General features: G+C 31.0%; 5 protein-coding genes and 1 pseudogene across 5 annotated transcripts; 1 reads left to right on the top strand and 5 right to left on the bottom strand.

Annotated features, from left to right (window-relative positions):
* Positions 1–5,643: 5,643 nt before the first annotated feature.
* Positions 5,644–8,168, bottom strand: LOC114419510 (NAC transcription factor 25-like). Its single transcript, XM_028385193.1, has 3 exons — positions 7,464–8,168; positions 6,559–6,872; positions 5,644–6,462 (listed from the first exon to the last, which is right to left on the bottom strand). The coding sequence occupies exons 1-3, from the start codon at positions 7,645–7,647 to the stop codon at positions 5,872–5,874; spliced, it is 1,089 nt and encodes a 362-aa protein (XP_028240994.1). The 5' UTR covers positions 7,648–8,168; the 3' UTR covers positions 5,644–5,871.
* A 3,477-nt stretch (positions 8,169–11,645) lies between these two features.
* LOC114420655 (protein scarlet-like) lies at positions 11,646–13,058 on the bottom strand. The gene is made up of 3 exons (XM_028386497.1): positions 12,878–13,058; positions 12,115–12,158; positions 11,646–11,867 (listed from the first exon to the last, which is right to left on the bottom strand). The coding sequence occupies exons 1-3, from the start codon at positions 13,056–13,058 to the stop codon at positions 11,646–11,648; spliced, it is 447 nt and encodes a 148-aa protein (XP_028242298.1).
* Positions 13,059–25,568: 12,510 nt separating this feature from the next.
* On the bottom strand, positions 25,569–26,681 carry LOC114420656 (TMV resistance protein N-like). Its single transcript, XM_028386498.1, has 2 exons — positions 25,984–26,681; positions 25,569–25,677 (listed from the first exon to the last, which is right to left on the bottom strand). The coding sequence occupies exons 1-2, from the start codon at positions 26,430–26,432 to the stop codon at positions 25,569–25,571; spliced, it is 558 nt and encodes a 185-aa protein (XP_028242299.1). The 5' UTR covers positions 26,433–26,681.
* A 9,803-nt stretch (positions 26,682–36,484) lies between these two features.
* LOC114420657 (uncharacterized protein At4g04980-like) lies at positions 36,485–40,767 on the top strand. Its single transcript, XM_028386499.1, has 8 exons — positions 36,485–36,673; positions 36,781–36,876; positions 37,201–37,327; positions 37,670–38,969; positions 39,793–39,958; positions 40,066–40,230; positions 40,325–40,477; positions 40,576–40,767. The coding sequence occupies exons 1-8, from the start codon at positions 36,485–36,487 to the stop codon at positions 40,765–40,767; spliced, it is 2,388 nt and encodes a 795-aa protein (XP_028242300.1).
* A 1,443-nt stretch (positions 40,768–42,210) lies between these two features.
* On the bottom strand, positions 42,211–45,548 carry LOC114420658 (annotated as a pseudogene).
* Positions 45,549–58,682: 13,134 nt separating this feature from the next.
* LOC114419512 (polyphenol oxidase I, chloroplastic-like) lies at positions 58,683–60,707 on the bottom strand. Its single transcript, XM_028385195.1, has one exon. The coding sequence runs from the start codon at positions 60,676–60,678 to the stop codon at positions 58,861–58,863; it is 1,818 nt and encodes a 605-aa protein (XP_028240996.1). The 5' UTR covers positions 60,679–60,707; the 3' UTR covers positions 58,683–58,860.
* Positions 60,708–60,948: the final 241 nt, after the last annotated feature.

The raw sequence follows: 60,948 nt of genomic DNA on the forward strand, positions 1-60,948 counted from the left end.
AACAATTTGTTTGGGGTAATGTATAAATATTAATTATTAATTTAACGCCAAAATGGATAAATTTAGTGTTATCATATATTGTGAGGAATAAAACTTAGTTTCACAATTTCATATTTACTATAAAAAAAAAAAGCTTAGTTTCATATGATTTTAAACTTCTATTGCGATTTTTCTTCGTGATACAAAAAAGTCCAGTCCACACAACCTGCATCTGTTGTACATGTACAAAAAAACAAATTATACCTAATTCTATATTAGAAAGCTGAATTCCATAAACAAAATGTACCTAAACATGCATCTGTAGTAATGGTGTACATTACATGACAGACACATTAGAGAAACAAGTAAATGAGCAATAAAAAACTAGAAGCATATGTGAGACTTGCTTCCAATCAGACCTGCATCATTTTTTATTAGAAATATAGTTAATTAGTTGGAGCCTATATAATTAAAGGCTAGAGTAGTGACTTTGTACACAACCCTTCTCATATCAATAAAATCCATTTTGAGTTCATCACACTTTTTCCTAATTCTTTCTTCTATCTTGGTCTGAATTAATCATGAATTCTAACAATTATAACAAGTAGATGACCAGCATAAAATCATCACTTCTGCATGAAAGCAACAGGCAAAACAATACTTGCATCATGAAAAATTAAGGTTTCTTCTCCTGAATAAAGTATTATCATACTTACTGATAATTGAGGCGCCTTTAAAAAAAAAAAAAACCCACTGATAATTGAGGCAATTGAGGCAGAGTTGTCTTCACATCAAGAAAAATTAAGGTTTCAGTAACCGAAGGTTGTAACATCTCATCATTTTTCGTAAAATAAATTAAAAATGATTTTATTTAAAAATAAATAAAATTTTAAGAAAATAACAAGATTTTTGTAATTAAATAAATAAGAAGAAATAGTTTTACTAATTAAAATAATTATTTTAAGGAAAATAAAATAAATGTATATTCTTAGAAAATAAAAATGATATTTTATCTATTCATTTGATAGGGAGTAAAATAGAGTTTCTTTTTATAAAATAATAAAATAAAGAAAAATAGAATAAATAATAGAATGAGAGTACCCTAATTATAAATAAAGACATATTATGTCAATTTTTATATTTATCATACGTCTTTATGTTCTCTCTTCTATCAAATTCATTCTCCCTTCCCCCTCTTCCAAAATTCTCTCTTTTTTCTATATAAACTCAAACCTATCTCAGTAAAATTACAATCTCAGACTTATTAACTGTTGGATCATTATGAAATTTGAACACTAGGTTTGGAACTCATACTTTCACATTATCACTGTTGGGATTTGTGAAATAATGTCTGTAGTGAGAAAAATGTCCCTTGCACGTAGCTCTTTTTTTTCCGCATACACCCAAAATCATCTCAGTAAAACTATGATCCCGGACTTGTTAATCGTTGAATCATCGTGAAATTTGAACAACAAGTTTGGAACTCATTTTCTCACAACCTCACATTTGAGATTTGTGAAATAATGTGTGTGGTGAGAGAAATATGCTTCGCACGGAGACAATAAAATGGAGACTTCAATCCTTTATTCTTTTCTCTAAAGCTTGGAAACCCTAGTAGAACAACCAGAGGAAAAGCTTGAGCAATCTTAGGGAACTTTTAGAGACACTGCTATCATTGTCGGACTACACACATGAGCCCGCTTAGGGGTAAGGGATGAGTTTATCGCAATTGGAGTTAGAATGAACATGTGTAGGGATCCTTAGAGAATCAAATTGAGATTTGTTTTGGGATGTTTACTATATTGTAATTCTGCCTTTATGACTATAATTATGAGATTATTATGTTTAATGGGCCAATTGATGTCTTGATGCGAATTGGTTGATAAAATTGAGTGCTCTTAGTGTTTTGTATTTTTAACATATGATTTTGATATGATTATGTGAAATTGTTTGAGGGGTTTAAATCATATGAGCATAACATGTTAATATTATTACTGTGTGACATATATATGATGTATGAGGCATGATAATGTGTTGTCTTGGGATCATGGGAGTATGATTAATTATGTGTAAGTGACAAGTTGAGTATGTGTTAAATTGTGAGATCGCACATGTATTGAGATGCTGTGTGCATTGAGTTGAAACATATGAACCGTACAATCACACGACTATAAGACCCTTCAAAGACGACGAATATTGTGATGGGATCCACTATGGGAACCCAATGAGTTTAGTTACTTTGAGGCACGACGAGTTCAAATTATTTTGAGAACAATTAAGGAGTCGTGTGTTTTGTACAGTTCATAGATATAGCCAGTGTGCTAAAATATTTTTTGGGTTGGACCTGAATCAGGAGAGAGAGGTCCCGACGGACTCTTTGGAGTCTAGGCCTTGGAGGTAAATACACTCGGTTTGAGCGTTTCTTTAAGTTTGTGCCGATTTCACATGGTTGGAACATTGTCGCGAAACAGCATAACCCTGACTAGTCTCCCTATGATTTTACCTAATGAGAGTAACCTGACTTACCAGCGTGTGATTTGTCTTGTAATGTACTCTTAGGCGCCAGACGAGGTTTTTCACTGACAAGGTACTACATTGCATATGAGATTGAGTCTTAGTATATTTGTTGCATAACGCTTGTGTATTGATCGATATTGATTGGTTGAGCGATATTGTGTTTTGATCCTTGAGTATGTGGATGATGTGAAAATGTGTGAAACATGTAGTGTTGAGATATGATGTCATGTGATAAGTGGTGGAATGACGTGAGTTGTGTTTAAATAAGTTGTATTTTATTTATATGATATGCATATCTATGTTGTTCTATTTCTCTCTAGTAGTTAGGAGCGTGATAATTTACTCCCTGTGTGTTGTTTGTTTGTGTTCCGATCTTGTGATGATCTCGAACTTTGTGTTTGTGGGAGCAGATGGTTTGATGGATGGCTATGGAGAACCTCGTGCTAGAGGACGTTGAAACACAATGCTCGGATAAGATGTGACATTGAGACTTGGATTTCTGTATTATTTGCATAATATTTTGAATATGTTACTTTATGTTATTCGACTGCTTAACTTGTTTTCTTTTGTAAAAAAAAATAAAATTAGATGATCTTGTTTTGGGTCAGAAATATTTTCGTATCCTTATTTGATAAGTTTTTAATTTTGTGATTAATATAAATGTGAATATTTTACCCACGTGAACTTCTTTATATTTATTGAATATATTCATTTTAATTAATTTTGCATTTTTATATATGATATTATATAAATATACATAGGAGATGGTCTCACAAAGGTTCACTTTTGCATGTCTCTTTTTGCTATATTATTATTTTGATTCATGAATTTTTTAATTAATTACTATTAGATGGAAATATTATATTGGTGATGGAGCATTAATGATGGGATTTTAAACTTTTTAACATATCACTTCTTTCTTGTGTGCATTGCTCACCACACTTTGAATTCTCACTCCAGAACTTAGTTATCTAATTTCTTGGATATAATATTTCATTTTGTTTCATGTATGAAAGATTATTGATATATTCATGAATGTTTTTAATAAATTACTCTTAGACAGCAGCGGAGCTAGAGTATTTTTTGAGAGGGCCAAATATAAAATTAATTAAAATTGATCTTTAATTTTAAAATTATTATATTAAATTTAACTAACGATGAAAAGAATTATAATAATTGACAATATATCATAAAAATATTAATTATATAAATTAAACAAAAGACACAAGATTATTAGAATGTTTTGGTAGTAGAAAAGAGACTTAATTTTTAGAATTCAATTAAACTTAAACAGGTACTTAAGTTTAATTATAATTAAATTTTTAATCATATAAAATTTGATATACAATATTATATTGTTAATACATTATAGACTTAAATTTTAAGATTATATATAATGTATAATTTTTTTTTTCATTTAAAGTAACATTATATATTAATGTCTGTGTAGAATTTTTGGTGTGCATGACGCTCCGCCCCTGTTCTTAGATGGAAATAAAGGACTTGCCCCACATCTTTATCCTTTAGCCCCTTGTGCTCTGGGCCATTTTTATTGTGATCTCACATCACAAGGCTAAGGTGAAAAGTTGTGCATGTCCTTTTTTTTTGTTTGTTTATTAATAATTATGCATGTCTCTCTCCATTAAAAAAAAGGGGAAAGATTAGCTTCATCAAGAGCACAAGAAATTGCATATATAAATTTGGGCTTCCTTGACCAAGTAACATCTACAAGTTTGGGCTTCCTATCCATTATAAAATGGTTCAAAAGAAGGATTTGGAGGAAAAAAAAAGAAAAAAGAAAATATGAAAAAAAAAACAAAGGTTGTAGGAAAAAAAGAGGGTTAACAAATGTTACAAACATAATTTATGTACATGGCTCAAGGTTATTAGGTTTAAATTGGGGATTACACCTCAACATTTTGTAAGTATAATTAATGATTAATCTTTGGTGAAAAATTAATTTTATTAGTCACCTTTAATAAGATTTATTTTACTAATTATTTTTCTTTATAAAACTCGAATCTAATACTTACTTAAAGAGATTAATTTCACTCTCAATCAACCCAATAACTTGTTCATGCTCATAACTCTAACACATTCTCTAAATTCCTCTCATTTCTAATGTTTTAATCTCTTTTCTCTTGAAAAATCAGTTCTTAACCTTGTCCAAGCTACTACTAGATTATCTTATGTATTAGTTACTTAAATACTTTTTTATTTTTAGCATAATACTTTTCAAAATATACTATATTTAAATTATTTTTTCTTAACTAGATTTAAGTATCTGGCGTTTAGAATTAAAGTTATTAAATAGCATTAGTCATTTTTTTTCTTCATCGGCAATAATTTGCCTAACCTTCTCGAGGCGTGTTTCATCCTCTTAAATAAACGCCGAAAAACATTACTAAGGAAGGTAGTTACAACCTTACCAGATTTTTTTATATTTAAAACAAAGAAGAGTGGTGAGACTCACTAATATTGTCACCATAGTGTGTATATGTCCTGTCCAAGCAATAATTGTACGTGACAAACTACTTTCCGTTGAATAAAAATCAGAAATTATTCTACAAGAAGATATACAGTGTAATATTATTTTTCTCCAAAAATTTAGATTAGAAAATGACACGTTATTACAAGGTTAAGAAAGACTACTAATTTTAGAAAAAAAATATAATTATAATAGAATTTATATATCACCAATAATCCAACCTAAATCATAACTAATATGATCAGAAGACTCGATTAATAAATCTATCGAATTAATAACCTGTGTTGGCCAGTGTAATAAAAATATATACGCATAATTAATTTTCTATTGCAAAAATGCATTTGCTATGATTAATCATTGGTTATTAAAAACAAAAGAATAAATTCTAGATGCATCATGGTCCATGGTCACCCATTTTTTAATTACAATTTTGATCCTTTTATTTTGTTTAATATGCAATTTTATTATCTTCAATTTAAAAAAGATATTTCATCTCTATATTTTAGAAATAAAAAGATTAAAATTATCTTTATTTTATTTTAAAGTAGAGAGATAAAAATTAGGGATCGAATAAAATTGTATTTAAGTCAATTATTATTTGTTGCTGCACCAGTCCTTCCTTATAAATTTTCTTTCCATATAAGATTTTAATTTCGCGGTTGTATCCAATTTAATCTAGTATAATTAATGTTGTAAGCTTCAAGTTCAACATATATATAGTACTCCATGCCTATAGTCTCGATCTCTTCCTATTTTGTGTTATGAATACAGTAGAAGGAAAGTGAAAAATACTAAGACCTGCATGAAGAAGTCTATAATTAATGGTAGTTACATTTAATTTTCATGTGTGTGTAAAGTAAACTAAGCTAAAGCACACTATTGATTAATCAGTTCCAATTTATGCCATGAAGATGAAATTGTTGCCTCGGCGCACCATCATCCTCAACGGACCCATGAATCGCGTTTGGCTGAAAAGTTGCGTTCTGAGGAAACTGGCTTAGCAGGGAAATAAAGGAATCATTATTGTCCTCAGCATTGCTGCATCCACAATTAAGATCACCATGAAATCGCTTGCACGAAGAAGAAGACCCCGGAGACCCTGTCTCGTTCCAAAGTTGTGATGTGATCAGTGCACGTTTGATAGGAAAGTTGCTAGCATTATTGTTGTTGTTATTATTATTATCACCCTTTGAGTTTGGAGAGAAAATGTGAGAATCAGAACCATTTTGCATGCTTTGATCCACGGCCAAGACTCCCTCGAAGAAGTTGTCATCATTTTCAAGTCCTAGTGGACCATAACTCGTGCTCCTCGAGGGAGGTTTAGGGTTTTGCATTTTGTTGTTAGCCATTGACAACGTTGACATCGTTGGTAGCATGTTGTCCATTGAAAGCTCCTCTTCATGCTCCATCATGGGTGGCCTTGGTAGGGTGGTGTTGTTGCTTTTCTTGTATATTCGGCACAAAACCCAATCGTCCAGCTACAAAACCATAAAAAAATAAACTCATTTTAAAAAAATGAAACATTATTATTATATATATACATGGCATTAGGAAAAAAAAATTATGTAATGTACCCTCAGGGAATTTTTCTTGTTATGAGGAACCAGAGGAGGCGGTTTTGAGCTTGAATTAAAGGAATCATCAACAAGCCTATACTCATGCATGATCCAATTGGTTTTAACCCCTTTTGGAGGCTTTCCACCATAAAAAACAAGTGCTTTCTTAACTCCAACTTTGTGGTGCCCATATGTTGTTAATATAGGCTTGTCAGTTCCAGTGGCCTTCCAATACCCAGAAGTAGCAGCTCTATTGGGCCTAGCCCCATTTGGGTATTTTCTATCCCTTGGGCTGAAAAAGTACCACTCTTGCTCACCAAAAGTTGCTTTACCTACGAAACCCAAAAAAAGAAAATGGGAAAAAACATTACAATCAAAACAAATTCACAAATGTGTATTTGGTTTCACCGTGAATTTTCTAGTATCACGTTGAAACAGTAGTTAACATGATTTTAAAAAAATCACATGTTTAATTTCAAGTTAGAAATTTATTATGGGGTCCATAATTATTTGAGTTAAAATAAAATAACTTTAGATAATTTTTATACTAGATAAAAAATTTTAACTAAATTTTACTACTAATAAATTTTTATAATAAAAAATTCTTAACATTACAACACTTTAAAATTAATTTTAATCAAATCAATTCTGTGATCACCGGTAAAAAAAAACATCCTAAGCAACCTAAACAACAGTGAATTTGAAAAAAGGTTTAAAAAAAGAAAAATCCGTGATAATGATTTCAGTGACATCAAGGATTTTAGAATGATCACAACTTAATAAACTCCATCATTAATTTACATTTGTTTGTAATTTTTCACGGTATCAAAAGAACATAATTGTGATAGCTACCACAATTTAAAACCTTGATATTTGAAAAATGGATGGAAAGATAAAATGGGGTGTGATAAAGTAGAGCATACTTGGGAGCTCCCAAGGGTCGAACTTGTAGAGATCAACATCGGCGATGATGGCGACGGGAAGGGGTGCAGAAGCAGCTTTTCTCTTGAGGTAGTGAACCACGAGCTCTTCATCGGTGGGGTGGAACCGAAACCCTGGAGGAAGGTGTGGGTGCTGAGACCCCGATGATGAATCTCTGCTATCCATGAACAACACCACTTTGTGCTCAATTTTCTATGTACGTCTCGTGCATCATTTTAGTACAAACTATTTTTCATTTGAGCCTTTTCTTACTTTATCTTCTGCTTTTTGCTTTCCTTTGCTCTTCTTTCGCACGTTTTCGTGATATTTGGAAAAAAAGTAGCGGTCAGATAATATGGGACTTTGGATTTCTGGGATCAATGTATGTGTACCTATGTGTATGCAACTATGTAATATGCATGATGATTTAAGAGAAAGGTACCTAATGGATGAGGATGGTTTTTGCGACACATGGGGTGGGGACCACACAACGATATTGAGGATGATGAGGCTGGTTTTGTGGGAATGAATAAAGGTTGGGGAGTTTAGAAATGAAACGCTTTTGATGTCATGCTTTTCTTATGCAAATAAGCAACCCTCTCACACAAGCCCCACATTCAGTTCAGTTTCACAGGTTGGAAGATAGAGATAGATAGAGAGGGTTGATGGGCACGTGAACATGTGCTCTCCCTCTTTTATGATCGCATATTGTTGTATTTGCTTATTATTTGTCATTGTCTTCTTTATAATTTCTTCTTGTGATCTTGGTTGTCATGGGTTTTAATGTGTACGGATGGTAGATGGTGTAGGTTTGTTAAATTTTGACAAAGTTTTGTTGTTCTATAATGATTTTATTCAATTTGAGAAAATTCTCTCAAATTGAATTTTATTTTTTGTTGTCATCTGAAATCATTATGTGTTCATAATTCTTATGAATATTTATATAATACATGTTTATGTTTTTTATTTATAGGAAAGAGTTTATAACGTTTAATTATATGCTATATGTGAATTAATGGGAACAATCTTAAATTACTTAATAATTTTTTTAATGATAAATATATATGATTTATAAAAAAATTAAAAAAACATGAATCAACCTAGTTTTAGCCTCTCTTTTTTTTAAATGCCTTTTCTTGGACGTTAAGGTAAATTTGCTGCTTGAGAATAAAAGAGATATTGATGCATGTACATGAGCTAAAATCCAGAGAAACTTGATACATCAATAATGTCTTCTACATTATTTCTGAGTATATGTAATAAATGGCAAATCATTTTGGAGAACACTTAAGGAGAATAGTTCTAATAAAGGCTGGTAACTATCTTAATTATTTGATACAAGTCACATAAGAGTAATCCATCTTTTAGGATATGGCAGTGACGACATAGAACCAATTACCCTTTTTTGTGATTAGAATTCTTTTTAGAATAAAGTGCAAATGACTTAACCAAAATATGGAAATAAAATGATGAGGATTTATAATTATACCATCCTCCCGCGTTGATAAAACGTAACAACTATCAAAGCATCTTTATTTCTGGCAACCATGGCATTCAAAACTCTCTAAGAGGCCGGAGATGATGCTATTGGAACCTGATCCAGTTGTTATGATTGTGAAAGCTTGACTTAACGCACGAATCCATGTGCCTTAGATGAAAATAAGACACATAAAACTCAAAGTTTGTTATTGTTATATTTAGCACTGATCTCATAATACGTTTCAGCAGACCTAACTAGCCACAAACAATTTTGCTAAGAAAGGGAAGGAATAAATAAAATAAAAAAGCTTTTTTGGCACATAAAAAAATTGTATAACTAGTTTGTGTTCTTTGAGAAAAAGAAATTATAAAACAGACAATGTAAATCTCTATATGTTCGAACCACCAAACACGTTCAACTTGTGTAAAATTATTCTAATTTAATAATAAATCTCTTAGGAAGGAAAGGAATAAATAAAAAAGAAGCTTTTTTGGTACATAAAGAAATTGTATATAACTAGTTTGTGTTCCGTGGGCAAAAAGAAATTATAAAACAGACAATGTAAATCTATATGTTCAACATCAAACCCATTCAATTTGTATAAGATTGTTTTAATGAGAAATCTTGAGTATAAATTCTAGATATGTAACTATTAATAAGACATTTTGATGCCAATAATTAAAAAATTCAAACAGTACAACTTCTAGGTTATTTATACAAATGATACAACTTAGATCATGGTAAGAAATTGACCTCAACCTTAATTTCTCACATCAACTCAAATTTTAAAACCAAACATTTATCTTCTCACAATATTATGCTAATTAATAATCGATTATCATAAAGGTAATTTATGTAATATGAAACTCAAAAATGTGTCACTACATAAACTAGCATATTGAAGAGACTAAATTGAAGATAAAATGCCACTAAAAAGATATTTCTTTTCATTAATGCCTTTACACATCAAAAACCTTACATTAAACAATTATTCCAATGAATAACAACATACAACTATACAAGTGTTATCATTTGAATTAATAGGACCAAGGCCAAGACTTTGGCATTCTAAACACTTGTACACCTTTCTCTAACAATGGAATGTCTATAAGCCAATTTCTTCCTCGGTAATTTCTTAAAATTCGTAGACAAAAAAGATTATTTGCATGTGACAGATAAATACACGAGGGTGTTCATGGCTTATTGGAGAGATGGGATGAGGAGGGGAGGCTCGAGATGCCCGGTGGGGAGAATCAAACTGGAATGGAAGGGATGATCAGAATCTATCAGAGGCGACGGAGACCTTTCTGGGATGAAAATGGGAACCTGACCTCCTACTTTACCAATTTTTCAGAGGAGTTTGGAAAATCTTCATCAGGTGGGGGAGAGTATGGGAGATTTTCATTGCCCCAAGAAGGAATAAGGGGGGACAAAAATATGGGTTTGTGAGATTCCTTGACATTAAGGAACCAAAATAACTGGAACGGAATTTAGATCAACTACACATGGGAGGCATAAAACTTCATGTCAACCTACCTAAGTTAAAAAAAAATATGCAACAAAGGGTGTAGGAGAGACGAGTAGGAAACAAGATAATGTAGATGGAAGTATCCAACTCCATTTGCAAATGGAAATTACTTTCTGAGTCCTTGAGCTAGTTCTGATTCCAAACAATAAAGATCATTGAAAATAAGCTTCTAAAAATCTAGATGAGGAGCTTTCTAATTAAGCAAAGAAGCAACAGTTGTGTTGTACGTACTGATTCACAATGATAATTAAATCATCTAAGACAGAACCTTTGTAGTTTGTTCTTTGTACTGTTCTGTTACATACAGATAATACAATAAAGGAAAAATACTTTTATGATTAACAACAGAATAATCCTTACTGACCAATATTCCCCTTTTAAACGAAAATTTTGACATCTACAGTAGAAGGGCTCTACTTAAATTTAGTGCCAATCATAAGGGCAAAATAGGCAATAAGTCCGTAGCCTACAAGCATTGCCACCAAAACTGCAACAGAGAAACCTTGCTTTTCAATGCCTACGTGCTTAATTGTAGGATAGTTCAAAACTAAGGAAGTGACATTTGGACCACAATGGTAACTGTCATAATCGTTAAACTGTGATCCTAGCAAGAGCTTATAGGAATAATAGCCATGAGATAGGTACTTTATTCAGGACACAAATGCTGGTGTATTTCGAACAAAGTAGCCATTAACTAGAAGAAATAATGTCATGACCACAGTTCCAACTGTAACAGCTGTTGGACAATGGAAAACAGAAGCATATGTTGTTGCTGCCTTTTGTCGTCCCAAATCAGAGGTTTTAAAACATATTTTCTTTAAATGCTCTTTATTAGTTATCAAATCATATTTTTGTAACATCCACTATAATAACATTTTTTGAACGGGTCAATTAGTGGTGAGGCTAATATTGAGAAAGTGACGGAGCTGTTATAGAAAAATAAGGGGAACCGTTTTTACAACACTGATATTCTATTTAAAAAGGCTTCATAGAAAACCTTTCTCTTTTTTTATGTTTTTCTATTTATTTTTTCTGTTTTTCACAACTCATTAATCCGGGTAATTGTTCTGTGGTTTCCATAGCATTAACCTTAGGGAGCAGTTGGCAATTTGAATTACACAGAGGTCTAGCCGGATTTTGCTTTCAGGACAATGGTTTCCACTGTACGACAAATTTTCAATTAGTTCTCTTCTCTTCTGTACTGTGTTTTTCTCTATTTTTTCTTACAACAGCCACTTTTTGATTATTTATCAGCAATGCTCCAATAGCAAGGCCAAAGCCTTGTGATACCAAAGCATAGAGAAGAGCAACAGCTAGAGTTTGAAAGAAAATTGAAGCATTCACTTTTAGCCCTCCCATCCAACAAGTAATGGTGACAAAAAGGGTTGGCAAGACTAGCTGCAATGGAAGATCATCAATATTACTTGCTATGAAGTAACACGAGAGTCTATACATGTAGAAGGACCTTTCCTTTATTATCATTTGGCGATCACGAGGAAAGGTAAAGATAGACTGGACCATAGGGAAGAATCCACAAAATTGTGTCTAGTAGAAAAGTAGTGCTACCTACGCAGCAGAAGAAACAATAATCAGAAAATGTATTGGGTTTTATTATGACAAAGTACTAACTATATCATATAAATACCCGGTCATGCATTTGATCAGCTCCAGACTGCCACCAGGGAAAGCCTGCAAAGAATGATAAGACCAAAACATGACAGATTTTGTGGGGTGAAAATTGCTCATACTTTCTTTCCTTGAAACCCCTTCTTAGTAATATAGTAAACTGCTGCCTCCAAGTTGTGCAACGTTGACCAAATATCTCATCTTCTGAATTGTGATGGAATGAATCCCTGGAAATTTGAAGTTCCATCTTCACTTGGCATGCAAGGTTACTCTCAAAAGCAGATAATAACACCTGTTTTGTAGCATTTGTATCCTCTTCCAAATTTTCAGAATAAATACCTAAAAATGTTGTAATGTGATTTCTAAATTAATGAATAGACTAATGATAGTGGAAATCTAAAAGAGAAGCAAGGAACAAATCTTCTAACTGGTGCATTAGCTTAGAACGATGCAAAAACTATTTCAACAAAAGTAAAAACATGTCATTTTAACTTTGCTTTAACTCTTTTTCTCTCTCAAAGATAACAACTATATGCAGAAGTCTTGAACCAGCATGACTTGAAAGGCTTCAGTTCTAAAAAATAGATCATACTTACTTTCATATTATTTTATTCCAAAATTGGTTCTTAAATGCTCTCATTGATATGGATATACATGATTATGATGTTGCAGTGGCATGAAATATTTGAATGTAAAGAGTGAGTCGCCCTAGTCTTAATGTAACCAAGCAGGATGCTATTCCTAGGCATGTTTGAAAGGTTAATGTTTGCGAATCTGCGTACCATTTGCAAGATCAAGTAAGAAATCAGTTGGATCCGTAGCTACAGATGGAGCATAACCGATGCTGGAGAAGTAATTCATAACATTTTCTCCCTTCCCAAAGTACAGGCTTCTACCATCTGATAACAGTAAAATCTTCTGGAACATGTAAAAAAGTTTGCTGGAAGGCTGGTAGATAGTCATTATGATAGTCCTTCCATCTTTAGCTAACTCACACAGAGTTAGCACAATTCTTCCAGCAGTAGTTGAGTCAAGACCTGAAGTAGGCTCATCAACAAGCAAGAGACTTGGATTAGTTAAAAGAAGTTGTCCTATGCTGACTCTTTCCATTCTCCACCTGAAACTCCCCTTAGAAGTGGCCCTCCCATTATAGTATCCTTACAATGAGGCAGGTCAAGTTCATTCATAATTGCCTGAGCTTTTAAGAATTTGTCTTCTTTAGAGATGCCATATGGCAAGCGAAGAAGAGCCGAAAAGACTAGTGTCTCACTGATTGATAGGTGAGGATAGAAGACATCTTGTTGAGCAACAAATCCCAAGTTTTGCTTCACTGGTTTTGAGAGGGGTTTGCCATTGTAGGTTATGCTTCCTCTAGTGATACCGTGATTTAGCCAGCCTCCCAATGCAGCTAACAGAGTTGTTTTACCACAACCAAAAGTGCCTAAAATGACTAACAATTCACCTGGAAAAATAACACCACTGATCCCTTTCAAGATCAGTGTCTCCTCAGAACTAACCTCCTTGTAGCATAACAAGCCTTTCCATTTGCTACTTTTTATTTTATGCGCAACATCTTCAAACTGAAATAAAGACCAGTGGAGTATGTGTTTTACTATAAAGAAACATTTGTTTCTTATGTTCATCATTAGGTTGATTATCAAAAAGGATAATTGCTGCATAAACCAATACCATCCAAATGAAGTACACGAGAACATGCTTAATTCAACAAAAAAAACTGCCTATGCAAGAAATCAGACAAAGAAGAGACCCCATACTGCAATTAGACCCATATTGTTTATCATACAGATTAAGTATTTGGATCAACTTCATGGTAGCAAACTTTCCGCACCGAATTTCAATATCAAGTAAAAGATTTAAATTATGCGATTTTGCCCTTTGGAATTAGGGGGTGTAGGAAGTCAACAACCGACAAATAAAATTAACCTATGAACCAATCAGAAATCACCGTAAAAATCACCATTTCTGACTAGATGATAGTATAAAAATTCTTTAAACTATCCGTGCATAGAGTATATAGTTGGAAATATATTCGTGAATTATAGAGTTTGAACTCTGAACAAAAGAAAATTTTCATACCAATCATTAGGATCGAACAGTAAAAATTCATCTTAAAAAAATTTCACAACATGTGCTAGTTACAATTTATTAACAACTCCTAAGACATGAAACAACTATCAAAAACTTGGATGATCTAGGCATTATCATATAAGAAAAACTTGGATCATGATTCCTCATAGGTAAAGACAGGACCTGAACTTGCCTCATTATCATATAAGAAAAACTTGGATCATGATTCTGATATCTATGTTCTACTGAGCTAGGCATTATCCCGATGCATGATCAAGATAAGTAACTCATAATATGATTAAGAGCATTAAGGGGAGAGTATTTGTACAAAATTTAAAACTTCTAGTGGAATGATGATGTGATAAGTTAAAGAAATGTCATGTTATTACTTAATGAATCCTGGATATTAAAATTAAACAAAAATATTTAAAGGAGTAAAATCATAAAAGGCAAAGTTTAGGAAGTAAAATTAAAATGGGATAGATTAAATGTATGAAAAATATATTCATAAATTGTTAATCAGATTGTTGTCAAACAATTACACCTCAAAGACTTAAAATTGAATGCACCATAATAAGGAAACTAGGAAAATAATTTAAAAGGGAAAAACTAGGAAACTAACTAGCAAAATAGAGTTAAAACAAAAACTAAGAAACTAAGATGTTCCATCGACAATTTATTCAACTTATCAATATTATTCAACATCGTTATTGGAACTCTCAATTCCACCGGCAATTTGTGTGGTGAAAATCCAAAGCTGTCTGTAATTGCATTCAAAGTTTTTGAACAAAAATTTCTAATTCTCCTCATAGTTTTTATTTTTTAATGTTCATATTTTGACTTGTATCAGGTCATATTATTGTTATTTTTCCACATGTATATTACCTATATTTTTCATATATGATATCTTTTTTTATTTGATCTTGTCTTTTGTTGAGGAATATATTTTTCTCAGGAATGCAAATATGTTTATATATAGCCTGACTATTTGAGTTCTACAAGTAATTATGAGACAACGAATATGGTACACCTAGAACTAACTAATGCTTATTCAAATTGTTAATTTTTTTATGGTGATATATTATCATTTATATGTTTTTTTAGGGTAAAATATATTTTTGGTTTATGTATTTTTGATAAAATTTAGTTATAATTCTTGTAGTTTCATATTGATTAATTTTGTTCATATACTTTAAGAAATAGGTGGATGTGCTCCTATCTTGAGTAAATTCCGTCAATGCGCAAGAACTAAATCTCCCTATATTTTAAAGTATACGAAATTGATTGATTTGAAACTATAAAGATAAAATTAAATTTAAGTGAAAGTATATGAACCATATTTACATAATCTTCTTTTTATTACTTGAAAGTGAAGATTACAAGGGTAAACTGTTCTTGACAACATAAACATGTTGATTAAGTTTGACTACATTTTACTCGACTTCAATAAAATTGTCCTTAATGAAAGATGTTCTTGTTCTTTAAAAACTAAAAAAAAAATATCTCTGTTAAAAAATTCATATAAGCTCCATTTTTTATTTTGTAGGAATATGCTTTATTGATATCCATTTAAGTGGATATTTCTTTTGTAATTTTTCAGATAGTTACGAGTCTTTGAGTGTATAATATATGCCGGTATGCTACTTTTAGATGGATATGGCTAAATTTTGGGGTCAGGTTAATTTTAGGCTTAAATAAGATTTTGGTCTATGTAGTTTCACATTTTTTTTGTCCTTGTAATTTATTTTTTAAAATAGTCTTAATAAGTTTCAAACTTTTATTTGTAGCCTCTGTTGTTAAAATTTGTTAGGATACAGCTGGTCAAAACATGTTACGTCAAGAAAATGTCACATGATTAAGGTCATGTGAATAATAATATCACATAAGAGATGTCAGTTATCATTTAATTTATAATAGAAGGACTAGAAAAAGAATTTATAAAGATTAAAATAATTTTATTAATAGTTAATATCACGAGAACCAAATGATCATTGAAAGTAAAATAATATGAAGTAAATAAGTTATATTTTATTAATGATTTTATTAAGTAGGGATAAATCGTTTAAAATTTGATTAAATTTTGAAACAGCATACATAAGCTTTCTTTTTCTTATATACTTGAGTTTGAAAGGAGTACTTTCTAATACATTATTTGTTATAGACTAAAATTTATTAAAAAAATATCAAATTTTGTGTATTCCACTTATTTAATGAGTTTTAAACTCATAATTATGTAAATTTTAATCAATATACAATACAAAATGTATTACAAAAGTGTGTTATTAGTAGTAATTCTTAAATTATATATCATTTATTATAAAAATCTATACTAATAAAATATACTTCACTGACAAACTTAGATATTGTTACTAAAATTCATAGCAACATAAATAAAATTATCATATAACAAATAACAAATTATAAACAATAGAAATAAATGTATATAAAAAATAGAATTATATGAATATAACTATAAATTAAACTTTTCCGTTAGAAGATTTATTCTATTTTAGAGTCACCTGCGAGATTCAAAGGTCAATATGAGAATATGGACTGACCCCAAACTAAGAGAGAGAAGAACAGAGAAATTTTCTTTCCTTTTTCTTGGGTTAGGGGGAATGTGAACATGAACTCTTGCTCAAGGGGACATAAAGAAACAATACACTTTTAAACGAGAATGAAATGTCCGCCACTAACATATGTAATTAGTAATTTACTAACAACCGTAGTGTTATTCACATTTCCCAGAAAACAATGACCCACAAATTGAAGAGGATGCATAGAATTCAATTCAAAAGCCAAATATTATTGAAACTGATTCAATTCCAGCTGTAGAATTTGTAATTGTAATACAATAAATTTGAGTCTAACTCAACCCTAAAAGTTAATTTAAAGGATGAGGGTTGTCTTTACCTTATATATTATATCTAGACATTATCTCTAGTCAACATCGAATTTGGGGGGCTTGGTTTTTTTTTTTTCCAATTGTAATAATAATAAAAAAAATTCAAGCACTTGTAAAAGTTCTAATGTGCAAACAAGTCGGGTTCGAAGGGAAGAAAACAAAAACAGAGATAGGAAGAAGTATTCCTCAAAATAACACGTGATGCTAACGTCTAACGTAGCCGTGCATCTTACACGTCAAAAGTATTTTGTCCTTTTCTTTTGACTGTAATATTTTATCATTTTCATTTTTTATTAAACTTTTCATAATATTGATTAGATTTAAATATATTTGTGATTTTTAATAATATTTTTTTTTATTTTCTGATAAAAAGAAGTTATATTTGATTCTAATATTTGAAAACTTTTATGTTTATTTCCTATCGTTATTGTTAGTAACAATGTGTAAGTGTTAAGTGTTCGTTAATGTACGTGACATGTCAGCTAGCTACTCACGTATGGTGTTACCTCATAAAAATGCTAGCACGTTAATACAAAAAAATGAAAACAACATAGTGTGAGGGAAGTTAAAAAAACATTATCGTACAACACATGACATCGACAACAAGAATCTTCTTCCCTGAGGTTTCTGATGCAGCAACAACCGAGCATAGAAGCCAGAAGTTCTGGGTGGCGGCAACCAATGGCGATGGATATGGTTTTGTAGCACATCGAAACTCGCGAGTTTGAAGAACATGCATGAACCTCGCCATCAACTCGATTCACACGTGCGTCAAGCTAATGGAGGTCTGCACACGCGTGATCGACATGAAGCTCACCCTACATCCATTCAGAATCCAATCACCCCACCACCGCACTTTCCCTCCGCAAGCACCGCCACTGCCATCTGTTACTATCGATAGAAATGCTTTAATTCTTATATTTTTTTAATTCTGTAAATATACTTTTTAATTTACATGATATTCTTTTTAATTTAATGGTTTAATTAATAAAAAAAATTATATATATAAAAATAGTTATATAACTTTGTGCGTGTGTTTTAAAAAACCATCTAACTAATAGATAGAAAACAATGAATATGATAGATAATAATCTAAAGAAATAAAAAATAGTGATAAAATTTGAAAATATATAATGACTATTAAATGATGAAAGAGATATAAGATTTACTTGATAAAATGTCAAAAGACATATAAGATTTATTTTATGGTAAAATATAAGAAGTAATTGATATTATATTTTCGAGATCATAATTTCTTGTTTCAAAAGGTGAATTTATCAAACTTGATTAATCATCAACAAGTAATCCAAATATGAATGGATTTGATTAGAAAATGCTAAAATAGTACTTTAAGATCCATTAGGTGTCTAATGTCTCTTATTTTTTCTTGACATTTATTATTTTAGCACAAATCTTTTTAGTTCTTAAAAAGAAACAATTTGAGAAGACTCGATTCTCTGAAATCATTTCTAGTCCCGCATATTTATTAATATATTAAACTCATAAAAATAAGTAAATTTTTTTGTTGATAATTTATGTAATTGTATTCGGTATAAATCTTCTCATTAATAAAAATTAATAAATTAGTAATTAATACTTATCGATATTTCGAATACCCAACATCTGAATGTTATTGATATGACCTAAAGCTGGTTGACTTATAAGTTATAAGACATTGGTAGTTTTTTGTTGCCCGTAGAAAATATAAAGGAGATGCACTATGCAAAAATTACAATAAAGTACCGCGTGCTTTAGCGCGGAATCGTCCATAAATAGGCTTGTAATAAATCGCGGTCTAACGAAACATTCATCTCACGTGTTAATCATATCTCTTCTTAGTAATAGTAATAGCAAATAAGGATTAAAGCTATTTTTTTAGGAAAGATTAAATCTAATTGGATTATCACCAACTGATGCGGATCTGTTTCACATTAATTATTGATTTCGAATATGCAGTGACTTAAGTATTTAAAGGAAAAAAATATTATTTATAATAATTTTATTTAAGTCAAGTAAGATTATCTTTAATTGAAAATACTTACGATTTATAAAAAAAAGTATGTTTGAATTTTTATGGGGATCAAAAATATGTTAAAAAGTAAAATTAATTTAAAATCATATTTGATTATCCTCTAATGTATATTTGATACTAATAATTTGTTTGAAAATTTAGTTTTAGGATTAGTTTGATTATGTGGAAGAAAAAAATAAAAAATAAAAATAATATTTGAAGTAAAATAGAGAGAAAGATGTGTCGAACTCATGTTATTTTTTTGAAAATTTCTTCTTAAATAATAATTTCTTATCTTCAACCAAACAAGTACTTAAAGAAGCAACACCGAACAGTTTTGCAAATTTTAATCCAAATATAAAAAAAAACCTAGTTAAATTATAAGCACTTTTTTTCCCGTGAATTATAAGAAAGTTGATAGTATTTATATGTAATATATACTATCAATTAAAACTTAAAAATATAAACTAAGACATTTAAGAAAATTTAATATTACAAAAATACGCACAATAAAGTTAAATAATATAGGAAATTAAGATTTCTAGAAAAATATATTTAAATGCAAGAGATTCTACAACTCTCCGATTTGAGATAAATAGAAATATTATAAATAATTACTAATTTAAGAGTTTTAAAAAATATAAAAATATTAAATAATGATAAATTATTGTCTTGAAAATATATAAAATTTAAAATATATTTTCACTGTTAAATTAATCTTAATATTTTATGTTATTATATAAAAATGATTTTTTTTCTTTCAAAAAAGTTAAATAAAAAGTGAAATGTTTACTAAAAAAATTTAAGGTTTGAATACCTTTTTAGTCTTTACAATTTAATGACTTTTTATTTTTCGTCCTTCTAGAATTATACTTTTTAGTTCTCATTAATTATGTTTATTTTATTTTGAATCCTTAAAACATTTTAGATAATGTTTAAAATAATAATAAAATGTTATCTAAAATTATATAAGAACTAAAAATTAAAAAAATATAATTTGCAGCAACTTACAAAAAAAAATTTAAGCAGGAAAGAAGAAACACAAAATTTCAATGAAAAAAAATATTTAAGCAAAAACTTAGAGAAGAAATACTAAGACAAAATAGTAACAATATAGGAAACGAAGTACCGCGTGCTCATGCGCGGAATCGCCAAAAACTAAGCCTATGAAAATTTCAATACTTGTTGACTAATGTTTAACTTTTGCATAGTTTATTACATGGACAAACTAAAGTGAAAGCATACAATTATTGCGCGCCAGTGTGTGTGCTCACTAACTTAATTAGTCCAAGAATTAAAATGACTCCAAGGATAATTTCTAAATTTTATTTTTTCTTATAAACAAGTTTTTTCAATCTGATGGGGTTTCAAAAGTGAAAAAGTAAAGTGTATTTAGCATTGAATTTCATTTTTATTCTCTAACATTGAATTTTAACATATTAAAATTAGAGTGAGTTATACTTTTTTTTAAAGAAATTAATATTCTCTCCATTTTTTCCTTGTCCATTTTCTTTTCTAAAAAAACAAATTTATTTATCGATCTTTTTTTTCATTGTGACATTAATACAAAATATCTACTAACTTTAATGATGATTAATCTCTGTGAAAAAATGTGATCGATTATTTTTTAATAAAATATTTTATTTTAATCATATTTTTTTATTTATAAGATTTATGAGACTTTTTTTAGTGCAAGAACATAGCCAGACTTGACTTTTAGAGAAGTCATTAATAAAATAACAAAGTATACAGAACAAATGATAAAAATAATATTTGGGTATATTTTGCACAATTTTTTATGTTACTTTATTCGAAATGAATAAAATATTATTTACAATTAAATTTTTATTTTACTATCTAAAATTAATTTATTATAAAAAAGATTTAATATCACTTTTAATTTTGGCCTCAATGGAAAAAAATGGAACACTTAAAGAATATATTTTCATAGACCAAGAACTATGAGTTCACCGGGTGACACCATTCAAGTCTTTTTTTCATGTTTTTCTAAGGAATTTTGATACGAATAGCTACTCTATTCTACTGCTACAGCTAAGGAACTAAGGAAAGCTAATTGAGGTAATTGTTCTCATCCCTTTATTCATTCCACTGCTTGATATACTTATACTAATTTTTCTAACAGACTTGGAAATGGTTATAACAGAATGATGTTGTTTAACTAACTAGTGGAATGCTGTAACTACTTAGTGCTTGCTGAATTGCTATCAAATTTGGAGAAAATTCCAATCAATAATATTTTCCTAATCTTTCATTCCTGAAAGGAAGAACATGAAGGCAAATATGTTTTCATTCGTTTTGCTAGTTTCATTCTAATTATTTATATTTTTAAAATGTATCATTTTAGTTCTATTTCAATATTTCAGTTATAAAAATGTTAGTGTCCTATTATCTTTTAATTAAAAAAATAAAATGATACATCTTGAAAATATAAAAGATAAGAATGAAACTTTTAAAACTTAATGTGTGAAAGCGAAACAATTATAAAATATAATAAATTAAAAGTAACATTACATATTTTAAAATAATTAATTTTACATAATGACAACTAAAAATTGTCACTATCTTTATTTTTTTAAAAAAAATATCATTTCCTTCCTTTTTTTTTTCTTCAGATCTAAAAAAGATAAAAAAATGCATCAACACATATATTGAACAACGTTAACACTTAATTTTGTCAGAACCATAAAAAAAATTTATATTTCTTACCTGAAAAATCAAAACCTTTCATGCAGTTGTGCTATTTTAAATAAAAGTGAAGGAGATTAAGAAAAGAGATATTTTTATAAAAGACAAAAACATAATTATAACTTATCAATTAACTTAGATCTAAATGACAAAATGACAATATGACTTTTTTTGAAATCTCATCAAATTTTCACATTATCTTAATTTAATTATTCTAAAAATTAAAACATTGATAGACATTAAATTTATAATAAAAATTAAAAAAATTATTAGAATGATATATTTCGAGAATATAAGAAATTAAAATAAAACTTTTAAAACATAATATGTTAAAATGAAACAATTCTAAAATAGAATAAATAAAAAATGAGATTAAATTATTTAAAAATTTAAAAATGAGCAAAATACTAATGATTCTAATAGAAAGTTTTAAAACAAACTAAAATAATATATTTTAAAAACATAAAAAATCAAAATAAAAATTTCAATCTTAATATACTAAAATAAAATATCTAATCAAATATAAAAAATTAAAAGTGATATCCTAAAAAAATGGTGTAAGAATCGGACAACAGAATGAGTCGTTGGCTATACCTCAAACAATGACGTCATGGATTGAGGCATTTCTCTCTGTCTTTGTATGTTACGTCGACTTCATGGATATCAACGTCTCTCTCATAGGCTATTTTTTATTTATTTATTATGCAAGTAGTTCATTTTTCTATTGTTTGAACTGATCTTAATTAACTTTTTAGATGAAGTAGGAAAATGTTAAGGAAGGAAGACTTAAAAATTAACAGAAGTGATAAATAATATGATAAGATACAAAGAAAAATTAGAGAAAGAGAAATTGAGTGAATAATAATATTTTTTTTGCAGTAACATCATTTTTAACTGGAAAATGATTCTTGGATATATATATTTTAGGTGTTTACACAGAAATCAAAAGTAGAAAAATATTATTGATCTGATAAGTAATTTATATAAGTGATTATACAATGATATGATATGAAGAAAAAAAGTGTTAATGCAATATTTGTATTTAAAGTATGTTTAACAACATACTTTAGTTAATTAATTTTTAATTTTTTTAGTTGAAAAATTTGTTAGATGGTTTGATAAATAAATTTTTTGAGTAATTTTAAGTTTTTTCTACGTGATACTTGAAGTATAATTTTTTAAAATGTTAATTTCCACCTTTTTATATTTATTTTTTTCTTAAACATTTATTAGATTTTTCTTAAAAAAATTATATTTAAGGCAAAATTTTATTATTTTTATATTTTTTTACATATGATAAGGTTTTATTTTCTTTTTTTTTTAAAAAAATTATTATACACAATATTGATATTTGATAGTGTTATAGGTTTATATTTTTTTATTTTTTGGATATTTTATAAATAAAAATTTAGGAGTGTTTAAAATTGATTTGATACTATAATTATAAATATTATAAATTATAATTTTAGCAAGAAAATTATTTTTTTTTTTTTATAAAAACATTACTTAAATATGTCTCTTTATGTAATTTTATATTTTTCAGTTAAGATAATTTTATTAAATACTCATAATTAATAAGAAATTTTTTCAACTTTTAAATATGAACTAGCTTTCCAATTTTTATGTATAACTACTCGTAAATAAATTTTTTGAGAACGATAACGTACTTATAGCAAAGAAGATGTGGATAAAATAATCATTAACTGCTCAACAAAGTTTAATTGTTACAATCAGAATTTATACGTTCTATATATGAGAATTTCCATTCACCAACGTTGAGTAACACAAAACAATAATTTCAATATACTTGTTCAATAACAAATTAATTTAACGTTACTCATCAATCAATATCACTTGAGATAGACATGCAAATGAGCCTAATTTGCCTATTAATTAGCGCGTCTTCTGCTTCGTTAATTTAGAATTCATAATCCAATATAAGCCTACTTTGCATTTTTAGTGATCGATCTTTAAGAAATATCCCAGAATATGCAGCGTAAACTTCCTGCCATAGTGCCATTGATATTAATTAACGTAGAGAAAATTATAATTAATTCCTTGCTGTGCGTCGGCGTCGAATGTGCTTTATAATTGACAAACACAAGGCTTATCAAGAAAGTTAGTTGGACTTTCTTTACGGTATGATTGCGTTTTTAGGGACTCCACCTCTGATATATGTGTATATATATGTATATAAATATAAATATATATATATATATATAAGTATTTTTAATTTTAGGTTAAGTTTAAAATATATAAATATATGTAAGAGAATAAACACTTAAAACTTCAAAAAAGATATGTATGACTATTATAAGTTGAATCGATCCTAAAGAAGTTTTAAGAAAATAAAATTATTAAGTATGCATAATTTATTTTTAAATTTTAATTTTAAAAATGGAGAGATTAAACGGAAAGATCAATAAGTCATATTTAAAAGAATGTATATTAATTAAATATATAGAACTAATGTAGTGATTTTTAATGATTTTGTTTAGAAGTCTAGAAATTGGATAAAAATAAACTTAAAACACTTCTTTTTTATATATTCTTTATTATTAGGTAAAATTTATGCAGGACTTATTAAATATGTGAGTCACATTTATCATTTAGTGGATCCCATTTTTAAAGTAGCCAGTATGTGTTTAAGCTAATGAGCAAGTATATATTAAAATTTAAAGAGCGTTAAAAAGTGTATTGTTAACCCTTTCTCACCGGATAAAACCAATCATGTGTAAAATTTATATAATGAACTTCTTTTAAACTAATCAATACATGCATAAAGTTACAAACTTTAAACCCTGATCCTATAATAAATAATATATATGGCACATCATATTAACAATTGAGACCAATCTTGTATTATGTGTTTAATTAAATTGATGATTTAATTTTTTATATTTTAATGAAATATATTATACTATGCACCTTAGTTTAAAAAATATTATTCAGTCAATCAATTAAAAATAATTCTTAATATTAATTTTTAAATAATTATTATAAATATTCACAAATTTATTATACACAATAATTTGTAATTAGTACAAATATTTTACATTACAAGTACATTACCAATTTTTGCTTATATAAAATTTGAATTTTTCTTATATTATAATGAATAAACAACATACTATCTAAAATATTTTTTAATATATTCAATATATTAACATTAAAATTTATTACAAATCATAAATTTTAGTGAGTCTCAATTTTTGTTCAATAAATTTCTCTCAGATTGTTATAATTTCAACAAATTTTACCAAAATAATGGAGTATATATGTATTAAAAAGAATATATTTGATAATTTGTTACTAATACTCCTCTTATATATCATTGGTGTCTTACTGAGTACGTAGTGATCAGAAAATCAAACAAGCAGATCTAATATTCACGTAGGAAGGTGGAAACAAACTACAATTTATTGAATTGAAGCTTGACATTGTTACAAATATCCATAATCCCGAATTAAGGGTTTGGATACAGATGATACAACAAAAGATCTTGAAAAACAAAAATGATCGTTGGAACCTAGACCAATTACTCACTGCAAATGGGTCAAAAAAATTTTAAAATAAACGTATTATAGTAATGCAAATGGTTGGGGATCTAAACCAATTAATTAGTATAATTAATTTAGGTAAAAAAATGGATTAATATTAGAGGACGTATATATGGCTCTCATTTGATAGCCTATACGAGCCCAGGGGTAAAAATTAAACGAACTTATTAATATTATAATGTCCAGTGTAATATAGTGATCGATCAGTATTCACAGTTAAGTTTCCTCTTCATGCGCCTATGCTCTTCCTCTACCTCCAGCAAGTTCATGATCACTGCATCCGAAGCATCCCTTAGCAGCTCTGACCAGTCCCTGAAAACCCATCAAAACAAAATTTAATACTCAATGCATTAATATACTCAAACAATTTAACAAGTGAAACAGAAAAAAAAATGTTATGTATGGTGTAAGAGCAAATTTTCAATACTTCTATGATACCTATTCATTGGCGCCCAGTTAGAACTTTTTAATTTGATAATTTTTTGTTTTTATCTTAAGAATTAGTATTAAAATAAAATAAAATAAAACAAAATAATCATACTTATATATATGGCTATATAACAAAGAGTGCATATATAGTATTTTTTTTTTTGGTGAAGAGTAGTACGTAATACGTACCCTTTCAAAGAATCAAAGGTTAATCCGACAGTGTATTTAGCTTCCTCGAGTGCCAAACTGAACCTCTGAAGCTCTTTAGAAGGGCAAGTTCCGTTGTCCTTGACCACGAGCTGCGAGGGCTTCACGTCGTAGAAGATGGGGACAACCCTCTTCTTTGACTCCATGAGCAAAGCGAGTTCATGGAGACAAAAATACGAGTCACAATAGCGTGGCGAAAACACCGCCACACCCACTTTGCACCCGAGAATGGCCTTGTCTATATGATCGAACAACCTATCCCCAGGTTTCATGTTCATGCTGTCCAGAAAAGACCTCACTTTCATCCTCCTCAGACGGTCGTACAACAGCTCCGCGATGTTCCTCTTCGTGTCGATTCCACGGTGGTTTATGAAGACATCGCAGGCCGGCCGAGCGATTTTCCGGCACAAGGTTGCTGGCAAACGTTGCATGGCTCCTTCAAGAAGTTACCCAGCTAGTTAGCTTTTTTTTTTTTATTCGTAAGAATTGATCAAACTCACGTATTAAGAGATTTATAATAACTCTCTGGCAGGCTCTTGAATCAACTGATCAGTTAGACTCTTTGATATGCTAGCTGTTTGTTGCTTTGCAAAGAGAAAGTTTTTGTTTTGTATGTACCTAGCTAACCCTCCTATGAGTTTGTCTGTGTATTTAGTTTTTGGGTTTCATAAATGTGTGGTTGGGACAAATGACGAAGTTGGTGTGTGTGTCTATATATATATATAAAAGAAAAGTTGTGTTAGCAGGTTTGATTAAAGACCACTTTTATAAACTTGCGGTTTGAATTTCAATGGGGTAGTCCATGTTAATGTCTGGACTCGGGAAAATACCAAGTATTTGGACAAAAAAGAGTAAAAGTGTTTGAAAACTTTGACTGCCTAGAATATTATTATTACATGTTTGGAACTGTGCTTGTCCTTCAAACACGTTGGTACATAAGATGGGTCACTTTTTTATTCTATGTGTGGGGAATCCGTTAACGCAGATCCTCTGACATGGTCATCATGCTAGTGATCTTGCCTTACTTTCGCGAGAAGTTTAGGGTGTTGCTTCCTGTTTCCCCTATAAACTATGTTTATTATATGCAAATCCAACAAAACTGTTACCATATATATGTGCATTTTTAAAGTTTTTTTAAAGAGATAAGCTTAATAAGTTGAAAAATATTGCTACTTCTACTTCAATTTTTTTTTACAATATTTTTATTTATACAAAAGGGAAGAGATGAAAAGGATAAAAAAAGAGAGAAATGTATCATAAGCAGGGGAGTTTATGACCAAGTCTATCCCATAGCCATAGGTCGATCTAGCTTGAACTTAATTTTAATATATTCAAGTTTGGAAATTAGACTCATTATATTTTAAGATATTCTTAAGGATGTATTTTAGTTGTATTCCATTCCAAGTCATATCAACCCAGTTTAAAGTCCAATATTCTTTTAAAAAGTATAATTTTTTTTAAAAAAAATATTAATAATACAATTTTGTAACTTAATAGACAATGTTTCATATAATATTATATTATATTTATGTTGATATCATTTATTTCAAATATATATTATAAAATATATCATAATTATAACTATATATTTATTTAATTTTAAAATTTATTATACAAATTAAATGCTATTATTGATATATTATATATGTCCACAAGCTGGGTTAACTCAATCTTATTTCAAACATTTCAAGTTTTAATAGAGTTAATTAGGTTTAGATTCAAATAAATGGTCCTAAAAAAATTTGGTTGGATAGAAACAAGGATAACGTCATCCTATGTCTCAACTCTCACGAGTGATAAGATGTGCAATGAGAAAAATATAGCCAAAAAAAATTAATGTTATAATAACATAACTCTAATCAATTTTATTAAAGAAAATTGAGTTCAAGAAGCACTAAGACAAAAGAAACATATCTTTCAGCAAGCAGAGTTTACAGGGCATAAAAAAAATAAAAATTCAGCCCTGTTACAATCCAGCTTTAATTTTGTCATCTTGTTGTAAAACATGCTCCAGCCTTGTGGTATCACACCATCTAATACTTTTCAGGCTTTGCTTACTTTTCCCCCCTATTTTATTTGTGATAGTCTGGAGTACGTGTTGAAAAAATTAGGAAAATTTAAGAGAAAACTTTCCATTTTCGTTTGTTATGAGCTGTCATATTCATATATCGAATTGGAATAGGTCTCAACAATCTCAAAATAGTCCGGTGTAGTGCCTTGTTTGATTTCTTAAATCGGAATTGACAAGTGGCGGTTGAAACAGTCTGGTTGTTAGAATTCATCGGAAAGTAAAACACGAGAACGTAAGAGAAAACTAATTTTAGTTTGAATGCACGATTAATAATGCAGGATTAATGATTCATTATTTTTATATAATTGAAATATATAATAAATAAATACTTTTGAATCTATAAATTACATTTAATTATATTAAAAATTATAGTAAATAATTTTTTTATATATAAATTATATTTTAAATTTAAGATAAATAATTTACAGTAAAATTTGAGGTATTTTTTAATATTAATTTTTCATTTAGAAAAAAAATTAAATATAAAAAACATAAATTGAAAAAAGAAAATGGTTAAGAAAATTAAATATTCAAGTAAAGATAGGAAAAAAATAATGGTTTGATATATTGAAGAATTAAATCTTTTAAGCTAGTTTCTAAGTTGTTCACCTTGGAGAACACCAAAAAGAGAGGAAGAAAAATTCTAGCTCAAAGCTAACATTAGTGTTTTTTCCTAACTTTGTCTAATCATGAATTCTGAGGTAAATCATGCAACTCATCTCTATTTATGATGATTCCCTGATTCTGTCATCACATCTCTAAGGTATTATTCTGTACTATACTTTTATCGCTTTGTCTTCTAAGCCATAACAAGAATGAAGTATCACCTCATCTACCAAGCAATATTGTGACCAATCGATCACTATGAGCCTTGCATTGCCTCATATGGTCCGTGGCTCCTTGGTCATGAGGTATTATTGTGTAAGTGCATACAAGAGCTAGCCGCTATTCCCATCACAGTCAATATCCCAAAATATCTATCTCGGATGGTGTACGGTCCCTCAAGCATCAAGGCTTATGGCATAGATGCTTAAGAACGAGTTTTCCAATGCTCTTATGTTGGCTTTACCAAGATATCCATCTCGGGTGATATACACAAATCAAGATATACACAAACTTGATATTAAATTTCATAAGTATATTTAAAAGAAATAAAAAATATGAAATTAAATATTTAAGATATTAGTATATATAAGACAAGTATATCAATGAGAGTGATAATAACTCCTAAAATATATATATATATATATATATATATATATATATATATATATATATATATTTTAAAAAACTCCTACACATGTTCTTGTTGAATATAGTCAAGAAATAGAAATAGAAAAAAAAATATTTAAATTAAAGTATAATATAAAATATACATGACCAATCCACATTATTTGTTTATTTTTCTCTCCACTCCCCTCAACCCAACAAATCATAAATGACTTTGTTGATGGATGAATAGGCAATTTTTGTTCTTGTAGAAGTAGAATACTAATACTAATAAATTCACATTTCACAGATTTATATGCATAATTTTTATGAGAAATAAATAGAAAAGGTTAAAAATAATAAAAGCCTGGGAAAAATAGACAAGAATTTTGGAAAAATGGACAACATACGCCACATACATTTGTTCTTTACATCATTTATTGTGTATTTGCATGTGAGAGGCAGGGAAAAAGACATCGTGTGGACTTGAGGAAGTAAGTGGGGGAGATGTGAATTTGCATATGCATCCCATTTTTACATCGTTTATAAATTTATCAAATGTAAAAAGTATTTTCTACATCAAGTAAATTTATAACAGATGTTAAAAGTCATATTTATTTCCAAAAATGCTTGTCTTTGTTCCTATTTATAAGATTCAATTTTTTAAATTTATTTATTCCTTAAATAAGATCCAATTCATATTGTCTCATGCATTAATTATTTTTTGACCAAAAATATTCTTAATTAAATAAGAAAGAGAAGTTATATTATCATGCATTTAGAAGAGAGAAAAACATTAATGACAATGATATTTTTGAGAAAAATTACAAATTTATGACAAATTTATTTCTATAAATTAAGTTAACTACTTTTTTTAATATGAGTAAATTAACTAATTGAATCTTAAAAATAAAAACAAAGATAATATCACATTTTTTTTTAAAGATTGATTGTTAAACAACCGATGAAAAACACATTGTAAAATAGTATAATTTTTTGCACTTGTGAGAATGTTCTATTTGATATTTTAGGCGGACCAACACGTACTTAAACACATGCATCCCCTAAAACAGGATAGGTTAGAAAATTCAATTCACCAACAACAAGTACGCCAATTTGCCTCGGCCCATTAATGGTAGGATGGTGCTGGGATGGCCATTATGAATTGAGGTAGTCCGCTTTGTAATCCCGAATCAAATATAGAGATTAATAATTATTAAATTATTTATATGGAAGCAATGCTTTCCAAGATTATTTTGATGATGTCAAAGACTCAATTTAAGAATCAAGAGTCAAGTAAGTTTCAAGAATCAAAGAGTCGTTCAATCAAAGCAAGTTTCAAGAATTAAAGAGTCGTTCAATCAAGATTCAAGATTCAAGTAAAGAATCAAGAGAAGACTCAATTAAGATAAGTATTAAAAGAGTTTTTCAAAATATTGAATAACACAATTTTGTTCAAGAGAATTTTTCAAAGAAAAATATTTTGCCAAGAGTTTTATTCTCTAGTACAGTAGCCAATATTCTTTTCAAATTGATTTACAAAACTGTAATGTAATCGATTACCAATGTTTTAAAACGTTAGATTTCAAATTTCAACTTGTGATAAAACATTTTCAAATCATTTCAAACTTGTGTAATCGATTACAAACGTTTTAATTTTTAAATTTAAACATGAAAAGTCGCATTTGTTGATGTGTAATCGATTACCCTATGATCATAATTGATTATTAGTGACTTAATTTGAAAAATAAATTATCAAAAGTCACAATTTTTAAAGTGACTTGTTTCTAGAGATTTTTTTTCAAAAGTCACAACTTTTAAAGTGACTAGTTTTAAAAGAGAGTCACAACTTTTAAAGTGACTAGTTTTCAAAAAGAGTCACAACTTTTTAAAATGATTAGTTTTAAAGAAATTGCTAAGAGTCAAAAACTTTTAACTTGAGTCATCAAATGACTATAAATATGTGACCATGACACGAATTTTATAAGAAACAACTTTCAGATTTTTTTTTCATTCATTCAAAGCATTCTTCTAAGAGTTTTTATTCAATACTTTCTTTATTAAAAAAAAGTTCATTGTTCAAAAACTTGTGTTATTTTTCTTCTTCATTCGTTCTCTCTCTTGTCAAAAGATTTAAAGGACTAACTGTCTGAGAATTCTTATTTCTTCCTTCTCCCTCTTGCCAAAAGATTCAAAGGACTAATTGCCTGAGAATTCTTTTGATTCTTTCTCTTCCCTTTAAACAAAATATTTCAAAGGACTAACCGCCTAAGAATTCTTTGTCTTAATACATTGGAGGGTACATCATTTGTGGTACAAGTAAAGAGTACATCTACTTGGGTTGTAATACTGAGAACAAGAGAGGGTACATCTCTTGTGGATCAATTCAAGTGGATGGTACATCCATTTGGTTGTTCAAAGAGAACAAGGGAGAGTACATCCCTTATGAATCTTTGCTTGTAAAGAATTTTACAAGGTTATTGAAAATCTCAATAACCGGTGGTTGCTTGGGGACTGGATGTAGGCACGGGTTGTTGTTGAACCAGTAATAAAAACTTGTGTTTGTTTTCTTCTTCCCTACACTCTTTACTTTTCCGCTGTGTACTTTTTATTTATACTTTACATTTGTCTATGTTAGTGCTTCTGTTCTTTACTTTCTCATAACTTAATAGTAAAGCCTAATTGAATCTAGTAATATTAAGAAGGATAAATTTTTAATTAGTCAAGACACATTAATAATTAATTCAACCCCCCTTTTTAATTATTCTGAGATCATTTCATCCAACAATTTATGAACAAGGCTTATAAAAAATATTATTTATGAAGAAGTATTAAAGCTGATATTATTAAGAAATTTTATTGTAGTATCGACTGTTAAGATTAACAATTAATAATTATTAAATTATCTATGGAGAAGAATTTATTTAACTTTCTCTATATACGTGAATAATATATGTATTTATAAATTTTTTAGAGTAAAACTTTTTCTCTATACACGCGGTTTAAAGGTATAAAGTTACACTATGGATTTTATTATGTGGCTATATAGGAATATAAAAATGCTAAAACCAGGCCATCATTCCTCTAGCTCAACATGGGTACGTAGACATTGCAAAAATTCATTGGGACTATAAACTATGCACATTTCAATGGGTACGTAGAGATAAATCACACAAATTTCAATGGGCATCCTCGGGCTCTCAAACCCAGCTATGCACATTTTAGCAAAATCTATTTTGGGGGTGAAAGTTCTTGTGTTCAATATGTTGTATGAAAGGGCAACCCCAAAATTCAGTCTCCAATCTACTTTTCGTATCTGTTAAGTTTTTCCATTTGTTTTTCTTTTAAGTGAGACTTCATGTATGGAAATTATACAAGTTGGAAAATCCCGGAATTGGATCCTTCGACAGGGAATGAATGGATCATTATCATAGTAGAAATGGGAACAGGAAGACGTGAATGTTAGAAACACAGAATAAACTATACATTTTTTTTCTTTCAATTCTCTATTCATAAACTATACATTCTTTTATACAATGACAAGACATCTAAATATTAAAATAAACGGAAAGATAGTTATAATGCTTTCAAAGTTAAATACTACTGTTCATCATGGCGAATTTGTGTTCTAACTAGCTGATACTGAGTCTTCGTAAACGCGGGAATCTTGATTGATGTAACATCCTAATTTTGTCTAGTTATAAACATAGCTGATAACTGATAAAGTAATTGCGAAACCTATCCGACACACCAATTAGTCTTCTTGGTTAAAAGTAGATTCCAAAGTGTGCAATTAATCCAAGAAATAAAAACGGAAAGAGGGTAAAAGCTTTAGGTATGCAATAAGAAATAAAAATACTACTTTTCTTTCTCTTGATTCAAAGAGAGAAGTATGAATCGTGACTTATATTCAATAAACAACGTGGGATTTTTGACTTGGTTAATCATCATATGCATGAAACTATTGGTTGCGGTTGACAGTTAAGTTCTTTGTGCATCAAATTTAGAAATTTAATTAATTTTCAAAAGGTAAATTAATTAGCGGCTCCAATTTCGACCTTGCCTTTTTCTTTAATTAAGTGAATTCTGATTGATATACTTTTGCTCACTTTTAATATCCTGTTATTGGCTTTTCCCACTAGCTGTTTAGCTAATCTTGTAGCTCCAACCGAAAAGGCTTAGTTTATAATTTTAAGCAAGTAAATTGATAAAAACACGTACGTACAAAATGGCTCCATAAATATACATTATATATACCTGTCTCATAAATAACAAAATCAACCATATATAAGATTCCGTTATGTTAGTTCAAGTGGTGAGGAGCTTAGATTCTTTTAAGATCATCAAAATCAAATTTTATGAATGAAGAAAAAAGACACCGTGAGATTGTCCCCGCAAATGCGTTCAACCAAAAACTTATAAAAGTAGCAATTGTTAGTCAGAAATTAATAATTATATCATTTTTGTTTTTCAACCAAAAAACATTATGTACTGTTTTCTTAGTTGAATTTAGATGTTTGAAGAAAAATAAGAATGTGAATAGATTTTTACAACACGAGCATTATTCCTTATGTACAACAAAAACTGCTTTAGCAATAATGGGACGAGACCTTCTTTCATGTGTTCTAATTAACCATTATTGTTTAAGGTTTCATGAAATGTTTAAATGTTTCATTAATATCTCATTTGTTTTTTGTAGCATCTTAATATCTCTGTCTGAGCGTCCTATCTAATATTATGTATATTTACATCACAAAATCCAACAATAGCATTCAATAAAAAAATATAAAATCCAACAATAGCTTTTACATATAATAAAGATTTATATACACAAGAAAGGGATCAAGTTAATCAGAATAAATTTTAAAAAATTATTTTTCATTTTGAATATATCTTTATTTTCTTTTAATGTACGTAATGAATCTAACCAGTTAGATATCTTAGATCATTATTAGAATAGAAGAAATAAAAATTAAGGATGAGCAGTAACTCTATCATAATTATTTTTTGAGGAATTTGATCCATTCATCCTATATATATATACATATTAAATTATATATACGCACATGGCCTGCAAATGTTGTAAAGATTTCAATACCCAAACAAAAAATTATCTCATGCAAAAGAATTTCAGATCGACGGAAATAGGAAAGATAGGAAGAGGAGAGAGAATAGTAAAATCTATAAGAAACTCACTTAACATTGATTTCTTGGCTTAATTGCAAATAGACTTGCTAGTACATGCATATTTATAGATGCACAATTATCATGATATAATTAAGGACATACGTTTAAAGTAATGGCAATTGCCATTACTTTAATATCAATGTTAATTACCTAGAATGCTTGAAAAAGTATGTCAAAAATTTCTATTGGCTTTGGCATATGGATATGAGATTCACCATCTAAATTTTGGAGGATTAAATTAATTAGCAAAGAAGAACACGGTGAACAGGATATTACTCATTGCTTGATGAGGAAAATAAAATAAAAAAATTAAAAAAATCTTGTATTCAAGTTTTATGAATAAAAAAATATAAATAAAAAAATTACTAAAAAGTTAATTAATTAGATTTTTTACGGATATTAATCATCAGTAGAATTATTGAATATTTCTGGCAATGTGACGGTGAGACAAATAAAAAATAATGATTAATTTATTATAAAGATAAGATATATACACGCGCGTCCTTAATCAGAAAATAATTATTCGATTAAACACATAAGATAACAAGATAATATGGCTATCAGTTTGTTTAAATCGAAAAGAAATGATACTTAAATATAGAAAGTCCAAAGCCATATATAAATTAATAACTCCAATAATGTGGCACCTAATAGAAGGGAAGGGGAGTTGTTATTAAGTTTAACATTCTCTTATTTTTAGACATATTCCAATCCAGCATATCAACTTTCCTGCAATATTCAGTTAGCCGTTAATGATGAAGACACAAAGCATAAACACTAAACCATACCCAAAACGATTCAAACTAATCCACAAGACAGGAGGGGGAAGGAGCCTTTATATTCCTTCCTCTTTCGATTTTCTTCCTTGGCTCTCTCTTTTGAGAAAGTTCCATTATTGTAATTCTCGTATTGGTTTCCTCATCGTCAGACATTAGGATAACCCCTAATTGCATGCATGTGTACGTGCATGCATATCTCAAATTTTCTATCACCAACCCAATTAATTTGGATAATCATTTTTCAAAGGTTTGAGCATTAATTAATTTCTCTCCTTATTTGTTCTGCAGAATTATTTTAGATATCTTTTTTGTTTTCTCTTGTAAGCCAACATTTTTAGCTTGATTATATTACATGTTTTGTGAACGTTGTGGTTGGCATCAACGTCACTTTACTTTTGTTCCAGGATTAATTTCCAGTCAATATTATCAATAAAACATGGCGACCGTGGGGTTCTGCGGTTTGAAGCCATTGCTCTTTCGTCGCAAAGCAAATATTTTTGAGGTAAAATTCCATCCTTTCTTGTTTCCATGGCAAAATTCTCTCATTATTTGCCTTTTTTTTCCCTGATGCTAGTTGCAATTTGCTAAAATGAAAATAATCTAAATACTTTTACTTTATCAAACTCGAAATCTTGAAATAAGTATTTTGGCACTTCCACATTTGTTATTTTGTCGTTATGCTTTTTATAAGGTTTAAATATATTTTTAATCTTTATAATTTAATATTTTTTTTTTACTTTTTATTCTTGTAAAATTATTGTTTTATTTTTAGTTATTATAAATTATATTTATTTTATTTTTCGTTTTTATATAATTTTAGATAATATTTTGAATAATGAAAAACTATTATCTAAAGTATTATAACAATAAAAAGTAAAACAAAAATAATTTATAAGAGCTGAATACAAAAAAAAAATTATAAGAACAAAGAAAAAAAATATTAAATTATAAGGATTAAAAATATATTTAAATTTTTTTTATAACATGCATGGTATATGTTCCATGCTTCAGAATTCAAGGAAAAAAGTGTTTTGTATGGTCATTTATGCCTTTCAATCATCTAATTAGCTATTAACTTTTTAGTTACGAAAATGTTGGAATCACAAAAGAATTTAATGGCATGTAACTAGTGAAAGAGGTGTAGAAGATGTTCGAATTTCAAACATTAGCTATATGTAACATCATTAGATTTCCAAGTCACACCCTTCGTAACGTACGTATAACCACTTTGCAGGCAATGAAAGGCTCTACGCCTAAGAAGTCTTCATCTTCAAAGGCCAAGAACAAAGCAAATGGAGAGTCATTGGAGTTATCATTTGTTGGAGCAGACCAATTGATTCTAATGGTGGAGATCCATAAGAAGATCTTGGCATTCAGAGACATCATGGACCTAGCTCCATGTAACAGCTCTGCTTCCTTACGTGAGGTGCTTTATATATTGTTTCTTTCTATTCAGACCAATGACAGCATGCATTCCCTCACTATATATTCATGCCTGCTTCACAAAATTGACTTTCATCTGTCACACTGCAGATGGTAATGAAAACCCTGCAAGATCTGCAAGGGCTTTACCCTGGGATCATACCAAAAAATGAAGTGTTAAAGATTAAGGACAAGCCTATAGACCAGGTTTGAGCTTTTAACTGCACCTCAAATTATCCTTATCATTCTGAAATCCTAGGACCTTTGGATTTTTATTTTTATTTTTTTCACTTTTAATTTGAGAACTTACACTTTGTTTTTAATCAGTTCATATTTTCAAAAATTGGTATAGAAAACTGTGAAAACAATTTTGTTCTGTTTTTTCTGTTTTGTGTACAAATCTTTATAAACAACAAATATTTTGAAAGTAAGGTGAAAGTTTTGTAACTAAAAGTGAAAATAGAAAATGTTTTATCAAAGTAAACGGACCCTTAACCTCACGAATACTAAACGTGGGTAATTTTACTACAGTCTATGGCCTACTTCTGCAAGGCTTTGAAATCTCTTGGAGAGTCATGGATGATGAACAATGATTGGACGAATAAGCTCAATATTGTATTACCAACATGCAAGGATAACGGGAATATGCGTCAATTGGGTATTTTATTAGTAGTCTTATTGTGCTTTTAAAATGTGGTGTATTAAAAACAAAAAAAGGCCAAATTCATAATTGTAGTAGTCAAACTTGATACATTCCATGTAGTTTTTAGTTAGTCGGTTCAAACTTTAAAAAAAACAGTAATTTAACAAAAATATTTTTACATAAGTGTTTTTATAAGAAGTAATTTATTTTCTTTAAAAAAAAGTTAAAAATTACTTATTATAAGTAAAAATAGTTTAGACAAATATATTGGAAAATCATAAAATATTTATTTTGTTTAAATAAAACACTTATTTTATAAAATAAACTTAAGCAGAGTAACCCTTATTTGATTTGCAGGTGAGACAATGTTGATCACTCTAGATTGCTTGATGAAGTTAGCAAGTGAGAGGTTTGACATAGAATTGACAGAAGAAGATGACCACAAGAAAGAATTCAGCCCACGTTCAAGCTCATTTGGGAAATATAATATAATGAGATCAACCTCGTTTTCAGATAGCAGTTTCTCTTGTTGCTCTTCTCCTGTCACACCTAAATCTGTTCTCCCAGACTTGATGAAGTACTCAGCAAGATCAGGAGACAGTCCAAGGAGTTCTTGTGCCTCACCACTTCTTCTTTCTCTCAGAGTTCAAGCTGTTGGAAAGTTGAACCCTATTGATGTGAAGCGCTTGTCTTTTCAGATGTCACCAACACAAATCCACAAGATAGAAGAGGAATCACCCACCACAGAATTGGATGACAATGCCTCAAACCATGGAAAGGATTCATCAGAAGAGCTAGTGTTTCACTTGGACACAACTGAGGAGGAGTTAGAAAGCATAATCAATGATCATAGAACAAACAAACCTCAAGCTATTAGGGAAGTGAGGCTATCATTGTCTCCAGGACAATTTCAACCAAAATCTCCTCCTAAACCACCACAAACACCTCTTGAGCAAAAAGAACAAGAACTTGTATCTTCACCTCCAATTACACAACAAGCCTCTCCTACACCATGCATACCACAACCTCCTCCACCACCACCTTCCCCACCATCCATGGTAATGGTGAAAGATACTCCCCCTCCACCACCACCTCCACCTCCACCTCCACCTCTTGCACCGTCCATGATCATGCCAAATGTAACATTACCACCCTCAGTTCCAACACCACCTGAGATGCAGCCAAATGTAGCACCACCACCACCACCACCTCTACCTCCTCCTCCACCATCAGCACCAAAATTGGAGCAAAATGCTGCACCAATTAGGATGCCTCCACCTCCACCACCACCACCACCACCAGGGTCTCGAAGTTTAGGTTCAGCAACAACTGCTGCTGCTCCTCCACCACCTCCACCTCCCATTCCCTTGATAGGTGGATCAGTTCCAGCACCTCCACCACCCGTACCGGGTGGTGTAAAAAGAGGTGCACCACCGCCACCACCTCCTCTTGGAGGAGGGAGATCCTTGTGCGCTAGGGCAACTACTAAACTGAAAAGATCGACACAATTAGGCAACCTGTATCGAACTCTAAAGGGAAAAGTGGAAGGGTCTAGTCTGACTGGAAAATCTTCTGCTGCGAAAAAAGGTGGTATTGGAGCAGCAAGCACTGGAGGAAAACAAGGAATGGCTGATGCTCTAGCAGAGATGACAAAAAGGTATACTTAATTTTTTAACCATCCATAAGAATAGCAACTTGCAAGCTCTGATGCATGCACATGATAGGTATCTCATAAAGGGATACAATTATTATAATATATATATATATATATATATATATATATATATATATATATATATATATATATATATATATATATATATATATATATATATGAAATACAATTAATATATCTAATCACAATTCAGGAATTCTAAATTAAGATTATATTTTTTTAGCATAAAATATATTTTTAGTACATATATTTTCATTATTGAATCTTGTTTTTAATATCTAACTTTCATATGCAAATTAGTTCTTGAATTTCATAAAAAAAAAGTAGTTTTAAAATTGAATAAAAATAATAACATAGAGGATAAAAATATATTTTATCCTATTTTTTTACACCTTACTAAAATAAAACCAAATTATACATCAAAGTTTTAATATACTTCCTATTGTATTCTAATAAGAATAATATCAATCTCAATTCTTTCTTGAAATCATTTATAATAAAAAGAATAGTTTTTATTTTTGATTCATTAAGGAACAATGTTTTTAGGTTTCTATATTACACATGTTCTGTGTCTCACATATAGTTGGATTAGATTTTCTTAACTTTTTTTAAAAGCTTGGATAGTTCACGTATATGTATTAGTGAAGTATCAAGAGAGTCGATATCTTGGATATGTTAAACAAGTTAATGTGTTGATGTTTTTATAGCTTCCAAGTAGGTGATGCATCTGTTAAATTTTACAAGTCTTGGAACCAAATTTCTCACCTCTTGAAATATTTCGTTTATCTTTCCTTTATTTAATTAGATCCTCTTACTTCCAACAAATAGAAGAAGATGTTCAAAAGTACACAAAGCAAATCTTGGAGCTGAGATCTACCATTACTAATTTCAAGACAAAGGAAATGACAGAATTGAGCAAGTTCCACAGAGATGTTGAATCCGTTCTTGAAAATCTAACTGATGAATCACAGGTGGGTTTAGAAAATTCATGTCTATATGGTTTTCATTTCAATTCCTTGCACTGCTGCAATTGGTTCTTTCATTTACACCATGGTAAGCAAATTTTGTTGCTGCATAGGTGCTATCACGGTTTGAAGGATTCCCCACAAAGAAGTTGGAAGCTTTAAGAATGGCAGCAGCACTGTATAACAAGTTGGACTCAATACTTACTGAGCTTCAAAACTGGAAAATAGTGCCTCCAATGGGTCAGCAACTGGAAAAGATTGAGCTTTATTTCAGCAAGGTAATAAAAATTCATCAAATTCATTTGATTACCTCATGCAGTGTCCTTGTACATTCACTTCAAAATTCTAACCCAAAAGAGAATTTTAATACAGATTAAAACAGAATTAGATGCTTTGGAAAGAACCAAAGATGAAGAATCCAAGAAGTTTAAGGGTCACAACATCGAATTCGACTTCCACATTCTTGTAAAGATCAAGGAAGCATTGGTGGACGTTTCCTCCAATTGCATGGAGTTAGCACTTAAGGTATATCCAAGTTAGAACAAAGGAAACAAACACAATTATGACCAAACCATGAAACCAAATTGACTTTAATTATTTGCATTTACCAAAACCCAATGCAGGAGAAGCGCAATGCAGCTGCTAAGAATGATGGACCTAAAAAGGAAGGTGCTTCAATGCTTTGGAAAGCTTTCCAATTTGTATTCAGGGTCTACACATTCGCTGGTGGCATTGATGATCGTGCAGACAAGCTAACAAGAGAATTGGCTCAGGAGATAGAAAGTGACCCGAATCCGAACCTGAACCAACTATGATATATATATATATATATATATATATATATATATATTTGGATTTATGCTTTGTATATGGAGTAAAAATTCACATGATGAATCCCTTTTTTAGTGTCAAAGCCATTTGTATATTAATGATCATTGGCGATTTGGAAGTTCTAATTTTTAAAATTTTGATAGAGCTAGTCATGCTTGGAGAGTTTTGAAAATTAATTGCGGGAACTCTACTGAAGTATGAAGCTAAACTTGTATCTTCACTACTTTAGTTTGCTCTATATATATTTATATGCTTAATATATAGGAGTTTTATTTAAATGCGACGAATACCCTTTTATTGCCTTTTGCGTTCATTCTATATTTCTATTTGTACAAATCATAAAACACTTGAAGGATAGTAACAAAATTAATAAAATATTCCTACAACAATGTCCATCACAGTAGCGAATATAAATAATTAAAATAAGTTTAGAAATTATATCCAGTGTACATGAATCGTTAAATATAATTAATCAAAATCCTAGAAAAAAAGGACACAAAATCACAACCAAATACTTATGTAGTTAAATTACAACAAGAAGTTAATAAAAGTATTTCTAGATATTTATAACTCGTCCAATTGAACTGAAAACATAACATACAAATAAAATATAAACATACACAACCAACTGTGGTCTAGGACTAATCCCATTATCTCCGACCATAGTCATATCCGTAAGTGAGATAATCTCACTTATTCTTTTTCAAAAGATACAATTTCAAGACAATGGTGCAAGCAACTTGGCGATTCGTCACGATTTTTCACTTTTTAGCTCACAGCTCAGATGACACACGTTTCAAAGAGGCAAAGTCGTTTGTGTAAGAAAAAGACTATGTTTTTAGGAAACTAAAATAGTTCTTATGGCAAGTTGAGCTAACGGAGTCTAAAGTCCAACACATGGCTATCATCTCAGGAAATCATTTTATTTCCCCAAAACTTATTTTCTCATTTCCAAACCCAAAACCTATTATCAAATTATTTATTTTAATTAATATATTTATATAACTATAAAAGAAAAATCGGAATGTTCTAAGGAAGCTTAATTGAAGTCTAAGATGATAAAAGATACTGAAGGGCAACAAATGGTGGCCGGTTTTACATCAGTTGGTAACTCTGGTGAACCAAAGGTTTTTTGGTCATGAGGGAGGATTGGAGCAGCGATGGCTAAAGGGTTGTTGTTATTGTTGCTAAGAGTAGAAAGCATTGTGTTAAGTTGTTTTGGTTACTATAGCATTACACTTTGGAAACGCGATGGCGTTTTGGTTTTCTATGTTTGATGGGGTAGCATGGTATTTGAGAACGTGCATGGGAACGTGGAAATGGAAGGGATTCAGAGAAACCAGTGAGGGACACGGGATAGAGGGGAGATAGAAGCCATGATATTAATCGGTTATTATCAGATATTCTTGTGGCTCATAATGATCAATCTATCTTAAAATTATGCCCTGAATTGTGACAAGTCCTTTCCCATATTTAGGTACCGACGTCATCAAAATGCTATCATCATTTTCAGCTTCTAAGTCTTCTAACAAATCCGTTAATCCCACTCTAAAACATGTTTTGATCTTCTTGTTTTTGTGCACGTGTGAATGAGACACACTCACAAAGCTTCCTGCAAACTCAGTATTGCTTGGTCTTATCACCTTGTCATCTTCGTCGTTGATAAAAACATCAAACTTCACAGCTTTATTCTTATCAAACTCAATTCCATCAATCATCTAAACCTCCTCCTCTTCTTCCTTCTCCTCCTTGGTCCTCGACAGCTTCGGCCTTTTAATAAGCATGCTTACCTTTGAATCCAAAGTTAAAATCTTGTGCCAATAATGCCACCTTCTTAGCTTTAGATCTTTTAGGTTTAGGCTTATTCTTGAGCCACGGAATGTCAACATCTTGGTAAATATTTCTTGTGTCAAGAGAATCCTTCTTCTTCACACGCACAAGGTTCTTGTTCTCATAGTTGAAGAGAAAGGAGGATTCTAACCAATCAGGGTCAGTGAAATCCCTTCTTTTTCCACCCGATATTGTTTTCCATATGCTTCACATCCTATCCATGTTGGCGTCGTGAGAATAGAAAATGGGGTCTCTCGCAGCAGAATAGAAGATTCCCCTGTTCTCACGGTTAGGCTCTCTCTTTGACCAGTCCAAGAGTGAACAGGAGCATGTGGAACGTTCTCAAAAGTGCCAGCAAGGTTCAGGTTCATCTCCAGCACGATAAGGGCTTCCAAGGAAGAGCCTTGGAAGTTGCCCACTTGAGACAACATTCCTATACATTGTAGAAAGGTTGCTAGCGATTTGTTCATTGGGATCTACACTTTCCCTACTAGCACTAGGATCATCATCGTCCCTTCTGTTATAGTCTAGATCTATGAGAGTTGGTGGTTGGTGGCTAAGATTCCTAAGAGGGTCATAAAAAGGTGAGTTTTTATCTGTGTAAAAGGAAGGGATTGTCATGCTACCTTTATGGTTGTCCCAGTTCCAAAACGGAAGAGCGAAAGTTGGGTTACCAATCAAGTTTCCCAAGATTCTCTCATAGAAATAAAGGTACCAGCGGTGCCAAGGGAAGAATAGCCAAGAGTTGTGGACTTGGAGGTCAAGGTCAGGGAACCCTAATTGGTGATAAGCACCATCACAGTAATATAAGCACAATGGACATTAGCTTCTTGGGTGAAATTTCGAGGGTCATTAAGTGAAAGGGCTTTCATGCGCTCAAGGGCTTCCCTATACTAGTCTATGTAGACATCGTTGACTAAATGAGCAGCTGGTCTAACCCTAAGAGCTGTTCTAGGGGAAGGGAGCTTGAAGTCTACGATGGTAGAAGATCTTGGACGCAACAATTGATGGGTTTTGAGGTCAGGAGGGAGAACTCGAGCAGCAATGGCTAAAGGAGGGTTGTTATTGTTGGTAAGAGTTGAAGCACCATAAAGTCCTCCAAAGCCAATGAGAACATCCCTCCTATTTTTTCTAGCTACAAATATTGTTGTTGTGTGATGGTTTTCCTTCTTCTGGGTATGGTGTTGATGAGTTGTTTCGCTTAATATGGCATGACACTTTGGAAACGCGATGACGTTTTGGTTCGCTATGTTTATTTGGGTTTGAATGGTATTTGTGTAATAATTTGGTCTGTATCTTTAAAAATAAAATGTTCCATAAGTTGCCCATGCCTTGTTCATTTTTAGTTTTGGGTATTTTTTTGATTAATTTTGCTTATGGTATTTAGAGTCTTGTTTGTTAAAAATATGATTAAAAATCTTTATTTTGATTTATTTCCTTATTTTTGACTTTTGAATAGTGTAAAACAATAGTCAAATGAGTCATTTTTGTGTTAGCTGCGTTTTGAACCCATGACTTACATGATACCGAAATATGTACACATCACTAGATTATTGAAGATTTTTTTATATATATTTGTTTTTCATATATTACATATTTATTATATTTATCTTTATAATTTATGGAATCTTGATTTATTTTAATTGTCTTGATTTAAATTCCTTCCATTTTATAAATATTTTGTTTGGATGAAGTAATTCAATTTCAATGAAATTCAAAATTTCATTTTAAAATATCTATTTAAAACTTAAAATTTCAATATTAAATAAAAATAATATTAGTCATTTTTTCAATAAAAATTTCAACATGAAGATTGGGGATGATGGCAGCGTGAAAAGGTTACCAACACCATAGGAAAACAAAACGTGTGAGAGAGAGAGATAACAAAGGACTATTGTGTAAGAGAGAATTTGAAATTCTTACCAATTAAGTGAAATTTCAATTTCTATTATTTTAGTCTATTAAAATTCTTTTAAAAATTGATGTAAATTTAAATTCTTTAAAATCTTCTATCCAAACAATTAAATTATGATAAAAGTATTTCAAATTCACTAAAAAAATGAATTGACTTGTTTAAATACTACATTCAAACACACTGTAAAGATATTTTTATTAATTTATACATAATCGACTATGCATTAATTACATTAAAGGGGACGACAAAATTCACAGTTTTTCTAATTTCTCACAACCTATAAAAAAATTCTAACAACGATTTTGAAACCATTTTATAATTAACATAGTGCAGAAAGAGAACAGATGAACAAAAAAAACATTAAATATTGATATTTTCACATAAACAAGGAATGATATTGATATTATTTTTTTATAAAAAGAGTTAAAAGTAACTAAAAATATTTTAGGGTTCAAACTTTTAAAGTTATCTTTAATCATATCTTTAATCACATAAACATGGACTAATTTGAAAAACAAAAAAAAATTAATGAGAAAATTACATGTAATTTGATTGGTAAAAAAACTAATAGTATCAAAATTCCCAAAATTATTAGAGACATCATAGAAAATCTAAAAGTATATTAATCTTTGCTTTTTTCATTTAACAAAAAAGACATAAATCATAATTAAAGAAATAAAAAAATCTTCATACAAAAGAAAGTCACATATTTATAAAGTTCCAAACAACTACAATAACAAATAATGTATTTATGTTCAAGGAGTCAAAGTGACATAATCGACACTCTTATTTGCTCGCCATCCATGAAATCATAACTTTCTCCAACATAACTTCCATTTTGGTTCAAATTTTCCATAGCATCCTATATCATCTTCATCCATCATCCAAATGTAATTCATCTTAGACAATATTAATGTAAATACAAGTTAGCAACTAACATCTACTGGTGTCATCAATTAAAAAAAATAAAGTTATAAACAAGAACTTACCAATCTCATCTGAAATGGATTGGATAGCCATATTTGCGAGGGTGGATCATTAATTAATGCATTAATCTTATCATTAGTTAAGAATGATGGTGACTTCTCCAATATCTAATTAGCATGCTCATGGTCATTAATAATTTCAAAATTCTTAGGATCGGATAATAATTTTTCTTTTTCAATGGATTCCGAAGTTTATTAATTTGGTCATTAAAAAATAATCAACATAAAAAAAATCAAAGATGTATTTAAAAATGAAAAAAAGTTTAAAAAACTAATATCAGGAAATCAATATTCTCGACAATGTTGCAGGTTCTATACTAGTTGAACAACCTAAGAATATTGAGTTTAGAACATGCAAGAGTGCGAATACCAGTTTGGTTCATTTTCTATTTCTATAATTTTGAAATATACCACTTTTAAGCCTGAAAATAGTTTAAATATAGCATTATCTGAACGTTATTAGATAGCGCTTTCAAATCAAAAGTGATGTATTTCAAAATTAGAGGAACTTAAAAATGGACTGAAAAAAGGCTTACACCAGCACTCCTTAATCAATAAAGCAAACCCAACCCCTTCAGCAACACCGAGTTAAGGCATGCTTCAGATGAAGAACCCCTTGAAAAAATCCGCGCAGAACTATGGTTATCTACTGCCCCACCCATACATCTAGCCCCGAGATAATTAAGTTCATTCTATATATAGATTCCAATTTACTATATTTGTGAACCATATATATTCTGTTGGACATTTTAGTTTAATTGATCTCTTTATTATGTTAAAATAAGAGTGCACGCTTGTTTTAATGTAATAACGAGATGTTCGGTTTAGGCAAATTTTGGAAATTACATGGAAGTGACTTTCAGGAAAAGACAGTTTTTAAAAAAGATAAAACTTCCATCAACCGCCAAAAACCACCTATTCATCAACCACCAAAAACCACCTGTTCTTTGATCATAAATAATCATTCTGGTTCAGAAAGCACAACGGGTAACAAAACATACAAGACCAAAACAAAACTCTTGAATTATAATCTTTTGATTTTATTCGATTGAACAATTTTGGTTGAATACCGAAATTTGATTCAATCTGAAAGTGTTATACACGACTTCAGATTTATCCAGTATTATCTCGATTTTCAAATTAACCAACAAAAGATTGAATCAAATTTTTCGAGATGACGAACGATAGTTCGAAGATGACAAGCAAGTTTGCGAAGTTGGACAAGTTTGAAGGGCAGCATTTCAGAAGATGGCAGAAGAAGATGCACTTTCTCTTGACAACATTGAAGGTGGTGTATGTGCTTAGTACACCAATGTCGGTGTTTATGGAAGACGAAACTCTGGATCAAACAAGGAAGCATTCGAAATGGGAGAACGACAATTACATTTGTCGTGGACACATTCTGAACGGTATGTCTGACTCTCTCTTTGATATTTATCAAAATGTTGAGTCTGCTAAGGAATTATGGGACTCTCTTGAATCCAAGTATATGGCAGAAGATGCCTCAAGTAAAATTCTTAGTTAGTAATTTCTTTAATTACAAAATGATTGATTCGAGGCCTGTTATGGAACAATATAATGAATTGCTGCGGATTTTGGGTCAGTTTACTCAACATGATTTGAAAATGGATGAATCCATTGCAGTTTCATCTATAATTGATAAACTGACTTCTTCTTGGAAAGACTTCAAGCATACCTTGAAACATAAGAAGGAAGAGTTGACTCTGGTTCAACTCGGTAGTCATTTCATGATTGAGGAGTCGCTGAGGGCTCAGGAAATTGACAAAGTCAATGATAAAAACGTAGCAGCTTCCTCTTCCGTTAATATGGTAGAGGAAAGTGGAACAGTTAAGCAAAATTACAATACTAAAGGTAACAAACGAAAATTTCAAGGAAATAAGAACAAAGGTCCAAACAAACAGACAAAATTGTCATGTTGGAAGTGTGGGAAACCTGGTCATTTAAAGAGGGATTGCCGGGTGTTCAAAGGAAAGAACAAGGCTGGTCCAAGTGGGTCTAATGATCCTGAAAAGCAACAAGGTCAGATTATAGTGAATAATTTTAATTCGAATACGAATTCAAATTATGTATCACTAATATCTTATGCATTCTATGTGCAGGATGATGACGTTGCTTGGTGGTTTAATTCGGGTGCAACAAGCCATGTGTGCAAAGATCGTCGTTGGTTCAAGGAATTTAGACCAATCGATGATGGCTCTATTGTGAAGATGGGCAATGTTGCAACTGAACCAATCCTAGGATTAGGTTGTGTGAATTTAGTTTTTACTTCCGGAAAAAGTTTGTATTTGGATAATGTCTTATTTGTACCTGGTATTCGTAAGAACTTATTGTCTGGTATGGTTTTAAATAATTGTGGTTTCAAGCAAGTACTTGAAAGTGACAAGTACATCTTGTCAAGACATGGTTCGTTTGTTGGATTTGGTTATCGTTGTAATGGAATGTTTAAATTAAACATTGATGTTCCTTTTGTTCATGAATCTGTTTGTATGGCCTCGTGTAGTTCTATAACTAATATGACAAAATCAGAAATTTGGCATGCTAGATTAGGACATGTTCATTACAAAAGATTAAAAGATATGTCAAAAACAAGTATGATTCCTCCTTTTGATATGAACATTGAAAAATGCAAAACTTGCATGTTGACCAAGATCACTAGGAAACCTTTTAAGGATGTTAAAAGTGAGACTAAAGTCTTAGACCTTATTCATAGTGATTTGTGTGATTTGCATGCTACTCCATCATTAGGTCATAAAAAATATCTTGTTACTTTTATTGATGATGCATCAAGGTATTGTTATGTATATTTATTAAATACAAAAGATGAAGCTCTTGATAAATTTAAAATTTATAAGAAAGAGGTAGAACTTCATCAAAATGGGCTAATCAAAACTCTTCGTACGGATAGGGGAGGTGAGTATTATGATCCAGTTTATTTTCAATCTACTGGAATAATACATCAAACTACAGCTCCCTATACACCACAATAGAATGGTGTAGCCGAAAGGAAGAATAGAACCTTGAAAGAAATGGTGAATTCCATGTTATCCTATTCGGGTTTAAGTGAAGGATTTTGGGGTGAGGCTATGTTGACAGCCTGTTACTTGTTGAACCGAATTCCTAACAAAAGGAAGAAGGTTACCCCATATGAACTTTGGCACAAAAAGACACCAAATTTGAGTTATCTCAAAATTTGGGGATGTAGGGCTGTAGTCAGGCTTATAGAACCTAAAAGGAAAACCATAGGTGAAAGAGGTATAGATTGCATATTTATTGGATATGCTGAACATTCTAAAGCATATAGATTCTATGTGCTAGAATCTAATGATTCTGTTGCTGTGAACTTGGTTATAGAGTCACGGGATGCTATCTTTGATGAACAAAGGTTTACATCTATACCTAGGCCAAAGAACATGAATTCCATGTCGAAAGTCTCAGTTAATATTGAGGATATACCTTCAACTAGTACTGAAACTAGAAAGAGTACGAGAGTAAGAAAGGCTAAGTCATTTGGTGATGACTTTCAACTCTATTTGGTTGAAGGGTCAAGGAATGATATTGAATTTCAATATCAATATTGCCTTAATGTTGAGGAAGACCCAAAGACTTTTAGTGAAGCAATGGCTTCAAAGGATGTTGTATTCTGGAAAGAAGCAATCCAAAGTGAGATGGATTTCATCATGCAAAATAATACCTGGAAATTGGTTGACTTACCTCCTGGATGTAAGCCATTAGGATGTAAGATGATCTTTAGGAGAAAGATGAAAGTGGATTGTACTGTTGACAAGTACAAAGCCAGATTGGTTATCCAAGGCTTTAGGCAAAAGGAGGGTATTGATTTTTTCGATACATATGCTCATGTTGCTAGGATATCCACTATTAGACTGTTGTTAGCACTTGCTGCTATCCACAATCTGGTGATTCATCAAATGGATGTGAAAACTGCATTCTTAAATGGTGAATTGGATGAAGAGATATACATGAAACAACCTGAAGGGTTTGTTATGCCAGGAAATGAAAATAAGGTGTGTAAATTGATGAAATCTCTTTATGGCTTGAAACAAGCGCCTAAACAATGGCATCAAAAATTTGATGAGGTTGGGTTGTCTAGTGGTTTTGTTCTAAACCAAGCAGATAAATGTCTATACAGCAAGTTTGATACTCATGGCAAAGGAGTTATCATTTGTCTGTATGTAGACGACATGTTGATCTTTGGTACCGACCAAGATCAAGTTGATGAAACTAAGGCATTTTTGTCTTCTAAGTTTGATATGAAAGATATGGGGGAGGCGGATGTGATCTTAGGAATAAAGATCAAACGTGGAAACAATGACATTTCCATCTCTCAATCACATTATATTGAGAAGATATTGGAGAAATTTAATTTTAAAGATTGTTCTCCGGTAAGTACTCCCATTGATCCTAACCTGAAGCTATTACCTAATAAAGGTGTAGCAGTGTCTCAACTTGAATACTCAAGGGCGATAGGATCACTCATGTATGCAATGATTAGTACTAGGCCTGATATAGCTTATGTTGTTGCTAAATTTAGTAGGTTTACAAGTAATCCCAGTTCTCATCATTGGCGAGCTATGAATAGAGTATTCAAGTACTTAAAGGGAACCATTGACTATGGTTTGACATATACTGGATTTCCTTCAGTTATTGAAGGTTACTCTGATGCAACTTGGATAACCAATATGGAAGATTATTCATCCATAAGTGGTTGGGTATTCCTCCTTGGAGGAGGTGCTATCTCTTGGGCATCCAAGAAACAGACCTGCATTACAAACTCAACAATGGAATCTGAATTTGTAACTTTAGCAGCAGTTGGTAAAGAAGCTGAGTGGCTAAGAAATTTGATCTATGAGATTCCATTGTGGCCCAAACCTATACCTCCCATGTCTATCAGGTGCGATAGTCAGGCTACTTTGGCTAAGGCATATAGTCAAGTGTATAATGGGAAGTCTAGACACTTGGGTGTTAGACACAACATGGTTCGGGAGTTAATCATACACGGTGTGATATCAGTGGAGTTTGTGAGAACTCAACATAATTTGGTCGATCATTTAACCAAAGGGTTAAGTAGAGATCTCGTGAAAAGGTCGGCTGTGGGATTAGGAGTAAAGTTCATCTAAAATCTCTTATGTTAAGATACCCAATTTCCATCTAATATGACATTAGGTGCTGAATTCAATGTGGAAAGCTTAACATGTAGAGATTGGAACACATCATCGAAAGTATCCCAAAAGGTATGTGTTTGGTTCTGTAAGTTAAGGAGGTTGAAGTATAACTCCTCAATGGTTCTTTTGTAAAATTGCATTTGCAGGTGCAAGAAAGAAAAGGACTACCTATATAAGCATGAAATTTAGCCGCTTCAAGAAGCTGGGACTTGGCTTTGATATGCTTATGAAGGATAGGGACACAGGCTAGTAAACTAGTGTCGAGCAAGAGTAATGTTATAAACTATTGTGCAGATTATCTTCATGTATTCATTATGAATAGAAAGGGTTCAATCCTTAGTGACACCCTGATATTCGAATATTTGAAACGTGTAATTTGCTAAGATGAAATTCAATCGTCACGATATTTCATCTATGTAGTAGTTTGTGGTATGTTATGACTTTGGTGATTTGATCGGTAATTACACTAAAATGGGGGAGGTTTGTTGGACATTTTAGTGTAATTGATCTCTTTATTATGTTAAAATAAGAGTGCACGCTTGTTTTAATGTAATAACGAGATGTTCGGTTTAGGCAAATTTTGGAAATTGCATGGAAGTGACTTTCAGGAAAAGGCAGTTTTTAAAAAAGATAAAACTTCCATCAACCGCCAAAAACCACATGTTCATCAACCACCAAAAACCACCTGTTCTTTGATCATAAATAATCATTCTGGTTCAGAAAGCACAACGGGTGACAAAACATACAAGAACAAAACAAAACTCTTGAATTATAATCTTCTGATTTTATCCGATTGAACAATTTTGATTGAACCCCGAAATTTGATTCAATCTGAAAGTGTTATACACGACTTCAGATTTATCCAGTATTATCTCGATTTTCAAATTAACCAACATATTCTATATATATTCTTGCTGAACATACACTACAATAGATTCCGTCAGGCCATCCCAAAATTTAGATGAAATGAACCAATCCTGAATGCTGCTAAAATCTAGCCATAAGCATAAGGATTAACAAACTATATTTGAAAATAAAAATAGCCTTTTATTACCTTTGGCCAACATCCATTTCCATGACAGAAATTTAATCCTATATGCAATATAAAGACAAACTATTACATTGTTTATTTATTTAAAAGAAAGGTCTCATTTCTTTGTTTCGAAAGCGACCACACAAAAATCCATATTTCTTCTTCAAACTTGAGCTATGAAAGAAGAAATGGAAAAAAATGCTAGTATAAATTTTGAGGAAGAGGCATAATTAAAAATACCAGGACAGCAAAATATAATGCCAGACCCTATTGGCAATCAACTTTTTATGTATGTCAATTTGTAATTATTATAACAACATGATGAATTTTTAGAAATGGAAAACTAAATTGATGTTTTTAAAAAAAATAAAAATTGAGGACCAATTTTAACGATATATTAATATAGAGACCTTGTTCACGTTTGATTGAAAGTATATATAGAGATTAAAAATATATTGTTTCTTTTAATTTATTATATTTCCTTTCATAAAAACACATAATAATATTAATGTGTTGAGTTTAATTTTTATACAGTGTTAATGTAAAAACACATAATAAATTCAACACATTAACATTATTATGTGTTTTTAAACACATTAACATTATTATGTGTTGAATTAAACACATAATAAACCTCACATCATAAAATTACATTAACACTGTATAAAAATTAAGCTCAACACATTAATATTATTATGTGTTTTTATGAAAGGAAATATAATAAATTAAAAGAAACAATATATTTTTAATCTCTATATATACTTTCAATCAAACGTGAACAAGGTCTCTATATTAATATATCGTTAAAATTGGTCCTCAATTTTTATTTTTTTAAAAAACATCAATTTAGTTTTCTATTTCTAAAAATTCATCATGTTGTTATAATAATTACAAATTGACATACATAAAAAGTTGATTGCCAATAGGGTCTGGCATCATATTTTGCTGTCCTGGTATTTTTAATTATGCCTCTTCCTCAAAATTTATACTAGCATTTTTTTTCCATTTCTTCTTTCATAGCTCAAGTTTGAAGAAGAAAAGAGTATGGATTTTTGTGTGGTCGCTTTCGAAACAAAGAAATGAGACCTTTCTTTTAAATAAATAAACAATGTAATAGTTTGTCTTTATATTGCATATAGGATTAAATTCCTGTCATGGAAATGGATGTTGGCCAAAGGTAATAAAAGGATATGTTTATTTTCAAATATAGTTTGTTAATCCTTCTGCTTACGGCTAGATTTTAGCAGCATTCAGGATTGGTTCATTTCATCTAAATTTTGGGATGGCCTGATGGAATCTGTTGTAGTGTATGTTCAGCAAGAATATATATAGAATATATATGGTTCATAAATATAGTAAATTGGAATCTATATATAGAATGAACTTAATTATCTCGGGGCTAGATGTATGGGTGGGGCAGTAGATAACCATAGTTCTGCGCGGATTTTTTCAAGGGGTTCTTCATCTGAAGCATGCCTTAACTCGGTGTTGCTGAAGGGGTTAGGTTTGCTTTATTGATTAAGGAGGGCTGGTGTAAGCCTTTTTTCGGTCCATTTTTAAGTTCCTCTAATTTTGAAATACATCACTTTTGATTTGAAAGCACTATCTAATAACGTTCAGATAATGCTATATTTAAACTTTTCAGGCTTAAAAGTGGTATATTTCAAAATTATAGAAATAGAAAATGAACCAAACTGGTTTTCGCACTCTTGCATGTTCTAAACTCAATATTCTTAGGTTGTTCAACTAGTATAGAACCTGCAACATTGTTGAGAATATTGATTTCCTGATATTAGGTTTTTAAACTTTTTTTCATTTTTAAATACATCTTTCATTTTTTTATGTTGATTATTTGTTAATGACCAAATTAATAAACTTAGGAATCCATTGAAAAAGAAAAATTATTATCCTAAGAATTTTGAAAGTGTTGATTATTGGAGAAGTCACCATCATTCTTAACTAATGATAAGATTAATACATTACTTAATGATCCATCCTCGCAAATATGGCTATCCAATCCATTTCAGATGACATTGGCAAGTTTTTGTTTATAACTTTATTTTTTTTTAATTGATGACACCAGTAGATGTTAGTTGCTAACTTATATTTACATTAATATTGTCAAAGATGAATTACATTTGGATGATGGATGAAGATGATATAGGATGCTACGGAAAATTTGAACCAAAATGGAAGTTATGTTGGAGAAAGTTATGATTTCATGGATGGAGAGCAAATAAGAGTGTCTCAATGTGATGATGTCACTTTGACTCCTTGAACATAAATACATTGTTTGTTATTGTAGTTGTTTGGAACTTTATAAATATGTGACTTTCTTTTGTATGAAGATTTTGTTATTTTTTAAATTATGACTTATGTCTTTTTTGTTAAAAGAAAAAGGCAAAGATTAATATACTTTTAGAGTTTCTATGATGTCTCTAATAATTTTGGGAATTTTGATACTATTAGTTTTTTTTACCAATCAAATTACATGTAATTTTCTCATTAATTATTTTTTTTTGTTTTTCAAATTAGTCCGTGATTATTATTTTTTAAATTGCAACTTTCTTAAATAAGAAAATATGATTAAAGATAACTTTAAAAGTTTGAACCCTAAAATATTTTTAGTTACTTTTAACTCTTTTTATAAAAAAAAATATCAATATCATTCCTTGTTTATGTGAAAATATTAATATTTAATGTTTTTTTTTTGTGGTGATCCCATCAACATTACTGCTCAACGAGTCTCTGTATTGTTGTTCATCTGTTCTCTTTCTGCACTATGTTAATTATAAAATGGTTTCAAAATTGTTGTCAGAATTTTTTTATACGTCCTGAGAAATTAGAAAAACTGTGAATTTTGTCCTCTCCTTTAATGTAATTAATGCACAGTCGATTATGTATAAATTAATAAAAACATCTTTATAGTGTGTTTGAATGTAGTATTTAAACAAATCAATTCATTTTTTTAGTGAATTTGAAATACTCCTATCATAATTTAATTGTTTGGATAGAAGATTTTAAAGAATTTAAATTTACATCAATTTTTTAAAGAATTTTAATAGACTAAAATAGTAGGAATTGAAATTCCAACTAATTGGTAAGAATTTCAAATTCTCTCCTCTCACACGGTAGTCCTTCGTTCTCTCTCACACGTTTTGTGTTCCTATGGTGTTGGTGACCTTTTCACGCTGCCACCATCCCGAACCTTCATGTTGAACCACTTGAACCCTAGCCCATGTTTAAGCGAACCAGGAGCCATGCGGGGAGGTGTTGTTGCTCCGACAAAGATGATGAATGTTTGCGGTGGTGATGAAGAGTTTCACAGAGTCGTTGACAAGCACCAGATTTGAAACTACGGTGTTGGCTCCAACGATTTGCTATGAGGAGATATCGACCTTGGTTTGTGGTGGGTGTGAGCACAACGATGGTTGGAGGAGGGAGAATCGTCATCGTGGCCACGAGGTGATTAAGAAGGAGGTACTAAAGGTCATTTACTTTTTTATTATTAAATATCAACTCCGCGCCGAAGTTCATTTACTTTTTTATTATTAAATATTGTCTAGCATTAAAATTATTTTAAATAGTTAAATATTTAAAAAATGAATTATATTTATTTTTATTTAATATTGAAATTTTAAGTTTTAAATAAATATTTTTAAATGAAATTTTGAATTTCATTGAAATTGAATTAGTTCATCCAAACAAAATATTTATAAAATGAAAGGAATTTAAATCAAGACAATTAAAATATTGTATATTTGAATTTCCTATAAATTTTTAAATCCTTCATCCAAACAGAAGGTTAAGATTAAAGAAAAGGACGAAGAAGAATACTCATACGAATATTGTGGTCTTACATTTAAAAAATAAATAAAAAGTGTTAAAAGTAATTAAAAGAATTTTAGGATACAGACTTTCAAAGTTGTCTTTAATCATATTATCTAATTTAAAAAAGTTACAATTTTAAAATTTTAAAAAATAATAATCTAATACTAATTTGAAGAAAAAATTAATAGAAAAATGACATATAAATTGATTGGTTAAGAAATTAATATTATCAATTGCATACCCTTTTTTTCAGCAAAAAAATACTTTATAAACATATGATGGGCATAAGAAATACCGTATAGTACAAAAAAAAAAAAACTGGTAGATTTTGTACAACCTCCTATCCTCGCAAGCCTGTGATGGTTAATTAGTTAGTATTTATGATATGAACCAGAAATATTTAATAACCATCAATACCTCCAAGTAAACTATACACTCACAACCAATCAAGATGAAATTGCCCTTGCTTTTGTGAATCACTTTAGGAATTTGTTTAGTACTCATGAGCTGACCCAAACTCCTTCCATTTCGATCTGCAACAGGGGTCCTAAGGTTCCCACCGATTGTTTTGCGGCCTTACTTTGTCCTACTTCTAAGCAAGAGGTTTGAAACGTTATTTCTGTGATGGATAACAATAAAGCTCCTGGGCCAGATGGTTTCAATGTTTTATTCTTCAAGAAGGCTTGGAATATCATTGGTGATGATATCTTTGCAGCGGTTAATGAATTCTTTACAACTGAAAAAATTCTAAAGCAGCTCAACCATGCTATTATTGCGCTTATTCCTAAGCATGATCAGGCCTCCCAGGTTAACCATTTTAGACCCATATCTTGCTATAATTTGTTATACAAGATTGTATCTAAAATTCTGGCCAACCGCATAGCCCCAGTGCTTGAAACTATTATTGGGGAAACTCAAACTGCTTTCATTAAGAACAAAAAGATGATGGACAACATCTTCCTAATTCAAGAGATTTTGCGCAAATATGCCCGGAAAAGATCCTCTCCGAGATGCCTCCTGAAAATTGACTTGCATAAAGCTTATGATTCCATTTCCTGGGAATTCTTAGATTGGATGCTTAAGTCCATTGGCTTTCCAGCCCAGTTCTGTACTTGGATCATGGAATGTGTTTCTTTCACTTCCTTTAGTGTGGCAGTCAATGGATCCATTTATGGTCACTTCAAAGGGCAGCGGGGTCTTAGACAAGGGGATCCTCTCTCCCCTTATCTATTTGTGCTCTATTTGGAGTACTTTTCTAGAGATATGAGCAGCCTCAAGGATGATGCCAATTTTAAATTTCATCCCAAATGTGCAAGTATTCAACTATCTCATTTGGCTTTTGCAGATGATATTATGCTTCTATCTAGAGGAGATATCCCTTCTGTGTCAACTATGTTTGCCAAACTTCATCACTTCTGTAGGGTTTCAGGGCTTTTCATCAGCTCTGATAAATCTGCCATATACTCAGTCGGTATTAGGCCTCATGAGCTTTCTCATATTCAGCAGCTTACTGGATTTAGCTTGGATGACTTTCCTTTTAGATATTTGGGTGTTCCCCTTTTATCATCTAGATTAAATGTATGTTATTATGCTCCCTTGCTTTCCAAGATTACTGGCCTGATTCAGGGATGGAGCAATAAGTCTTTATCTTATGCAGGTAAGTTAGAGTTGATCAGAGCAGTTATTCAAGGAATTGTGAATTTCTGGATGGGGATTTTTCCTTTGCCGCAATTTGTTCTGGACCGGATCAACGCTTCGTGCCGTAATTTTCTGTGGGGCAAAGCGGATATTGGCAAAAACAAGCCCTTGGTTGCTTGGTCAGTAGTTTGTTCTCCGAAAAAAGAAGGGGGTTTAGGCCTTTTTAATCTCAAGGACTGGAACCTTGCACTTCTTTCCCGTATCCTGTGGGACTTTCATTGTAAGAAAGATTCTCTATGGGTTTGGTGAGTTCACCATTACTATTTCGGAGGGAGCGATGTGTGGAATTACAATACTTCTTCATCATATTCAGTTTTGATAAAGAAAATCATTCAAATAAGGGATTTTATTATCTCCAAAGAACTAAGTAAGAAAGAGGCAAAAAAGAGGATTCAATCTTGGAGCACCAATGAACAATTGCTTGTTGGCAAAGTCTATGAATACATTAGAGGTGTCAAGCCTATTGTTAGTTGATGTTCTGTTATATGGAACCCAACAATCCCCCTTAAGATGTCTTTCATTCTGTGACTGGCTAAAAGGAACCGGTTGCTTACTCTTGACAAAGTTGCTTTTTTGAACAAGGGTTCCCTCTGCCCTTTATGTTCAAATGAGGTTGAGTCAAATGCTCATTTGTTCTTTTCTTGCAGAAAATCTCTCCAAGTTTGGGCTCACATTCGTGATTTGGCTCTTTTCCGCAGGCGTTTCACTTCTTTACAGCACATTACTGACTCTTTAATTAGGGGCAGATCCACATCAGGTGTTCAAGGAAAATTACGTTGTCTGGCTATAGCAATTACAGTCTACTGCATCTGGCTGTCTAGGAACAAGCTGATTTTTTAAGATTATCAATGTTCTGTAATAGAGGTTATTAGCAAGATTAAGTTTCTTATGTATAGACAAGCGCACCTGTTGCATTTGCTTTAGCATCTTGATATAGGTCTTCTTGTATCAGAGAGACTTTTGATTTTCTTTAACTGCGGGGTATGCCCCGTTTATTATTGTATCATTTTGGGTTTAATATAATTTACATTTTTCCCAAAAAAAGAAAGCAAACTCTCCTTTTCTTATTTAAACCTGAGCTATAAAACAAGAATTGGAAAAAATACGGGTATAAATACTGAGGAATTGGCATAACATACCAATATAGCTAAAAGTATGATACCACGACCTAGCTAGAGGCAAAACTGCACTGAACATACAAGTGTATGTATAGTTGTAGAATCATCAATAGAAGCGAACATATTCACTAACATGGGTGGCAAAGCATTTCTTTGAACCAAATTATCTTTCTTCTTAGGTTGGCTAACTAATAGTTAAACTATTCTTTTCATTCATTCTTTTCAATTAATATATATTAATTAAAAGGAGATTAGGAGTTATATTGTATTATAAACAAATGTAACAATAAAACAAACAATTTAACAAACATTTATTATAACAATAACATAGTATCCCTCACAGATGAAAGGGATCTATTAAGTTCCAAGAAAAATAACTACAGCACACTAATTAAGAAACAACAAATGACAGATAGAGTATCCCTTAGAGGAACAAACCCTAGCAGTAGCACACATAATTTAGATTTATTCATCGTCCACCTCAGGATAAACACGCTTTATCCTTACGTCCTTAATTGTAACAGGCTTGTCCCCATATATGGGAGCCAGTGTGACAGAAATACTATCATCGTCTTTTGTTACTCCCAAGTCTTTCAACTTATACGTTAATGGCAATTTGAAAGAAGCTCTGGTTATGTTGTTATGGTTGACATGCGGCGAGTGAGGCAAAGTCACAAAGCTTCCCGCAAACTCTGAATCCTGGGGTCCAATCTCATTGTCGCCTTGGTCGTTGATGATCACATCAAACCTCACACCATCAGTGCTATCATACTCAACATCTATCACTAACACCTCTTCTACGCCTTCTTCTTCTTCTTCATTCTCGTTCCTGGATCGCGGCTTCGGCCTCTTCACGTTTGTACGCTCAATGGATTCCAGAGGGAGAGGGAGCTGTAATGTCTTGAATGTTGAAGCTTCTGGTTTTGAACGAAGGAGAATAATCTCCTTCTTTGGTTTGATGAGTTCCCCAGCCAACAGCCATGGAAGGTCAACTCGTTGGTAATCATACCCCATCTTCTTGGAGTCGAGGCAGTCTTTGACCTTCACACGCACATAGTTCTTGTTCTCGTCGTAGAAGAAGAAACTGGATTCCAACCAGTCGTCACTTTTGTGATCAAATCTTCTTCCATCCAGCAATTCTGTCTTCCATATGTTCCACATCCTATCGACGTTTGAATGGTGAGCAAAGAAAATGGGATCTTTTGCAGCCGTAGCCAACAACCCCATGTCGTGGTGATTGTTTTCTCTTTCACCGGTCCAGCTGTGGACAGTATTGTGCAAAGATTCCAGAGATCCAAAGTGTTGCTGAGGTGCAGAACCAGCTTCGAATGCTGGCCCGAGGAAGTAGTCTGGGCTTGAGTTGGTTTTGCTTGCAACTGCCGTATAAACTTTTATCAAGTTGTTGACGATCAAGTTGTCGACGATCGAGTTATTCTTTTTCTCCACTGGCGGCCATAAAATTATTTGAGGAGGTTTCACAGGAGAATCGTCCCTCTTGTAGTCTAGGTCGATGAAAGCATTTACATGATCGCTATTCCTGTGTTCGTCGTAGAGAGGCGAACTTTTGTCTGTGAAAATGGGAGGGATTCTCATGCCGGCGGGATTGTCCCAGTTCCAAAACGGAAGAGCGAAAGTGGGGTCACCGATCATCTTCCCCAAGATTTTCTCATAGAAATAGAGATACCAGCGGTGCCAAGGAAAGAATATCCAGGAGCCGTGAACGTCAAGCTTGTAGTCAGCGAAGCCCTTTTGAGTATAGCCGCGACCATCGCAGTAGGCACGGTGGACATTGGCCTGTTGCATGAAACTGCGAGGATCATCAGGTGGAAGGGCTTGCATGCGCCTCACGGCTTCCTCGTACTTGGCTATGTAATCATCAGTGACCAAATGAGCAGCTGGTCTAATTCGAAGGGGTAATGTCTTGTCATCGTGTGGAGGGAGCTCGTAGTCTTTGAAGGGGGGTGGTGGGCAAAAAGGGTCTTTTTCTGGGTCCGGTTGAACGCAGTTAGTTGGATCTGGAGGCGACAATGAAGCACCAAATGCAGAACCAGTGTTGTTACTTGTGAGACTTGTTGTAGCACCATAGAGTCCTCCAAGGCCGATCAGAATGTCCCTCCTATTTCTAGGGTTACCATTGCATGCTACTTCCCAAGCATGACGCCGCTTTGTTGCTTTGCTAGGTTTTTTAGACGGTGGGAACATGCATACGGAAGAAGAAATGGGAATGGATGCAGACAGGTTCAGGAGGGACCAAAAGGATGGATGTGATGTAGAAGAAGCCATGGTTAATCAGTTGCGTATTTCTCTTCTAAGATACTATTGCCTTTTATAGTCAAGTTTGAGAGAGAAAATGAGGTGAAAAAATGTACTATTAAAATTATTTAACATATTGGGCTAAGACATATCTTGAGTTTCTAGTCAAATTTATTTTAATATTAATATATCTCTTTTACTATAAAAAATGTGAAAGGAAGCAGAGAAAAAAGTTTTAAGAAATAGACAATTATACTTTAGAAATATTAATATTAATAGTTGTTATAATTTAAAATAAAA

The sequence above is a fragment of the Glycine soja genome, chromosome 7, assembly GCF_004193775.1.
Source record: "Glycine soja cultivar W05 chromosome 7, ASM419377v2, whole genome shotgun sequence".
In the NCBI taxonomy this organism is placed as follows: Eukaryota; Viridiplantae; Streptophyta; class Magnoliopsida; order Fabales; family Fabaceae; genus Glycine; species Glycine soja.

Coding starts and splice junctions, on each gene's coding strand:
- LOC114419510 (XM_028385193.1), bottom strand. CDS start 7,647: ATGGATAGCAGAGATTCATCATCGGGGTCTCAGCACCCACACCTTCCT. Junction 6,873..7,463: donor CGACCCTTGGGAGCTCCCAA/GTATGCTCTACT, acceptor TGGGTTTCGTAG/GTAAAGCAACTTTTGGTGAG. Junction 6,463..6,558: donor ACAAGAAAAATTCCCTGAGG/GTACATTACATA, acceptor ATGGTTTTGTAG/CTGGACGATTGGGTTTTGTG.
- LOC114420656 (XM_028386498.1), bottom strand. CDS start 26,432: ATGCAACGTTTGCCAGCAACCTTGTGCCGGAAAATCGCTCGGCCGGCC. Junction 25,678..25,983: donor ACCTTTGATTCTTTGAAAGG/GTACGTATTACG, acceptor ATGGGTTTTCAG/GGACTGGTCAGAGCTGCTAA.
- LOC114419512 (XM_028385195.1), bottom strand. CDS start 60,678: ATGGCTTCTTCTACATCACATCCATCCTTTTGGTCCCTCCTGAACCTG.
- LOC114420655 (XM_028386497.1), bottom strand. CDS start 13,058: ATGACTATCTACCAGCCTTCCAGCAAACTTTTTTACATGTTCCAGAAG. Junction 12,159..12,877: donor CTTACTTGATCTTGCAAATG/GTACGCAGATTC, acceptor CATTCTTTGCAG/GCTTTCCCTGGTGGCAGTCT. Junction 11,868..12,114: donor CTGATCAAATGCATGACCGG/GTATTTATATGA, acceptor CTTCCATTGCAG/CTAGTCTTGCCAACCCTTTT.
- LOC114420657 (XM_028386499.1), top strand. CDS start 36,485: ATGAAAGGCTCTACGCCTAAGAAGTCTTCATCTTCAAAGGCCAAGAAC. Junction 39,959..40,065: donor ATCTAACTGATGAATCACAG/GTGGGTTTAGAA, acceptor GTTGCTGCATAG/GTGCTATCACGGTTTGAAGG. Junction 40,231..40,324: donor TTGAGCTTTATTTCAGCAAG/GTAATAAAAATT, acceptor ATTTTAATACAG/ATTAAAACAGAATTAGATGC.